The 72,089-nt window shown below is 42.1% G+C and overlaps 1 protein-coding gene across 4 annotated transcripts; it reads right to left on the bottom strand.

Moving 5' to 3' along the window:
• Positions 1 to 5,649: 5,649 nt before the first annotated feature.
• LOC120436328 lies at positions 5,650 to 42,247 on the bottom strand. Of its 4 annotated transcripts, none has more exons than XM_039607172.1 (7): positions 42,166 to 42,247; positions 41,952 to 42,002; positions 41,664 to 41,702; positions 41,444 to 41,485; positions 6,357 to 6,464; positions 6,208 to 6,242; positions 5,650 to 5,936 (listed from the first exon to the last, which is right to left on the bottom strand). In XM_039607172.1, exons 1-7 carry the CDS (start codon positions 42,212 to 42,214, stop codon positions 5,835 to 5,837), a joined length of 426 nt encoding a protein of 141 aa, XP_039463106.1. In that variant the 5' UTR covers positions 42,215 to 42,247; the 3' UTR covers positions 5,650 to 5,834. The 4 variants fall into 4 exon arrangements, with proteins under 4 accessions (XP_039463106.1, XP_039463093.1, XP_039463091.1 ...); XM_039607159.1 differs by having other exon boundaries at positions 41,664 to 41,705; XM_039607167.1 differs by lacking the exons at positions 5,650 to 5,936; positions 6,208 to 6,242; positions 6,357 to 6,464 and adding exons at positions 40,681 to 40,995; positions 41,100 to 41,134; positions 41,239 to 41,346 and having other exon boundaries at positions 41,664 to 41,705.
• Between the last annotated feature and the right edge of the window lie 29,842 nt (positions 42,248 to 72,089).

Consider the following 72,089-nt stretch of genomic DNA (forward strand, 5'->3'; position numbering starts at 1 on the left):
CAGAGTTACTGTTAATATCAAAAATGTAATGCTGTCCTTTGAGATTTTAACATAAGACTGTGAGTGTAATGGATCTAAAACTGTTTAAATCTTCAGAGCCCTCTACAGCCTGGTAACATGGAAACTTTAACAACAGCAGCAGAAGGTGTCAGTAGTGTAGTCTAATTTGTTCTTTTCATTTAATAATAGAGTCCATATTATATCAACAGCTACATTCACCCTGGGGAGAAACTAGTGAGGGAGACCATCAGGACCAAGCTGGGTTTCCTGGGTCCAGAGGTTTGGAGAAACTTCTTCCTTTTCTTTCATCACAGCTGTCCTGTGCCAGATGTTCTGTTGACCCACTGAGAGAGGCATCATTTAAGAAACAGCAGAAGACTGAAGTGCATCGCATTGATCAAGCAGGACTCATGATCTTCACCAGCAGCTCCCTCACAGGGAAATCTTCAGCACTCCTCTGTAGGCCCACCCCAGGAGATGGATAAACCCAGCATTTCATGAACACTGTGATGGAGACCTTTGGTTTGTGTAATGTTATAAATACTCGGATACTCCCCAGAGGCTCCGGACTTTTACATAAAGATATTATATTCAGTGCTGTAGAAGGTTATATATTTAAAAATATATTATCCTTGGTTACTCTGGTATCAATAACTCTGAATCACTTTATGGTAAATAACACACTATCTGCAAAAAACTGTGAAGGAATTCCAGATCACAAGTTTGTAGTTCAACATACAAGTGACGACCTTTGACCTTCATCATGTTTTATTAAATTGTGTCAGAGAAAATCAAATGTGCTCTTCATGCAGCTGAGTACATCAAGTGTTTAAAATGGAAGCTGTGCAGGTCTGAGATCAGCAGCTTTGTGAAACACCAAACAGGTCCTGTTAATGCTGATATATAGTGACACAGTTACATGGGTGATTAATCCTTTTGACTTTTTGTCTTTAAATTTATCAATAAAACAGCTGCAGCTTTCACTGACAGCACATGTGGTACTTTAACCTTTGTACTGTTTTCATCAGTTCATTTTGCAGTTAACATGTGAACATGTTGGATGATCTGTCTGCTGTCACTGGGTGGTGCTGAGGTCTGAATCTGAGGGCAGCTCCTGTAATCACAAAGAGAACAGAATCATCACAAACTGAAATATAAAGTTTGTCTCTCAAATCTGAAATAAAGCTAATCCTTCTCTGCCCACACACACACACACACACACACACACACACACAAGATCTGAAGTTCTCTTACATATTTTAAGTTCTACAGTTTAATCCAAAGTTACTGATTGAGTTACTGAAGTACAAGCTTTTTTTTTTAAATTTTGGTGTTACTGTCTTTACAGATGTGGCAAGAGACTGAAAACATGCTGCTGTTTTAAGATATTTAATATTCAGCTCTGCACAGGAGCTGAAGCAAAGTCCAGCCTGTTGCTTTTACAGTATAACACTTGTAATAAAAGTACAGTAATGGTAATTAGTGACTGAGCAGCCCGGGGCTGGGAGGAGGGCCACGTAAACGCTGGCCCTCTCAGAGCCTACACTCTATCTGCTATTCGAAACAGAGATACGCAAATTTCTCCGTGACTGCAGCTGTCAGTGAAAGCTGTTATGATGACATTTCACCCCAATTTAACATCACCGTGGTAGGAATTGGAATCAAACTTATGGGAGAGGAGACCCCTTGGACATAAATCAGTGTGATGGGAACTATTGATAACAAAAGAAAGAATCTTTGGAAAAAATTTATCTGAGGGGACCCCAGTCCCATCCACTAACATGGAGGAGGTGGGGTTTATGACCTATACTGCAGCCAGACACCAGGGGGCGATACAGACGTTTTGGCTTCATTATGGGGAGCTGTTGCGTCGTCCACGTTTTCTACAGTCATTGGTCGGCCCAAATAGACTCCTTGACTCTGTTGTGTGTTGCGTTTTTAAGAAGACAAGGAGTCTCTGATCAATCATTGCCACTTTATTTACTAAATGGAAACAATGGTGTTGTATCAGTGCAAAGGGCTCGCCACACACCACTCTGCACAGCACACTCTTGTATGGCTACGCCAGACTGGCAGTGATTACTGCAGCCATATTACAATTGTTAATGTACAATAAAATAACAACAAATGATGTACGTGAATGGGAACAATGGTGTTCTATCAGCACTGTTTCCCCTTTGCACTAAAATTTGTGGCAAGTGGAATAATACCATATAACCACTGTTACACGGATAAAGCAGTCACTGACTGAGATACAAGTGGAACAACACAGGGAGTCTCAGTCGTAACATCAGGTTCACTAATGTCCAAGGCAGCTGACTGGGAAACTAAATAGAAGCAACTTGGCTAACAGTCTCTGATTAGCTGACTCAGGCAAAACAGAATCCTCAGAGTGAAACACGATGTTACTCACGGTGGGTGTGATGTCAGAATGTCAGAATGCTCAAACAGAGTGTGCAATAAACAGTCACTTTCTCCCATGAGAGGAGTTTCCTCAATAGTTCTGGAGTGGTGGCGGCATGAACACAGTTTTCGCTTTGAAGAGGGAGGGGACAGGCCGGACTGAAGTGGCTGCTCTTGCGGATGTGTGCGGTTGTGACAAGAAAATCTTAGATAAGTAGATGTAGCGCGCCGAATAACCAAGGGAGTCCGCAAATCATCCTCTGAAGCTGGGGAAACTAACTCCTCTTGATAGGCAGCGCAAACCAGTCTTGACAGAGAAACTCCACTGAGTAGATCACATCCTCGCGGAGCTCAGCGGAGGGATTATGACTTGCTGGGTCCATTGTCTGGTCCCGTCCTTCTGTCATAAAACGGCTGTGTGTGACAGGATTAGGACCCAAATGCAAAACTCACCGACACGGAATGTGAACTCAAAAGCATAGCTTATTGCTGGAAACAAGGCAAAACGGTATCAAAATAAACTGGGAAAAACTAGTAATAAATCATACAGGAAAACATAGGGAGAGCCGGAGAGCTATGAGGGAGGACGCAACCCTGAACAAAGGAAGACTGAGGACTTAAATACACACATGAGGTAATCAGGAGAAGTGGCAACACATGGCTGAAACAAATGAACATAACGGCATCACAGGGGAAGTGTAAAACTAAACACAATGGAACATAGACCTCTTCAAAATAAAACAGGAAACATAATGAAACGCAGACATGACTACATGAACTTGATGGCAAAAGACATGCAGACATGAAACATAAAAGACAAGGGAGACTTAATAGGGGTTGAAAACACAAGGGGAAACTAATATATAAATAAACTTAGATAAACTAATAAACTTAAACATCAATCATAAACATCAAAATAAACTAAAACTCAAAACACTGGGTCAAAAGACGAAGTATCGTGACAGAGTGGTCTGTTTCCTTACACCAGCCATGCAAGCAAAGTAAGAGGAGGCTGCAGGGAGGATGCTCCTGTTGCGAAAATGAGTTGAGCTCAACCCCACGGCAAGGGAGCTGTTGATGGCGTGGCCTGTGGTCTGGGTGGAAACTTCATTTTGATTGTGATGAGATGTGGGAACGTATGCCTGAAGTATGTTATGTGAGAAAAAGAGAAATGTCAACAAAGAGAATAATTAAATCGGCTGATGTCTGTGAAGGTTCTCAGTCATCCAGGTCATCATAGTCTAAGGAGCTTGGAAAGAAAAGCGTCTGGATTTCTTTAAGTTGCTTGAAGACGTTTCACCTCTCATCCGAGAAGCTTCTTCAGTTCTAAGGGTCAAATGGTGGAGAGTCCCAGATTTAAACCCAGTGGGAGTTTCCCCCCAAAGAGGGACAAAGGACCCCTTGATGATCCTCTACCTAATCACATGAGCCAAGGTGTGAAAACGGGTGTGAGTCACAATTAGCCAGGGTTTCGGGTGAGCTCATTGTGAAACCTGGCCCCACCCTATCATGTGATTTCCTGAGGTCAGATGGCCCAGGATGTGAGTGGGCATTAAGGTGTCTGGGAAGGGTTCTCAAAACTGGATTATAGATGGCAGACAGTTGGTGTCGTAAACCCCCGCCTCTGTTCAAAGATGGTCGCTCACAGTGGACATAGATGGCTTCTTTCACTCCTCTTTCAAACCATCTGTCCTCTCTGTCCAATATGTGAACATTGGCATCCTCGAAAGAGTGACCTTTGTCCTTTAGATGCAGATGGACCGCCCAGTCTTGTCCCATGGAGGTGGCTCGTCTATGTTGTGCCATGCGCTTGTGAAGTGGCTGTTTGGTCTCTCCAATGTAGAGGTCTGGGCATTCCTTGCTGCACTGCACAGCATACACCACATTGTTAAGTTTGTGTTTAAGAGTTTTGTCTTTCGGGTGAACCAGTTTCTGAGTGTGTTGCTGGGTCTGAAGTACACTGGGATGTCGTGCTTGGAGAAAACTCTCCTGAGTTTCTCTGATACACCGGCTACATAGGGGATGACAACGTTGTTGTGTCTGTCTTTCTTATCCTCCCTAGCTGGTGCCTGAGCTTCTTTTCTGTGCATCTTTGCTGACTTTACAAACGCCGAATTAGGATAACCGCATGTTTTAAGTGCTTCCTTTACATGTGTGTTCCTTCTTTTTCCCTTCAGGCTTAGAGGGAACATTTTGTGCCCGGTGGTGTAGGGTCCTGATTACCCCAAGTTTGTGTTCCAGAGGGTGATGGGAGTCAAAGAGGAGGTACTGGTCCGTGTGTGTGGGCTTCCGGTAAACTTCAATGTTGAGGTTGCCGTTTTCTTCAATGTACACAGCGCAGTCCAGGAAAGGCAAACAGTTATCTTTTGTGTCTTCTCTGGTGAACTTGATGTTCTTATCCACGGCGTTAATGTGAAATAGTTTCAAATGCATTAATAGTATCTGGACTTTATGTATATATGTTGTGTTTGTTCAAGACATTTAGCAGCACGTTTGTCTGGCAACAAAGACTTTAAACGAGCAAGGAAATATTGAGAATTAATAAAACAGAACATACAAATGTACAATTACAGTAGCATTGTTTCTTCACTGCAGAGTTAGAATTGCTGCACCATATCATTAATATGATACAGCATCATTTCCAGTTACATAGTGAGTCCGTCTGGTGGCAGCATAGATCGTGTCTGTCTCGATCGCTCTTCTTTTTGCTTTGGTCGAAATGTCGCTGCAGCATATTTTGGGCCGTCAGAGCCATGAATCTGATTTGAATATTCATATTCAATGTTAAATTTTTTATGATTGATAATACAATAAGTGAAATAAGTCAACTGAAACCATCACCAATTTATTCATCTTTAGGCTAATTTTCGGGAAACAGAAATGAAGCTGCCAGAACTCTTGCTAAGTCACCACCAACAAGGACAAGCTGAGAAAACTCAGCTGATTTTTATCTGCATAGATAGCAAGGTTTCAACCAGAGGAAATGTTTCATATGAATGTGTAGTCAGCAGTAATAAAAAACTGAAGGTCTTTTGCAGGAAGAGGAAGTATAATTTTGTGTTGTTTTGTCTGTTGATCAAGACATATAATAGCATAAGATAATACATACAGTATCCAGTCACAGTTATATACATGTTCCACATGAATGTAGATTTTATGTTTCAAAAACTTTTATAGTCAGCAAGTATCGACTGTTTCCGTTCAGGTTTTTGCAGATTTCCATTTCATTTAAAATCATGTCACGTGTTTGTTTGGCTAAATAGACTTTGATGGACGAAGTAAGAACTGAGAATTAATAGAAAAACACATACGAAAAATCAGTTAGCATTGGTTCGTCACAGCAAAGTTAGTTTTATTTTTTTAACAAGAGTTTTTCATTTCCCCAATAAGTCATGATAACATCATCAGTCAGTTCAAGTCGCCTGTTGATTCTATCTGGTGGAAGCATAGATCACATTCGTCTCGATCTCTCTTCTTTTTGGTTTTGGTCGAACTGTCACTGCAGCATAGTTCACCTCATCAGATCCATGATTCTGTGAAAAGCACAATCAGTGTTCATTTATTATAATTAATATATACATATTAATTATAATTATAGACAAATATAAGCAATAACAATGAAGCGTTTATCTTACATTTCTAAAAGAAAGAAGACAATTACTCAACAGCTAATCGGAACATACAAACCAAAAATCTTATTTCTCCCTTTATACGATATGTAATTGGCACTGTAATGCTGTACAGGCACATTTTGTTTAAGCGCTGCCAATCAGAGCATAAAAGTACATTTTTAGATTGACTCACCGTGCTGTGGTCCGGATTCTTTTCTTCTTTATTTGCTGATCCACAAAAAACAAAATAATGTTACTCTTTTCATAAACCAATTAAACATTTATGAAGCTCAATAAAAAAGTAAAGATTATAAGAGCAATTTTGGAGCTGTTAATAAGTACCCATCTGAAGTTTCATGTTTTGAGCAGCCAGACCAGTGATGACCATTAAGAGGAAAACAGACAGAACACCCAGGGTGACACTCGTCAGCTTTGCTACTTCGTGAGCCTCTAATACAAAAACAAAGGTAAAAAGCAACACGGCTGAAATTTATTTTACATTCATGTGTTTTTAATCATCTGCACAATAAAAGAAATGTTAACTTACGTTTAGAGATGCAGTCCATGTCATCCTGAGGCTCATCTGTGTCTATTAAAAAATAAAGCTTTGATTTTATTAGTCCTCATTTCTATAATAATCTTAATATATAACCACTATAGTCTTTGTATACAGCGTGTTGACAATAATTTCACTGTACATGTAATATAAACAGAAAGCAATAACTGAAGAATGAGGAGGTAAAGACTTTACAACAATCTTACCTCCAACCTTTAATTGCATAACGCTTAAATTTAGACGTCCTTCTGAGACAAATCCACAGAAATACAGCCCAGAGTCAGACACATCCACTTGTTTGATTTTGAGAAAGACATCAGAGGTGTTTTGTGTCATTTCACATTTTCCATTTTGAAATCCATCATTGTAGTTAACATTTGAACTAGACGCTTGCATAAAAGCGATAGAGTTGAATGTGGTTCCGTTGACCTGTCTGAACCAGAAAGTCGTAACTTCATATCTGGAAAACTTGTTGCACTGCAGAGTGACAGTTTCACCTGCCTGCACCTCTGAGGTCTGAAACTCAGAACCTGAGACAGCAATCCAGCCTGAAACAGTGGAAACAATGAGATGTTTAATTGCTTCAAAACAACATGGTGCTAAACTTGTTAGTGTAAAGCTACTAATAAGCAAATGGGTTTAAATTATTACATGTTAAAAATGCCATAATATATTAGATAATGATGTCAAAGAGTAATAGAGCAAACTTACAGAAACAAGAAAGAGCTAAAGCTGTTATCACGTTCATCATCCTGCACATGACTGCTGCCCTGCAATGTCCGCAGATGGTGTGTTCACCAGGAAGGGTGCTCTCAGTGTGATAAATGTGATAGAGGTGGGAGTTTTGTGTTGCTTTCAAAGCTAAATGCGTTTAGGTCATAGAGTCATGATACACGTGTTTAGTCTTAAAGGGTTTTTTGCAAGGTTATTTTTTGTCTTTACTTTAAAGAAGAAGAAGAAGAGTGATGTTTCATTTTTTTCTCAGCCTTATAAACATGCATTATTAAAAAGCTGGCTGTCGTTACAATGCTGATAGTGTCAGGGTTGGCTGTGTGGCAGGCAAAGGTTGCACCCTAATAAAGGACTGAGAACACAAAGGGTTGAACAAATAGAGGGAGTTTCATTGCTGTAAAGTTATAAACCATAGCTAAACACAAAACTCTAAAACTAGAAACTAAGAACTGGAAACAAAAAGCTAGAAACTGCAAGCTAAGAACAAGGAATAGCGATGGAAACAAGGGGAACAAGGAAACACAGCAACATCAATGACACAACAATAAGCAGAGGAAAACAGGGAACACAGCTGGAAGCAATCAAACTGACAGGATAGTAGGAAGCGAAACTGAACACAGGATGAGAGCCTGTCAAAAATAAAACAGGAAACACACGAGAAGCAGCGCAAGACACACAGGCTTGACACTTGGGGAAGAAACACGAATAGGTGATTAGACATGACAGGCTGGGGAGAACACAGACGACACCAAGACAACCAGAGCACAAAAGGGAACAGATTAAATGAACAAGACACTAAGAACTAGAAAAATAAATCATTAAACTAGGAGGAACCAGGAAACTCAACAATAAAAATTGAGAACTAAGAAACATAGAAACACTGGGTCAAGGACTGGGAACCATGACAGATAGTTACAGTCAAAGATTCCATGACTTAAGATAAGTCAACACTTTTATGACAACAAAAGACATGCTGTTATATGACAAAGTTGGGTTTCAACTTCCATTTGATTTACAATTTCATGGGCCATGGTGCTTTTATTATTTTTTTTAAAGAATACATGATCAAATAATGCCACCTACAAAGGACAGAAGGTCCTAGGTGCCCCAGCGCACTTCTACGGCTGCTGTGCCGCCGCTGCCACTGGATACACGGGTAGCCCCCAGACCCACAACACCAGCACCACTGGATGCGTGCGCAGCCACCAAGATGGACACCTCCCCATTGCTGGGCCAGACGCTGGGGGTGCCAACAGTTCAGGGCACCCCTTTCAAGTGGGAGAGGGAGTAGTTTCGCCCGGATGTTCCCCGGCCTCAGTCGGGTGATGGGGGTATGTGGTGGGGCGTGGTCTGCAATGCCACTGCAGGTGAGATGCGCCAGCCGTGTTGTAACAGCAACAGTGAGTGTCAATAGCGTGTGTGAGATTCTGAAAAGCAACACAGTTTCCAACACTTAAAAGCAACACAGTTTCCAACACAGTTTTGAAACAGCTTGTTAAAGCACAATATACACTAAAAAGTTACACCCTTACAAACCAGAAAATTGATAAGAGATCTTCAAAGATTAAACCTACTACTACTATTAAACATGCCGACTGATGCTGAGGAAGACAACAAGGGTGATCAACATGCTTTGCCCTTTCAATCTACAGCTGCGTTGGAACTAAAGTAAGAGTGATGGGTGAAAAAGTGCCCCAACAAGAGATTATCAAGGTCCAACTAAGTGACACGCGGGGGGAAACTCTGTTACCAGGTATCAGCAGTTGAACACAGACAATACCTGTTTAAACAACAAGGGTGGTGTGACCTGAGAGGTTTTTCAGTTGTGTTCAGTTTTCTGTGATTTGTGATCATTTTCACATATGATCAACATCCACATAAACACAAACGCTGGAAATGCTTGAAGAATCACTCAAGGTGCTTTCTTGTTGAGAGTTTCAGCTTCTTCTCTAGTCCTAAATTTTATCCAAATAAACTTGTGCCTACACTATGTGAATCTCACAACTGCTTCACTAATAAATTCTTAGTGCATTTTCTGTATGGCAGTTAGACCTACCGTAAATCCCGGACTACAGAGCGCACCTGATAAAAAGCTGCATGCTGTTAAAACTCTCCTGTGCAGTGCGCCAGTGCTGGCTGCCCCTGATTTTGCACGTCCTTTTAAATTAGAGGTAGATGCCAGTGCAGACGGAGCAGGTGCTGTATTGCTACAGGAAGACCGACATGGTGTGGATCACCCAATCGGCTATTTCTCAAAGAAATTCAATGTCCACCAGCGAAGGTATAGCACGATTGAAAAAGAGGCCCTTTCTCTGCTGTTCGCATTGCAGCATTTTGAGGTGTATGTCGGTTCCAGCCCCTCGCCTGTGATCGTCTATACCGACCACCATCCCCTGGTGTTCCTAATGCATATGCAGAACTCGAACCAAAGGCTTATGAGATGGTCTCTCCTGGTGCAAGATTTCAACTTGGAAATCCGCCATAAAAAGGGTACAGAGAATGTGTTAGCGGATGCCCTATCCCGTGTTTTCCTGTAAACGTAACTGTCAAAACATCTACCAAGGAGATGTCTTTGATTTTGGGAAGGGGGGTGTTACGGCTGTGGCCATAAGATCTCTGTGTGGGCTGTTTTGTTCTGTCTCTTTACTGTGCTTAAGACTCTTTGCAGGTCCCTCCCTTAATGAAGAGTAGTGAGCAGCTGATTGGACTGTGGAACACGTGACCGCGTTCAAAAAGCCGTTCTGACAGCTCCCGCCGGGAAGAGAGAGAGAGAGAGAAGCGAGCAAGCAGTTTTGACAGCCTACGCGGTCCTGACCCTGGTTTCCAGCCTATACCTTTGCTGTGTGTTTGTGTGAGCGTGCTCTGTGAGAGCCGCTCCTAGTGTATTAACTTAGTGCCTAGGCACCTCTAGGCTGAAGCGGAAGGGGTGAGCCGCCTTTTTCTTTGGAACAGTTTTCTCCTGTTTTCCGGGTTAGGGAGCAAGGGTTAGTATTGTCATTTGTTTGTTTTGTTTCTTTCTTAGGGTTTAGTTAGTTTTCTTTGGTGGGACTTAGTTGGTTTTGTTTATTATTTTGGCCTGGGTTCACCCTGGAGCTATGCTTCATTACCTTTAATAAAATCACCTTTTTTTTACGCACAACTGGTTTTGGATGTTTGGCTTGGGAACCAGGGCGGGTATCTGTCTGTCTCTCCTCCAACCTTTATGTACGTCCCTACACGCCTAGACTAGGGGCGTAACATAAAAATCAATTTTGTACTTGTACAGGCCGCACCGGATTTTAAGCCGTATGTGTTTCACTTGTAATATGAGATATTTACACAGAAATATTACACTTGAAGATTTTTAACGTTAAATTTAATCCGTTAGGTAACATAAACATGGTAATATAAACATTATGGTAACATACAAAAATACATACTGCAAATGCTTCTTTTCCTTGAACAGCGCCTGTAAAATGGCTACCTTTAAGTATACGTACGTATCGGTAACACACAAATTACGTTACTTATGGTTTTTTACGGAACAGCGCACAAACAACATTACGTCTCTTAACAACCAGTAAAAATATATACCGTATATATACTACTTATCAATTTTATTGGTCTACTATTACCAGGCAAAATGTTTTTGGCCGCATGAAAAAAAAATATGCATTAGCCGCACGTCAGTATAAGCCGCAGTGTTCGCAGTGTGGGAAAAAAGTAGCGGCTTATGTCCCGAAAACTACGGTACTTATAATGGTCAACCCTAAAACAATAACAATTACTGCTGTGAGTTCATTTGTCATGTCAACCACACAAATTTTGACTCATCATCTTAAATTCCAGTACTCTGTGGTCATTTCATTCCCACAAGTGATTTTGCGAGGTCTCCAATATCCTTTGAACCCCCACAGGGTGTATTTACTCCTTCAGAGATAAATGTGACTGATTGTTTCATCTCCCCCTGTGGGACCACTGATGTGGGCACAATAAATCCTAATTGTAAATGCCTTTCGAATATTCGAAAGCAGTAACGTAGTGTCATTGATGATGAACCGTTATGTCAGTCTGATTACCTTACTACTTCACTATCAGGCTGGTGACTGCATAGAACAGAATAGAATAGAATAGAAATAGAAATATTCCTTGTTGTCCTTCATTGAGGAAATCGTGTTCCAGCAGCAAAGTGACAGCCAAATGGATCATGCAGATTCACACAAAAGTAAAGAATATAGAAATAAGACATAAGAGACTGTACAATAAGGGCAAATTTACAACGTAAGAAAAAAATATTGTAAAGTTAATAAAAATGGCATACTCAGTTTCAATAAAATGTGCAACTGAGTAAGATCAGTTTTTTAAAATGTACAAAAAGTGTTGTGTATTTGTTCTTAAAAAACAACAACAACAAAAAATGCATAAACTGCAAATAACAGCAGGGATGTAAACAACTTGTTGTGTTTGCTGGGAGCAGTGATAATTATAAAGTCCAAGTCTGTCACTGTAGGAGCTCTCCAGGTCTCCAACAGATTCATGCATGTAGTGCAGACATTGCCTAAGATTGACGCTTTTTTTGCCAGAGTTCTTCTGTCTCCTACCACCAGCACTGAGCCAATGGGCATCCGAGGACAGAGCTGGCCTTCCTGATGAGCTTATCCAACCACTTCCTCTCAGCTGTAGATAAGCTGCTGTTTCAACAGATACCATAGAAGATGGCTGATGCCACCACAGAGTCAAAAAAGGTCTTCAGGAGCACCTGCTGCACTCCAGAAGTTTCCTGAGCAGGTAGAGTCTGCTCTGACCATTCCTGTAATGAGCATCAGTCCACTCTCCCACTGTCAGTTCCCTGGATGTTCAGGTGAACACCCAGGTACTTATAAGAGTGCACTATCCCACTGTCAGTTTACTGGATGTTCACTGGTGTCGGTGTGGTGGGTCTGCACCTGTGGAAATCCACCACCAGCATTAGCATGATGGTGAAAATGGCCAAACATGGAAAAGAAAGCTCCTTTATGCCCATTGTATCCACACAATGGGTATAAAGCAGCTGTTATAATTTTGGCCAATCCTTGTGATAAGACTGTTCATGGAGTATTGATGTCTTTATTTATTTTGGTTACAGTGCTCCAGTATAAACATTAACAAAGACAGAGAATACACTAGTAAGAAATGGACACAAGATATACCATATATACATGACTTATATACATATAAGTCACTTATTGATAAATAGCTGAAGAAGAGCGTAGCTATTGCAGTATACAGTGTGTTGGTAAATGGACTGGTTCTTATATAGCGCTTTTCTACTCTATCTGAGCACTCAAAGTGCTTATACAACTAATTCATTCACCCAATCACTAATTAGCTAAGTGCTAATTATCTAACAGTCATACTCCGATGGAGAGCAACATGGGGTTAGTATCTTGCCCAAGGATATTTGGCATGGAGACTGGAGCAACCTGGGATCGAACCACGGCCCTTCTGGTTAGTGGCTGATCTGCTCTGCCACCTGAGCTACAGCCACCCCTAGTGTGGTTGAGTTGAACAGAGAGATAGCCATAGGCAGGAATGATTTCCTGTGTCGCTCAGTGGTGCTTTTTGGTACTCTGAGTCTGAACTCTCAGTCACTGACGGTGCTCCTATGACTGACCAGCATGTCATGGAGTGGATGGGAGCAATGTTCCCTCTAAGGTGCGCACGTGCGCACTGCTGGCACTGTCTCTGCGCACAGAAAATCTGTGTTGCGCACAAAAAAAATCTAACCTGAATTGAAATTAAAATTAAAACTTTAACAATTCTGTTTTGCAGTGTTAGTCAGTAAGTGACTGGCTGCTCCTGTATGGGATTAGAACGATGCCACCTTATCCTATAGTCCAGCCAATAATGCGATTCACATTCGTATATACGCAGCCAATCAACGTCGTTGACAGGCTATGACAGCGTCCTTATGTGCCGACACCGGAGTTTTAGCTAGCAAAGCGGCGTGGCTGATGTGCAGTGAAGCCACATTAATGACAACGTGTACAACCATTGGAGATGTGAGCAGGACAGACGGAACAATTGACGGAAAAAGTGTGGACTTTATACCAGTTTTTAAATTGTGTTGATAGGCCACGTAAAACCAGAGTTATGATAAAAATATATGCAATGTTTGGTTTTCTTCCTGAATACTATCGTTGTTTATATTTACTGCGGGAAGAAACGGTAAAAACGGCGTTTTATAAGGAAAACGCTCGAAAGCACTCTGCGCCTGTGAGCAAACACAACACCAAAAACCCCCACCCTTTCCTATTGGTCGAAAAAATTACCGTGTCGACCAATCAAAAAATGATATGGCAACGTGGCATCTAGTTGTTAAGAAACGGGGGGAAGTTTTAGGAGTGACGGCGGTGCTTTGATATGTGAGAGATTTGAGACGTTTAGCGCAAATCTTGTGTAGTTAGTGTGTAGTGTAGTCAATAGTTTTGTTGTGTGTGTCAGAACAATGAGGCGGCTGCTGAATGTTACAGGTGTTACAGGAGTGATACATCTCCTGTTGTCAGGCCTGCAGGTATCAGGCTGTTGTTCTCCTTTATCTCATAGTGGACAGAAATTATTTTTTGGAGTGGCACAAATAATTTGTGTGGCATCAGATTTGATGCAGAACAGCTGATTGTTCTGTAAATAGTTTGAAATGTTTATTTAAAAACGCCTTGGCTGCATTAAAAAAAAAAAATAGCTGCAAAAAACTTTGTTGTTTGCCAAACTGAGTTACTTTTTTGAAGTAGTAACTATATAATTAATTGCCCAGCATTGGTCATTATATACTGTATTTTGCAGACAGAGAGTTATAGGACTCTCCCAGACCACAGACTCAGACTCATAATACAAGTCAGAGCTTTATGAAGAAAAAAAAAGAAAAAGTTGTGTTTTCAAAATTGGAGTTAAAGTTATTTTTACTTCCAATAGTGTTACTACACAGGTCATGAACAAGATTTTTTAAATTTTCATTGTAAGTGGGCTAAAGCAGTTAATTAAAAGTAGTCTAACATAAATGTAAATGCTGTAATTTGATTATTGTAATAAACCATGTAACTTGGATGGATTAGATGCTGGCGTGACCACAGTGCACACGTCTGATGTCGCTCACAGTGGTCCAAGGGATCCCTCAGGGAGTTTGTGTGTTCGCTCAGACACATGAAAAATTAGAGGGAACATTGGATGGGAGGTATTATCCAACATTGTCTTTATTTTGGACAACATCCATTTTTTGGACACCACCTTAAGGGAGTCCAGCTCCATCCCCACGACATTACAGGCCTTACAGATCAGTTTATTGAGTCTGTTAGTTTATTGAGTCTTCAACCTGCTGCCCCAGCATGCAACGGCGTAGAGGATTGCACTGGCCACAACAGACTTGTAGAAAATCCTGAGCATAGTCTGGCAGATGTTGAAGGACCTCAGTCACCTCAAAAAATAGAGGCGACTCTGGTCCTTCCTGTAAAGTGCTGTGGCGTTTTTAGCCCAGTCCAGTTTATTGTCAATGTATACTCTGAGGTATTTATAGTCCTCCACAATGTCAACACTGACCCCCTGGATTGAAACAGGGGTCAAGTGTTTCCTGGTCTTCCTGAAGTCCACTAACAGTTCCTTGGTCTTTGCCACCTTGAGCTGAAGATGATTCTGCTCACACCGCATGACAAAGGAGTCGACCACAGCCTGGTATTTTGTCTCATCATCCCTGCTGATGCATCCAACCACTGCACAGTCATTAGAAAACTCCTGAAGATGGCAGGTCTCTGTGCAGTGGCTGAAGTCTGTGGTGTAGAGGGTGAAGAGGAAGGGAGAGAGAACGGTCCCTTGTGGTGCCCCTGTGTTGCTGATTACCTTGTCAGACATACACTGTGGAAGACGCACATATTGTGGTCATCCTGTCAGGTAATCAACAATCCAGGAAACCAGAGAAGCATCCACCTGCATTGCTGTTAACTTATCACCCAGGAGGGTCGGCCTGATGGTGTTGAAAGCACTGGAAAAGTCAAAAAACATGATCTTCAAAGTGCTCGCCGGCTGTTCCAGATGGGTGTAGACATGATTAAGCAGGTAGATGATGGCGTCCTCAGTTCCAAGACGGGGCTGGTAAGTGAACTGAAGGGGATACAGATGTGATCTGACAATGGGTCGGAGCTGGTCCAGGATGAGCCTTTCCAGGGTCTTCGTGATGTGGGAGGTCAGTGCTACGGGCCTGTAGTCCTGGGGGCCACTGGGGCGTGGCGTCTTTGGTCCAGGGATGAGGCATGATGTCTTCCACAGCACTGGGACCCTCTGCAGACTCAGACTCAGAATGAACAGTTTATGGAAGACTCCACACAGCTGGGGGGCACAGGCCTTGAGGACGTGGGGACACACGTCTCCAGCAGACTTGCCTGAGTAACGTTGTAAATGATTAACATTTACAAGTTCATTAAGTCTGAGGGACAATTTAAAGGACTCAAAGAGGCACAACTTAGTTTTGCTGCTTTCTGTCAAATGAAACCAGCCTTGCCTTTCTTCTCTGAACACTGTCGCTAACAAGGCATTTGGATTCAGAGTAGAGCCTCTTACTGGACCAGTATGTTTTTTCTCTAAAAGCATGTCACCCTTTTCAAATGCATTAAAGCAGTTCACCTAAACAGCTGAAAGAGAGATGTGAAACTTTTGTGTGAAAGCAGTTCAGCTATTTTTGTGTGTGGTTTTATTGCAACGCTACAGGCCTTTGATAAACAGTGTTGCTACAAACTTTCTGTTTGTTCAAATGTCAGGAAAGAAAACTTCCCCTTTTCTCATACAAGATATTAGAAACAGTGAAACAATTACAAATGTCATTTTGTTCAAACTAAAATCACTTTTGTGTTTTATATAAAACTTGATGGAATTAATTTCAGAGAAAGATACCTTATACCATAGCTCCAATGATTCCTGCAAGATTTGTCTTCAAAGGGTGCATGTCTGCAGTTTTAATCACTTTCATTAAATAATTGTCATTATTCTTCTAAAAGTCTTCAAAGTCTGACATTATGTAATCAAAACAAGTAGATTAGGTTTCACAGCTTCTTTTTAAAGTTTACTATCACGTTACTATCTGCTGGCAGCTTATACAACATGAATTTTACTTCTCTCTCAACTGCAGGCTCTCTGTCTCCTGCTGGTTCGAGGTTGAGGTAAACACAACGAAAAATCTAGAATCACATACTGAAAAAAAGTGTCCGATCATATCTGTTGAAGGACAGTGTACAGCAGCTTCCTGCATACAGTGGAAGGCAGTCTATGTAGCAAACAAAACAAATAGGGGCTGATGGGATGCAGATGCAGCCGAAAGTATAGAGGAAATAGAAATAAAACAGGAAGCAGCACTAGCACCAGTCAAACAGGAAAATGAGTCTATCTGTTGGTAGTATAAATAACATGAGTTTCTGGTTGCTTTTGTGCTGCAGGCCTCCCGCGTCTTTTTACTGCTGATTGCAGTGCTGGATCCTTCAGGGTGCCAGGGTCCAGATTCTGTAATTAAAAGTACAGATATAAAATAACTGAACTGGCTTAAAGGTGCAAGCATCAGAATATTTAAACATTACAGCATACTGTATAAAATGGCTCCCACCTCAAATTGTTCTGGATTCGTATTTTCATGTTCTTTAGCTGATAATTCAAAGACATGATCATCAGTTAAGTGAACAATACAGTGACATTAAAATTTAAGACTTTGCTCTTATTGTTTTTTTGTGGCAACATTTGTATTTTTTCATATGGTTGATATTTCACCAAATATAAGAAACAGAATAGAAGTAAACAGTACCTGTTTTCCCGTGTTGAACAGCCAGACCAGTGATGACCATTAAGAGGAAAACAGACAGAACACCCAGGGTGACACTCGTCAGCTTTGCTACTTCGTGAGTCTCTAATACAAAAACAAAGGTAAAAAGCGACATGGCCGAAATTTATATTTCATTCAAATGTTTCTAATCATCTGCACAATAAAAGAAATGTTAACTTACGTTGAGAGATGCAGTCCATGTCATCCTGAGGCTCATCGGTGTCTATTAAAAAAGTAAAGCCTTGATTTTATCAGTCCTTATTTCTATAACCTTAATATATAACCACCATAGTTTTTGTATACAGAGTGTTGACAATAATTTCACTGTACATGTAATATAAACAGAAAAAGCAATAACTGAAGAATGAGGAGGTAAAGACTTTACAATCTATCTTACCTCCAACCTTTAATTGCATAACGCTTAAACTTAGACGTCCTTCTGAGACAAATCCACAGAAATACAGCCCAGAGTCAGACACATCCACTTGTTTGATTTTGAGGAAGAGACCAGAGGTGTTTTGTGTCATTTCACATTTTCCATTTTGAAATCCATCATTGTAGTTAACATTTGAACTAGACGCTTGCATAAAAGCGATAGAGCTGACTGTGGTTCTACTGACCAGTCTGAACCAGAAAGTCATAACGAAACTTTTGGAAAACTTGTTGCACTGCAGAGTGACAGTTTCACCTGCCTGCACCTCTGAGGTCTGAAACTCAGAACCTGAGACAGCAATCCAGCCTGAAACTGTGGAAACAATGAGATGTTTAATTGCTTCAAAGGAACATGATGCTAAACTTGTTAGTGTAAAGTTACTAATAAGCAAATGTGTTTAAATTATTATAGGTTAAAAATGCAGTACTGGATTAACTAATGATGTCAAAGACTAATAGAGCAAACTTACAGAAACAAGAAAGAGCTAAAGCTGTTATCACGTTCATCATCGTGCACATGACTGCTGCCCTGCAATGTCCGCAGATGGTGTGTTCACCAGGAAGAGTGCTCTCAGTGTGATAAATGTGATAGAGGTGGGAGTTTTGTGTTGCTTTCAAAGCTAAATGCGTTTAGGTCATAGAGTCATGATGCACGTGTTTAGTCTTAAAGGGGTATTTCAAGGTTATTTTTTTTCTTTATTTTAAAGAAGAAGAAGAAGGATGTTTCGGTTTATCCTGGCAGTTGTTACAATGCTGATAGTGTCAGGGTTGGCTGATTAGCAGGACTCAGAACACAATGGGTTGAAAAATAGAGGTAGTTTTACTGCTGTAAAGTTATAAACCATAGCTAAACACAAAACTCTGGAACTGGAAACAAAAAGCTAGAAACCACAAGCAAGGAACAAGGAGTAGCGATGGAAACAAGGGGAACAAGGAAACACACAGCAGCATAAACCACACGACAATAAGCAGCGGAAAACAGGGAACACAGCTGGACATAATCAAGCCAACAGGATAGCAGGAAGCAAAACTGAACATAGGATGAGAGCCTGTCAAAATAAAACAGGAAACACACGGAGACGCAGACCAAGACACACAAGCTATGTCGTAATTTATAGAACTCATCTTTTGTAGGTCGCGGGTTTCAGTGTCTACACGGGCCGAAACCTTCAAAGACCGAGAAGATCGGAAGTGTGAGGCTGTGAAATGTGACGGTCCAGCCTTCAGGTTTCTGAAGCTGTCTCAGTGGAGTTTAATAAAATCAGCTGTTTACACAGTTTACACAGTTTACACAGCTACATTCTTAAAATATCTTAAAAGTTTATTTTGTGACCCAGAAAGAGTAATATTACAACTATGTAGCTGCGACCATTGTTGAAAACTTGAACTGGCAGGGCCGTGCTATGAATTCTGGGATAGTTTGGACCACGAATGATACACCCGTCCCATCCTTCAAATCTGGGGAAACGAAGGACACATTTATCAGCCGCATTTGGAGGAGTTTACAAATTTGGACAACCTTCGTCACCTGGCTGTGACGTAATCGGCCTTTAAATGCGGCCTCCAAAGGATGAATTGGGAAACACGTACAGATTTGACACTTGGGGAAGAAACAGGCATGGGTGATAGACATGACAGGCTGGGGAGAACACAGACGACACCAAAAATAACCAGAGCACAAAAGGGAACAGATTAAATGAACAAGACACTAAGAACTAGAAAAACTAATGATTAAAGTAGGAAGAACAAGCAAATTAAACAAAATACCAAATGAGAACTGAGAAACATAGAAACACTGGGTCACAGACCGGGAAACATGACAGACAGTCACAGTCAAAGAGTCCTTGACTTAAGATAAGTCAACACTTTTATGACAACAAAAGACATGCTGTTATATGATGGAGTTGGGTTTTAACTTCTATTTGATTTACAAATGAAAAAAAAAATGTAATTAAAAAAAAGAATACATGATCAAATAATGCCACCTACAAAGGACAGAAGGTCACTGAAAAAACTGTTCTCCATCATGGACAACCCATCATACCCACTCCACTGTGGTCTGAAATTTAGAACCTAAGACAGAAAATCCAACCTGAAACAGTGGAAACAACAAGATGTTTACTCGTTTCAAATGAATATCATATAAAAATCTGTTAGTTTGTTGTAAAGTGACTTTACAGCCACCACCTACATGCTTAACAGCTGGTACAGAGTTTGAAAGACTCACCAGTCCTCCAAACATACCTGAGTTTTTGTCTTATCTGCCCATAAGACCTTTTTCCAGAAAGCATTTGTTCTTTATTCTTCTGATAAATTGTTAGCCAAAAAAAATATTTTAAAAACTTGTCAAAATGAACATGGTTTCCTCTCCAACATCGCAACCCCAACATCCCACCCCCACCAACCATCTCCCTTTAAAGAGAGCCAAGTCCACCACAGTGAAACCTAAAAACCAAACACTTAGGGACAGAGAAACAGAGTGTGGTGGTCCACATCAAGGCTACCAAAATCAATAGAGTTTGAACACCAAAAACAAAAACCCACATGAGCCCCAAGTGTTCAGTTTCACCCTTATTTGTCATATGCAAATTAGCACAGGATCAAGGTTGCAATAAAATGTGTTTGACGAAACAGAAGACAAGTCTCTCTGGAGTATAATACAATATAATATATATGTATATATATTAGTCCTGTAAATAGATTTTTTAAAAATTAGCTAATTAATCTCACAATTTTCTGTAATTAATCGTTATTAATCACAATTACTTCATCAATAGCCTGGTTGCAAATACATTTTAACTTTATATTTGAGCTTGTAACTGACAGTTCTGGAATATAATGAAGTAAATGCAGAATAAAAACAAAGAATGTATGCTTAAATTTAAAGAGAAATTGAATAGTTTTCTTCAATCTTTTAGCACAGGTTCTCAACTGTGAAATACAAATTTTTAAAAAACCTGTATACTAATAGGTAAATATACACTGATATATAATATTTATATATTAGTGCTGTCAAACAATTAAAATGTTTAACCAGATTAATCACAGGGTTACTGTGGATTAATTTTGATTAATCTTATATTCGACTGTGCAATAATCACTGTGCAATAGCTGCTGTTCCAACAGACAACACCACAGAAGATGGCTGATGCCACCACAGAGTCAAAAGAGGTCTTCAGGAGCACCCGCTGCACTCCAAACGTTTCCTGAACAGGTAGAGTCTGCTCTGACCCTTCCATTAATGAGCATCAGCATCAGTCCACTATCCCACTGTCAGTTCCCCGGACGTTCACTGGTGTCGGTGTGGTGGGCGTGCACCTGTGGAAATCCACCATCAGCATCAGCATGATGGTAAGAATTTCCAACAATGGAAAAGAAAGTTCCTTTATTCCCACTGTATCCACACAATGGGTATAAAGGAGCTGTTAAATTTTGCTTTTTGGCCAATCCTTGTGGTTTTGGTTTTGGTTCTAGGTTTGTTTTTTTCACATCACATACCTTGCCCCGTCTGACATGTACTTGCAGCAATGCTCTCTAAATGTGATGATTAACCTTTACCAGCTCATTGACTATGAGGAACAATTTAAAAGTAAAACTCTGATCTGACTCAAAGACGCTGTTTAGGAAGAGCAACATCCTGCTTGAGTACTCAGATTGTGTACTTGGTATGCTCAGAAAGTTGAGTATGACACTTACTATTTCCAGTTGTAGCTATCTTTATTACAAAAGGAAATGGTAGAAGTATTTTTAGTGGTGAAACTGGTTTCAATAGAAGGTGTAGCTGTATGCAGTCTTAATGTGAGAACTGCATGATAAAAATGGAAGTTATAAAAGTTCATGTGCAGTTCAAAACATGTGCAGTGATAACCACACTTAGTTTTTGGTGCTTTGTGTCAAATGAAACCAGTCTGGCCTTTCTTTTCTAAACTTTGTTGCTAACAAGGCATTTTGATTCAGAGTAGAGCCTCTTACTGGATCAGAGTTTTTTCTCTAAAAGCATGTCAGGTTTTTCTAACCGATTTTGATGTTTTGTGCAGATCACAGATCGTTAAGAGGAAAATAGTCAGACCACTCAGCTTAACACTCATCAGCTTTAAGGGATCTCACAATTTTTATTTACTCACTCAAACTTCTGGGCAAGAAGGAATTTCAAGAAACCCAACCTGAAAGTTTAAGATATCCATCCATCCATTCTTTTCCGTTTCGCAGGGGAGCTGGAGCCTATCCCTATAACATAGGGCGAGAGGCAACGTACACTCTGAACAGGTTGCCAGTCTGTCACAGGACTAACACATACAGATAAACAACACTAACATACATTCACCAATTAACCAACCTCACTAACTCTCTTTGGACTGTGAGAGGAAGCCTGAGGACCTGGAGAAAACCCATGCAAACACGGGGAGAACATGCCACCCGCCAGGTGGTGGCATCGAACTCAGCACCTTTTTGCTGTGAGGCAATAACTAAACCATTGTACAGCCAAGTTTGAGATAATTATCAAAATTTATGAAATGATTGCCTGAAAATTTACTTACGGATGGAAATAATACTGTTCAAAGTGCTAATATTGGAAAAAATAAATATATAAAAAGTTATCATTGAATTAATCCATTTCAGTTAAATTCAATTACATTTTTTTATTGTTTGTTTAAAGGACTAGGTACATTATTTATATCACTAAACTGTATACATGAAACCTGCAAGTTAGACTCTATGGAGCTGTCAACTGAGTGGTGGAGTCTTTTTCGATTATCAAGTGGGCGCCCTCCTTCCTTGATGTTTCGCTGATAAGCCCACCACATCTCCGGAAGGTTTAGCGGTCAATCCCAGTGTCCCAGGCTCACCCCCAAAACACCATCTACCCAGTTGAGGCCTGGCTGAAGTCCGGCATGTGTTTATGTTCCTTACACAATGGAGACCAAACTAAAGTTCTGTCTTTTGAGCCAGAACCAATGACTGCCTTTATCAGCACTTCTGGAGAGATTCTTCACCACTTGCTGATGGATCTACTCTCACACTCCCAACTCCCGGAAAAGCCTTGCAACCTGCTCATAGGCCTCCTCCAGTGCATCATCTCATGGTACAGTAAGGTCAATGATGTAAACAAACTGGAGTGATGCCTACCATAGTGTAACACAGTAAGGGGAATTGTTGAAAAGAATATATAAATGGGCCAATAGGCTCGACTATAGGAGCACAGGGGTGTGTTTAAATGAGACACAGAGACATGAATGTAACTCAAAAGAACCAGCCGACTTTAGTGAAATAAACCACAAGGTTGACAAGCACAGGTTAAAGACACTTTACAATGGTAGAAAGGAAACTTACAAAAAATGAAAGCAAAGTAAAACACATAAACTACTAAAACAATGACTTGGCCAAGTGTTGCTTTTGGTTTCATATGTAGGGTTTCAAAGCTCGGGTTTCAATGCTGGGGTTTCAATGCTTGGGTGCACCCTAGTAACCTGACTCCTTAACTCTTATAAAAAAAGATTACACAAATCCAATGTACATTCAAATGAAAATCTCACACTCTTTTCACATGTGGAGAACGTTCTACACAACAGCTTATTATTAAAAGTCCCAAATAAAAAATGTCCAAGGAGTAAAGTCCAAAAAATTCCCACGGTGTGAAAGAAAATGGGGGTGAGAGAATGTCAGTCAGTGGTCTCATGTATAATCAGCTGTGTGTGAAAGTGTGAGTGATACAGTCGTACCACACCGCAAGTTTCAGCAGATCATCAAGTGGAAAAGAAGTCTCAATCTCTCTAAGTCCAGGTGGGAAGGCTCGCCATCTATTTCACCGGAGGAATCCACCTCAGGAACAATTCAGCATACAAAAAAAACCCCTGACCTGTCAACAGACAGGGTCAGAAGAGCAATTCAAATATTAATTATGCTGTTCTAGCTATAATTCACAACTTAGGATTTTGTTGAAATCACATTCAACCTCAATTTGCAATTAAAATACTCAAATTTGCAAAAATTAAAACATCTCTCTTACACAAACTATGCATTAAACCAAGTAAAGTCAGTGCATATGCGACAACTATTAATCAAGCAATTCAGATAAATTCAGTTTCTCAACGATAAAATGTGAAACAGATGTGAACTAACTGAGACGTACAACATGCGCTCACCGATCTCAGTGCATCACGGCCGGAGACAATGGTATGGTGTCTCTCGGTCGGAAAATGCGGGGCTCTAAATAACGTAACAGGACATGTTGTTTTTCTCTTTAATAACAGTAATACGACGTAAATGATAAATGGCCTGTATTTGTATAGCGCTTTACTAGTCCCTAAGGATTTACACAACCAGTCATCCACCCATTCACACACACTGGTGATGGCAAGCTACATTGTAGCCACAGCCACTCTGGGGCGCACTGACAGAGGCGAGGCTGCCGGACACTGGCGCCACCGGGCCATCTGACCACCACCAGTAGGCAACGGGTGAAGTGTCTTACCCAAGGACACAACGACCGAGACTGTTGGAGCCGGGGCTCGAACCGGCAACCTTCAGATTACAAGACGAACTCTCAACTCTTGAGCCACAATTGCCCCCCGTGAAAGAAAATAAACATAAGTTGCACTTCAAGTGTTACCTTACTTCTGGAAGCAGATTGAGATGAACTTTCAGGCAGTTGATAACAACTAGAGCTAATGAAGGCTAACAGTTTAGCTCCACGCGGTACTTTCTAAAGTCGCCAGAAAACTGCAGCATTCGCCTGTTTACTCACTGTGGCTACTTTTAACATGAAAGGTAGCTGATAAGCTGCAGCACAGTTGGTTACAACTTATATACAGGGAGTGCAGAATTATTAGGCAAGTTGTATTTTTGAGGAACAATTTTATTATTGAACAACAACCATGTTCTCAATGAACCCAAAAAACTCATTAATATCAAAGCTGAATGTTTTCGGAAGTAGTTTTTAGTTTGTTTTTAGTTTTAGCTATTTTAGGGGGATATCTGTGTGTGCAGGTGACTATTACTGTGCATAATTATTAGGCAACGTAACAAAAAACAAATATATACCCATTTCAATTATTTATTTTTACCAGTGAAACCAATATAACATCTCCACATTCACAAATATACATTTCTGACATTCAAAAACAAAACAAAAACAAATCAGCGACCAATATAGCCACCTTTCTTTGCAAGGACACTCAAAAGCCTGCCATCCATGGATTCTGTCAGTGTTTTGATCTGTTCACCATCAACATTGCGTGCAGCAGCAACCACAGCCTCCCAGACACTGTTCAGAGAGGTGTACTGTTTTCCCTCCTTGTAAATCTCACATTTGATGATGGACCACAGGTTCTCAATGGGGTTCAGATCAGGGAACAAGGAGGCCATGTCATTAGTTTTTCTTCTTTTATACCCTTTCTTGCCAGCCACGCTGTGGAGTACTTGGACGCGCGTGTGATGGAGCATTGTCCTGCATGAAAATCATGTTTTTCTTGAAGGATGCAGACTTCTTCCTGTACCACTGCTTGAAGAAGGTGTCTTCCAGAAACTGGCAGTAGGACCGGGAGTTGAGCTTGACTCCATCCTCAACCCGAAAAGGCCCCACAAGCTCATCTTTGATGATACCAGCCCAAACCAGTACTCCACCTCCACCTTGCTGGCGTCTGAGTCGGACTGGAGCTCTCTGCCCTTTACCAATCCAGCCACGGGCCCATCCATCTGGCCCATCAAGACTCACTCTCATTTCATCAGTCCATAAAACCTTAGAAAAATCAGTCTTGAGATATTTCTTGGCCCAGTCTTGACGTTTCAGCTTGTGTGTCTTGTTCAGTGGTGGTCGTCTTTCAGCCTTTCTTACCTTGGCCATGTCTCTGAGTATTGCACACCTTGTGCTTTTGGGCACTCAGTGATGTTGCAGCTCTGAAATATGGCCAAACTGGTGGCAAGTGGCATCTTGGCAGCTGCACGCTTGACTTTTCTCAGTTCATGGGCAGTTATTTTGCGCCTTGGTTTTTCCACACGCTTCTTGCGACCCTGTTGACTATTTTGAATGAAACGCTTGATTGTTCGATGATCACGCTTCAGAAGCTTTGCAATTTTAAGACTGCTGCATCCCTCTGCAAGATATCTCACTATTTTGGACTTTTCTGAGCCTGTCAAGTCCTTCTTTTGACCCATTTTGCCAAAGGAAAGGAAGTTGCCTAATAATTATGCACACCTGATATAGGGTGTTGATGTCATTAGACCACACCCTTCTCATTACAGAGATGCACATCACCTAATATGCTTAATTGGTAGTAGGCTTTCGAGCCTATACAGCTTGGAGTAAGACAACATGCATGAAGAGGATGATGTGGACAAAATACTCATTTGCCTAATAATTCTGCACTCCCTGTAATTACAGGCTGCTTTGCCGGCCCGGAAAGCCGAGGCTGACCTGGACCATCTTCGACGTGACCCTGACCAAATGCTGTAACAGCTGGACCCACAACAGCAATCTGAAAATGTCAACAGTGCTGCAGGAAAGCGATCTCATGTAGCAGAGACGGAGAGCGTTAAACCCAAGGCCTGTTTCACTACACGGGGGAAATTTCCAGACAGCTTCAGCTGACAGAGCTGTGACGAGATGCCCAGTAGGCCCGAATGAAAAGTGGGGCCGAGCAACATAATGCTGACCTTGATAACTCTGCATTTAACACTGTGGAGGACAGTGATGGACCAACACGGATGATCGGGCAGCAAAAAGGGCGTGCCAGAGACAGGAGGAGTAACTGAGGTCAGGAGGCACCTGAGAATGGACAAAAGCACAAGAATAAAATAAGCTGAAGGCACAGGTGTCGGGGCTTGGCCAGGAGCTGACCTCTGAGAAGAGCCGGACAGCAGAGCTGCAGAAGGCCTTGGAGCAAAGTGTTACCGGCACCAGACCTAGGGGAATCTGGACCGGCAGCAAGCGGCACACAGGCTAGAGAGCACTGCGTAGCCAAGTATGAGCAAACTGTGGATTAATAGAGAGGACACCGAAGTTAGCGTCTTGCTCAGGCCGGAGCTCATTTATTTCTGAGCTGCGCATGCGCAGAGCCTATAGCTAGAGTCTCTCTGGTAGTTCCACAGCAGTGCAAGAGCACCATCTACTGGCATAATGAGATATAACCATGGTCTGGCAACACATAACAATGTCAAAATAAGTCACAATAATAAACAAAAAATAAGGGGGTAATTGGTTTTCTTACAAAAATAAACATGTAGCTTTTTCAACCTGCTACACTCTCCCCTGCTTCAAGAGATGGCTCCGGACATCTGGAACCAAACTAACACACTTCATGGCGTTTGCCCAAAGTCTTTAAAGTCTAATAGTCAAAACTGTTACAGTTCCAGTAGTAATGTAAAAAGGTCTTTTGATCACCAGTCTAACATGTCCATACTGGTGTGGGGTAATAACAGTCAGGAACAGCTGGGTAAAGTGGCATGTGGCAGGGAACACATGCAAGCATCATGTTTGCTCCAGGTCTCCAGAGCTGATATGAAGGCTGTCCCATTTGGCTATATGTAAAAACCTCTCTCGGTTTCACAGCTCTGGTCGACCTCCGTATTGGTGGCACATCCCATTCTGGTGTCTCTGGGGCAGGGTCCCTGTCATCCACACGGCTCTCCGACCCTGTGTCCTCCGTAACATCCTCGGCTGCAGGTTCCTCCTGAGTTTCCCCCGTTGGTAATGAAACAACAGGCATTGGGAAATCTGCTGGTTCTGGAGATACAGATGGTGGGACTGCACTTCCCTGCTGTACTTCCACTGATTCCATTTCATGTCTCATTGGCTGAAACTCAGGAGCTACAGCTCTCAGTTCACTGTGTGGTCTCAGCTGAGGCCTTTTGGGGTTAACTCTCCTCCACTGATACACAGGTAAAGGTCTCAGGCTGTATGTGTACCCTTCCTCTTCATCCGAATGATCAGACTCATGTTCCACTGTTTCATCGGGGTTTGTCTCTCTCAGTCTTTGTGGTTGTCTTTTCTGACGTCCCTGCCGATCTTGCTCTACCGGCAAATCAGTCACAAGCAGCAAAAGATTTCTATGCAGGACACGGGGGGTTTTGTCTCCTGTTTCTGATTGTACCCTATATACAGGTCCATCTCCAATCTTCTCAACAACTCTGTGAATTTTCTTTTCCCAGTAGGCACGGAGTTTGCCTGGACCACCTCGCTCGGAGAGGTTTCTGACAAGCACTCGATCTCCTGGTTGCAGTGCGATGCCTTTGATGTGCTGATCATAACGCTTCTTCCCTTTTGCAGAGGACTTTGCACTGTTTTCTGAAGCGATTTTATAGGCTTCCTGCATGCGTGCAGCCCACTTTTGTGCATACTCCTGTCTGGACTGTGACTCTTTTTCAGGTTTTAAATCAAAAAGCAGATCAACAGGCAAGCGTGGGGCTCTTCCATAAAGGAGGAAGAAAGGTGAATAGCCCGTTGCCTCATGTCTTGTGCAGTTATATGCATGGACTATATGGGGCAAATGGTCCTTCCATTCTGCCTTTTTCTCCTCATGAAGAGTCCGTAGCATTTGCAGAAGTGTTCTATTTAGACGCTCAACAGGATTTCCCTGTGGGTGGTAGGGGGTTGTTCGAGAGTGGCCTATTCCTGCCAGCTGTTTGAGTCTTTGGAAGAGGTTGTTCTCAAACTCCCGACCTTGGTCATGATGCAGCTTTTCAGGGTACCCGAAGCGTGGGGTAAAGTCAAGAAAGATTTTCTCAGCTGCTGTTTTGCCAGATTTATTCTTAGTTGGGTAAGCTTGGGCAAAACGGGTAAAGTGATCTACCAAAACTAAAATGTACTCGTAGCCACCTTTACTTGGTTCTAGATGTAAATAGTCAACCGAGATGAGTACAAAGGGGGCACTGGTTGTTATCGAGCCCATTGGCGCTCTCTCTGGGACACTTGGCTGTTTCTGTTTGATACAAGGGCACTGGCGAATGACATAGTCCTCAATTTCACGCTGCATAAAAGGCCAGTAAAACCTCTCCCTTGCTAACTGAATGACTTTGTCAGCACCAACATGTCCCATATCATCATGCAGGTGTTTCAGTACAGTTTGCTTCAGCTTACTGGGTAGAATCAGCTGTTTTCTTTGTCCAGTCTGTCTGTACAGTATTCCTTTCTCGAGTACGAGTCTGTTCCATTCATGTACTAGCCTACGTGTCTCTTGTCCTAACTGTCTCTTATCTTTACTATTAGGGCTCCATCTACTCTTTTTCAAGTTCATCACCTCACAGATGGGGGGGTCCTCCCTCTGTGCAGCCCTGATGTTTTCTGGGGTGATGACAGGGGCACCTTCACGGGGTGTGTCATCAACACAGTGCAGTGCAGCCACCCATGGTACATCACCGTCTCTCATGGCTTTGTCTCCTTGCCAGATTGCAGAAACCACTTCTGGGGACAGTGTCTCAGTATACTCCATGAGGTGTTCCTGGAGTGGCAATGGATAGCGGGAGAGCGTGTCAGCGTCTGTGTTGGACTTGCCTGGTCTATACTTTACAGTGAAATGGAAGTCAGCTAATTCGCCCACCCACCGATGTCCCACAGCATTTAACTTTGCTGTGCTCAAGATGTATGTGAGGGGATTATTATCTGTGTACACTGTGAAAGTGGGTGCATAGTAGAGGTAATCCCTAAATTTATCACAAATTGCCCACTTCAGGGCAAGGAATTCAAGCTTGCCGGAGTGGAGATGGTAATTTTTCTCAGCAGGCGTGAGTGTTCTGGAACCGTAAGCAATGACACAGAGCTTTTCCCCCTGTTGCTGATACAGCACGGCTCCCAGGCCTTCATTTGATGCATCTGTGTGTAGCACAAAGGGCAAATTGAAGTCTGGGTAAGCCAGGACAGGTGGACTGGTTAACATATCCACCAGACGTGACACCACAGTACGATGTTCTGCTGTCCATCGCACTGGTGTTTTGGATGGAAGCTGACCACCAATTGTGCGCTTTAACTTGATTTTGGCTCTAGATGAGCTGCATTGCAGGCTAGGATCACTGGGACTCTCAATAAGCTTAAACAGTGGTCTCGCTATTCTAGAAAAGTCCTGAATGAACGTCCTGTAATAACCTAGAAACCCTAGGAGGGCTCTGACCTCTCCCACGTTCTTTGGCTCTCTGTCTCTCAAATGTTCCACTGCTTCGAGATCTTTTGGGTCTATCTGGACACCTTCACTGGTCACCAAGCGCCCAACATACCTGACCTGACACTTAAACAGTTCACATTTTTTGGGACGTAGCTTCACGCCATGGTCTCGCAGGCGGCAAAGCACACGCCTCAGATCATCAACATGGTCATGAAAAGTCTTGGAAAAGCAAAGCACATCATCTAAATATGGTGAGCAGCACTCATCCCTCAGACCATCAAGGACCCCCTCCATGCATCTCTGAAATGCTGCTGGGGCGTTGGTAAGGCCAAATGGGAGGCGGATCCACTCGTACAACCCCCAAGGCGTGCTGAATGCACTCAGGTGTCTTGAGCTTTCATCAACAAAGCCCTGGTGGTACGCACTACCCTGGTCGAGTATTGAAAACCATGAATAGCCCCCCAAATTATCCAGCAGGTCTTGGATGCGTGGTAGTGGGTGGCGGTCAGCAATGGTTTTACGGTTAAGGCTCCGAAAGTCAATACACAAGCGTAAGCTTTTGTCTTTCTTTCGGACACACACCACCGGAGATGAGTAGGGTGATGTGGACTTTTTGATCCAGCCATTGTCCAGCAAATTCTGAACATATTCTTTTACCTCTTTATACAAAGGTTTGGGGACCGAATTGTAGGATGTCTGGACAGGTGTATCATCTTTCAGATTAATTTTCAACTGCAAGCTTGGGATGCAGCCAATGTCGGAGTCACTTTGGGCAAAAACATCCGACTGTTCATACAACATATCTCTAACTACCTTTTGTTCATCCTCTGTCAGGTAGGACAAATCAACAGGTGGATGCCACCTCTGACCTTCATTGACATCTGTCTGGTGCTTTTCTTTACCTAGCTGAACTGAACACACATTTACATTTGTATGGGCTGATGACCCTGAGTCAGCAGAGGGACACTTGACAGGTTTTACTTCAGTCACCTCTTCCAATGTACCTAAGACGGTTCTTTTGGAGAGAAAAATGTCATGTTTGGTAGGATTCTGAATGGGAATCTTAACAATTTTTGTCAACCCACTGGGGACATCTACCAAAGCGGGGAACAACTCCAAACCCTCAGGGCAGTTGTTCTCTAAATTTGGTTGGAAGAGTCGTGGGCCACCTCTTGGCCATTCTCTGACTCTACACTTTACTTCACAAATCTGTCCTGCAGGAATCATTACACCTTTTTTTCCTGTTCTCACACTACACTCATGATCTATTTCATCAAGGGTGGGCATCTGAAGTGCTGAAACTAGAGCATCTACTGCACTGCTGCTGACACTTAAAGCTTCTTTGAGGAGCGCAGAAAGGTCAGCCCCACCTCTCTGTTCTTTGTTGGTTTTTAGGATTTCAGCTATTACATTGCTGCCTAAAATAGGACAGTTAAGGTTGTGCTGACTGATAAGCACTGGCACTTGTATGGCGACATGCCCATAGTTCACGCTCTGAATTTGAAGTTCCGTGTCTACCCAACCATCAAATGGAACGTCTGTACCATTAGCTGCCGCTATTTCCAGAGGCTGGTCTGAAAGAAGGGACTCGAGTGACTTGATCTTAATGTGGGGGATGTTTTTCTCTATCCACTCTCTTGATACCATAGTCACTTGGGCCCCTGAATCAAGCAGCATCTTAAGTGGTACTCCATTGATGGCACATGAGACCATACATCTGTTCCCAATAAGCTGTGCAGTGGGTTTCATTGGTGGTGCATGACTGGGTGCATTTGGTCTCACCACGCTTGAGGTCTTAGCAAAACTGGCGTGTGCTGGGACTCCTCGGCTTGTTCGGTCACTGGCAGCCCCTCTCAGTGACCTCACCCCGCTTCCGACACCTTCCGCCGTGGGCAGCCAATAGCCCGATGTCCTGCCTGGCCACACGCAAAGCAGTGGGGCAGCTCACTTTGCCTTGCTGTACACAATCACCACATCTGCCCCGGTTCTCAGCTGGAGGTGTTGGAGGGTGGTTCAGGGGCGAGCAGGAGTCTCCAGATGTCACACTATCAGTCTGGCTCACCACTTTAGTTAGCTGTCTGGTCAGTGAAGACACTTGGGCAGTCAGTTCTCTAATAGCTGCACGGTTAGCCTGTAGCTCAGTGTCAACCTTTGCTTGCTCAGTCAAGTCAGTGTTAGCAAGCTGAGCGGCACTTACAGTCACAGGTCTAGTTTTAGATGCTGTACCCAGTCGCCTCAGTCTCTCAGCTTCCTCACTGGTGGACTTTGTAATCTGTTCAAGCAAAAAGTCGTCACTAACCTGCAAGTCATTAAGAAAAGGTTTGAGGTCTTGTCTTACATAGTTGTTTTTTTCATTGAACCCTTGATAAAGTGTGTGAAGGAAGGTGCCCTGCACAAGCTTTTTGTCATAGTTAAAGTCTGCACCAGGCTCTCGTGACTCAAATAGTACACGCTGTTTTAACCCTATAATTCTGTACAAAAACTGCTGTGCACTCTCTTTGTCTTGCTGCTTAGCATTACTTAGCTCTTGAAAGAGTTCAGCACTATTCTTGTCTCGAATATGAGAGCGGAGAAGCTTCTTCAAACCATCAACTGTCAAATCATTTTTGTTGGTTAACATTTCCTTGAGAGTACCAGGCTTCATTATCTTTAGCACGGTTCTGATTATTTCACACTCAGTAAACCCTTCTTGTAACCCCTCATCAATTTGTTTGCACAGACTACTGTAGGATATATCAGAGCCAAGATCTGAAATTTGTCCACCATGCAACTTAAATTCTCTGCGTGGAAACAAAGCTGCCACATCACTGAGACTCAAAACTTGGTCAAATCCTCTGGACGGACGACTCACCCTGCCAGGGGAAACCCCAGCAACACTAGGCGCCGGTGACGCTGAAGCTGGGATGTTGAAGTTCTTGGTGGGCGTATTAGGGTCTGTTAGCATGGATGAGGGAAAGGTGGAGATGTCTCTGTCCCGCGGTAGAATGGGCTGTGTGTGAGAGTCTGTGTTAGGGTCTAATGGTGGTGTGGGGATGTGGTCAGCTGGCATAGCCAGATGTCTGTCAGGATGTGTTGGGTCAGTGTGGGGTGAAGTAGGGCATTCCTGCTGCTGGTTAGGAATGTCTTCCGTCTCAAGCGGCACGGCCAGACGATCGCCAGCCCCTCCGACGTCCGCTGACAGCAGGTCACTCACGATGTCATCGAGGAGCAGGAGCTGGGCCATACCTTCATCCTCCAACGCTCTCAACTTTTCACCTCTGATGTACTCGACGATCAGGTCATACAGTTCTGCTTCACTTAAACCATCAAGATTGCGAGTCATGCTGCCATCCTCCACTGAAGTAACAACAGTGTGCAGCTGGCTCACACTCAAATCACAAAGTCTTTTCTGGATCTTTACCATCAACAACCGCCGTGGGGTAACAGTGGCCATCTTGACGTTTTGACTGTGACCTGGGCTCCCTGGATGACGCACTCAATGCAGCCTTCCCTGAGACTTTGGACACCAGTTCTGGTCGTTTGGCACACACGTCACCACTAGACCATCCCGGACGAGCCCCCAGTTGTTACCGGCACCAGACCTAGGGGAATCTGGACCGGCAGCAAGCGGCACACAGGCTAGAGAGCACTGCGTAGCCAAGTATGAGCAAACTGTGGATTAATAGAGAGGACACCGAAGTTAGCGTCTTGCTCAGGCCGGAGCTCATTTATTTCTGAGCTGCGCATGCGCAGAGCCTATAGCTAGAGGCTATGTCCACACGTACACGGGTATTTTTGAAAACGGAGATTTTCCGTTTTCGTTTTAAAAAATAATCCCGTCCACACGTAAAGGCAGAAATGAAGGAAAACGCTGCTACGAACATGCCAAAGCAGCAGGTGGCGATATATTCCTAACCGTGTAGAAATGTTGGCCAATCAGAAGTCTAGAAGCCTCGGCGGGAAATAGTAAACAAAGATGGGGCATAGAAGCAGAACCGAGTCGTATGTGTGGAGGGACAGTAACTGTGCATGTATATGTAAGCATTTAGACACTGCAGAGAGTACAATTAACAGTAACAGTATTGTAGAAATTCATTTCACCAAAACAACAACGTGGCGCACACTGTGACGTCAAAAAAGGCGCACACCTTTGACGCTGCGTTTTCTCCGTTTTTCTCGTCCACACGTAAATGCAAAAACGGAGTTTTAGAAAATATCCACCCTGGCCGGAGTTTTTAGAAATCTCCGTTTTCAGTGACCGAAAACGGCGTTTACGTGTGGACGAAAGGTGCAAACGCATAGAAAAATCTGCGTTTTCAAAAATACCCGGGTACGTGTGGACATAGCCAGAGTCTCTCTGGTAGTTCCACAGCAGTGCAAGAGCACCATCTACTGGCATAATGAGATATAACCATGGTCTGGCAACACATAACAATGTCAAAATAAGTCACAATAATAAACAAAAAATAAGGGGGTAATTGGTTTTCTTACAAAAATAAACATGTAGCTTTTTCAACCTGCTACAAAAGCAAGGAAAACATGAATAAACTTCAATATGACGTGTACGGAAAAGACTCTGAGGTTTCTGCCCCCAGTAAGAGTTCAAGGCATCAGAGCAGAAACTGAGCATGGCTCAGGAGGAGCTGGACAAGGAGAAGATGCAGGTTTCACCTGCGGTGAACATGGACACTGGAGAAAAGGACTGCCTGATTTGGGGCCAGAACCAGGACGGACTGAACTTTGAACAGCAGCAAGGGTGGCAAACAGACTGAAATGGAGGAGGGCAGGACCCCAGGGCACGCTTCAGGCCGTGGTTTACCCAGAACATCAGAACAGGAAAGTGATGAACACAAACACACACATCTACATACACTGACTCAGAATGAAGAGAAATACACATATGAACACATATGCCCTCGTTGATTTAGTGAGAAATGACACACACACACACACACACACACACACCTAAATCGAAATGCTGATTCACTGAGAAGTGATCCACACACATACACATGCACACGCTTGTGCAATGAAGAGTGATACACACACATGCTGATGCAATGAAGAATGCTTTGCTAACAAATGCTTATGCTGATACGCAAAATGCTGCACACACACACACCCACATACAGAATCTGTTACAACAACAAGAAGCCATTGATTGTTTATTGGTTAAATGTGTTTCATGTCACCCAGAGGGCATTTGTGTAGATTTAAGGGACAGGGTCTAAAGAAGTTTGGTTATGAAAACAATGTCTGTGCATGATGTCTGTTTATGGCTCAAGGCCTGGACTGAATTGTTTACTGTGCTTCACAAAGCCTGGTGAGGAGCAGTGGTACAGAGTGAAAATGATGAACTAATGGTGTGAGTTTTACTTCGGAGCACCGCATTTTCTGTGATTGAGATTTAATTCAAGGAGGAACAAAAGGTGTTACGGTACCTGAGGTTCTCATTCCTACACAATATTGTCTCAGCAGGAAGCAAAAAACTTTGGCTGAGTTTTGGGTTTTGCTTAGCATTAGGTTGATTTTATCAGTGAGGTTTGGGTTGTTTTCTTTCTCTAAGAGAGAGAGAGATGGTTTTATCTTGAACATGTCTGCAACGGGCCCTAGTAAGAGTTATTTTAATAGTATTTGATTGGTTACGTTTGTTTTTGCTTTTGTTACAGTGCACTGAGATAAGAAAATCGGAGAGGTGTGATCCACCGGTGGTGATATTTTGATATTTTGTGAGTTCTTGATTTAACAATCAGCTCTTTAAACCAGGCCTAACAGATTGAAATTTAAAGCGCTATGAAATATTCTTACTGGAAACAGTTGCAAAGTGTTTTTCTCGATGATTATAATGGGCTTTGGAGAAATTCACTTATATGGGACATTGATCACATGAGAAGTCCTGAGCCTAAAAGGATTGCAGCGAGTCAATCCAGTCCAAAAAACAAGGAACTGTTTTCCTTTAAAATGATGACGTCATCTTGCTGGTGATGGATACTCGAATAGGTTGCGCGTGAGACTCCATTATCAGCAATATCTGGTATGAATGTGTGTGAATGTATGCATGTAACTGGACTGTGATGGACTGACGACTAAACGTTTTAACTGACTTGAGACTGAGATAAAGACTGCACCAACTTTAGGATTAATAAATGTCGACAGACAATTCACCCAGCCTGTGAAGGAAAGGGTGGATGTTTTGTCTTGCCTTGTTTTTGTAGGAAGATAACAGAGACTGGAGGGGGAGAATGTAGCTTCACATGAGAGTGTGGAGCCGCAGACTTAACCCTTTGGTTGCTAATTTTGAGTTACTGATGTTTGCATTAAGAAAATTGTGTTGTATTAGCTGTGTTTCGATTGAAGGCATTACATTATATCCGCCTTAAAAATGTTGGGGAATGTCAAAGGCTACAGTGAAGGAAAGGTTTGATTTTACTAATGACTGAACATGTTATTATTAACCATAGCAGGCCACTGTAAAAAGTCAATTAACTTTTATAGAGAAAAAGCCAAAACTTTAATAATATGTATGAATAACAGGGAAATGGAAAACTTCACATTCAGAATAGAGATATGTAATAACAAACACTGGTCCATGTGAATTAGGTTCTTTCTTGAAACGGTCAGGAATTTAAAAGGTAGAATATAGCCAGCAGGGGCATATGATAGGATGTGGTACTGCAAAAGAACAAGAGCAAAGTGAAGAAAGAAAACTTATTGTGTTTAGTGTATTTTATAACTTTCTTTTGATAAATTCAAATTAAAAGGTACCACTACACTCAGAGGATTAATATGAAATCATGATATATGCAAATTCTGTATGAAGTACATGACTGATGACTGTTCTGTCCTGAGCTTTTGTTTCCTATAGCACCCACTTGACCACACCAACAGCTTTTCGCCGCCAAAGGAGGGAAATTGCGAATATTTGAGGGAGAAATATTATCAAAAGTGAGAAAGGTAAGCCCCGATGGGGGTGATAAAACCATAGATTTGATTTGAATTCTTATAATTTGACTCCAAACATAAAATTTCTCCAAAACTCTGTTGTTGTTGTAAATTTAGTTTGTGTTGCATCTGATATGCGCTAACATAGAAGTCATTATACATGGGGTCCACTCGTTAAAGGGGGACAGAGGGCCTTAGATTTAAGAAGAAGCAATGGACCTTGCAAAACTGGATTATGAGGTGTAGGTGATCTCTTTAAAAAAGAGATCACAAAGGGGGAATTGTAAGATTATTATATTGTGAAACTAGATTGTGAAATATTATGTAGTTTTAGTTTGCATTATTCTCCTGAATTAGAAGAAGGTGATAACTATTACATTTGTTGAACTGATTTGCATTACATTAGACTGCTGATTTATTGTGATTGAATGATATTGTTTTATGATGCATTATACGGCTGAGTTATAAGAAATACTGCTTTCAGAGAGTCATGATCTTATTTGGCTGATTAGAAGAGAGCAGAATATACTGGAGATGTTTTCTGCCCCATCCCAGCAGGAGCAGATAAACAGGGAGCCAAGGTCATAGCTTAGGCGCCGTGTGAGAGAAAGAATGTGAATGTTTAGGCTTTTATGACTAAGTGGGGGCCACTAGAGGCTATAAGAGTTTGAGCAATGCTCCACCATTTTGAGATCTTATGCTGTCTGCGTACAGTGTTCATCTCCCACACGTGTGTTCATTAAAATCATCGTTTGACTCAACCCGGCCGGACCAGTGTTGTTATTTTGGTTTTCCACTTGTATCCATCCCCAATATTTTGAACTCGTGACAGCAGCCTCTCATCTCTGCCCCCGAGTCTGACCCCTCTGTCTCATTCCCTTGCTCTGCTGTTTTTGACCAGTTTGAGCCTGTGACCCTTTCTTCTTTAGAGGATGTGTTTGGCCATCTGAGGTCCTCTGATTCTCCAAATGACCCTGTCCCGCCGTTGTTTTTTAAGGAGATTTTGCCTAGCATAGGGCAGGCTGTTCTTACTATTATAAACAGCACTTTAATATCTGGCGTAGTCCCTGCTAATTTTAAACATACAGTACTACAACCCCTGCTTAAGAAACTGGTCCTGGACCACACTGGCTAACTACAGGCCTGTCTCCAAGCTGCCCTTTCTGTCTAAAATCCTGGAGAAAATGGTATATTCCCAATTGACTGATTTTTTTTCAAAATGATCTTCCAATCAGATTTTAAAAACCTCCATAGCACTGTGTCAGTAGTGGTGGGCGGATCGATCCAAATATCGATAGTATCAATACCAAGTCGGCGTCGCTATCGGATCAATACTAGCCTGGTGAGATCGATTCTTTACTTTGAGTTCTGCTCGTTTACAATGCTGTGCTTTCGGCAAAGAGGAAACAGCCAGGTCGCTGGACTTGCCGGCACACTTTGCTCCCCCTCCCCTCCTCTTATGTTTCGGTGTTGCGCTGTCACGTGACGTGACTTAGACACTTTGGGGGTTGTTAAGTTGTTTACATATTAATTATATTTTTACCAGTTGTTTTTGTCGTTGAGAATTTTAATTGTAATTTTTGTATTATAGTTTATCAACAGTAATTTGTTTACTGGTTTGCGTGCACTTAAGAGTAAGTGGCCGAGGAGCCAAGCCCCGGGCGTGGCAAGACCCGGGGCCTGGCAGGTCCCGCTGGCGCGCCAGCCTCTGGCTCACCCTGAGCCGCGTGCTGTCCACCCTTACAGTAATCACACGGTTGCTGTAACAGTACATTCAACGGCTGCAGCTCTCCTGCTGCCAGCCGTACACATCACCACCAAAAACAACAACAGCACAAGCAGCGCACAGGTTTTAAGCTGGCGAGGCATGATTGCAGATGCCGTGAAGGTGAGTCCATCTCACCTGCAGCAGCAATGCAGACCACGACCTGCCACAATAAAAAAGCATTTTTTAAATTTTATTATAAACTTTGTCCTAATTATGTCCTGGGTTTTAACTATTCATTAATAAAAAAGGAAACAACACAAAAAACACTTAAGGTCATGAAAAATAATTGCGATTTAGCAATTCAATGACGCATCCACCTTATTTATTGTAAAGTATCGGTATTGGTATTGGCGATACTGGCCCGTATTCACTTGGTATCGGATTGATACCAAACTATGCAGTATTGCACACCACTATGTGTCAGCACTCTTAAAGATTTTGATATTTTCCTTTCCTGTTTAGGTTTTGTTAGTTTAGTTACTGCATTTCTGAGCTTTTGTTTATGTTTGCTCTGCCTCGATTAAAGGGTGTTTTCAGTTTAAGTGTGTTGTCAGTGTCTGCATTAGGATCCACACTCTCTCTACTCTATGGGAGACGTGACACTGGCAGATTTATCTGCGTCTGAAGCAGAAAGATATTGCTGTCTATTAAACTGCTTCTGGCATGTCTATCAAAACTTTAATGGCCCTAAACTTTTTAAAATGTAATTCATTCAAACAGATGTGGTCGTGTTTGGTCCTAGCAGACCTTGTGATACTTTCCCTATTTATTTGGGACCCCTGGCAGAGTATTTTAAACTTGTTGTTACTAACTTGGGTCTTAAAATGAACTGTGATTTTAAATTAGACACTCAAATTAGGGCTACTGTCAAGTCCACTTTTTATCATTCAAGGCGTTTGGCAAAGATAAGACCTATTTTATCCAGGCCTCATTTTGAATAAGTATCAATGCTTCTGTTTCATACAGAGTAAGTACACACCTCAGTTTATTTTTGGATGTTTTACAATATAAAAAAGACATAACTTCAAATACTGTAAAGATCCAATACCTGATTTAAAATTATGTATTATCCAATGTCACTAAGGCGTCCTTACCTTTAAACATAACCTCGCTTCTTCCTCTTCTGCCAAGTATCCTTGGCCGAGTTGCTGTGTGTGTATATATGTATGAATGTATATGAATGTTAGATAGAAAGCACTTACCTGGAGGAAGTTTATAAAATAAGTGCTTTTTTGAATGTGTGAATGAGGCAAGTTGTATAAAGCACTTTGAGTTCTCAGAATAGAAAAGCGTTATATAAGAACCAGGCCATTTACCATGTCTGAGTAAAATTATCTCACACTTTTTTTTCTCCCTGGGAAATGCAGCAGCTGTACCTTTTGCAAGCAGATACACTGTGACAAACTACACACAAACAATTTGTGTGTTTGTACTGATTTCTTGAGCGCTTCAGTTGACACAGATATACAGTCTGAAACAAGCAGACGCAACAAACAGTTTACTTTCAACTATGATGTATTTTAAACGTCTGGTGAAAGAGTTTCAAATGTATTCATATTAACTGGGCTTTATTTTATTTATATATGTTCTGTTTGTTCAAGACATTTAGCATTACGTTTGTTTGGCGACAAAGATTTTAAATGAGCAAGAAAATATTGAGAATTAATAAAACAGCACATACAACTGTACAATTACAGTAGCATTGTTTCTTCACTGCAGAGTTAGAATTGCTGCACTATATGATTAATATGATACAGTATCATTTCCAGTTACATAGTGAGTCCGTCTGGTGGCAGCATAGATCATATGTGACTCGATCTCTCTTCTTTTTGCTTTGATCGAAATGTCGCTGCAGCATATTTTGGGCCGTCAGAGCCATGAATCTGATTTGAATATTCATAGCCAATGTTCAGTTTTTTATGATTGATAATACAATAACTAAAATAAGTCAACTGAACCCATCACCAATTTATTGATCTTGAGGCTAATTTTCGGTAAACAAAAATGGAAGCTGCCAGAACTCTTGCTAAGTCACCACCAACAAGGACAAGCTGAGATAACTCAGCTGATTTTTATCTGCTTAGATAGCAAGTTTTCAACCAATGGAAATGTTTCATATGAATGTGTAGTCAGCAGTAATAAAAAACAGAAGGTCTCTTGCAGGAAGAGGAAGTATAATTTTGTGTTGTTTTGTCTTTTGATCAAGACATATAATAGCATAAGATAATACATACAGTATCCAGTCACAGTTATATCCATGTTCCACATGAATGTAGTCTTTATTTTTCAAAAACTTTTATAGTCAGCAAGTATCAGCTGTTTCCGTTCAGGTTGTGTGCAGATTTTTCCAGATTTCCATTTGATTAACAATCATGTCACGTGTTTGTTTGGCTAAATAGACTTTGATGGATGAAGTAAGAACTCAGAATTAACAGGAAAACACATACGAAAATTCAGTTAGCATTGGTTCGTCACAGCAAAGTTAGTTTTATTTTTTTAACAAGAGTTTTTCATTTCCCCAATAAGTCATGATAACATCATCAGACAGTTCAAGTCGCCTGTTGATTCTATCTGGTGGAAGCATAGATCACATTCGGCTCGATCTCTCTTCTTTTTGGTTTTGGTCGAACTGTCACTGCAGCATAGTTCACCTCATCAGATCCATGATTCTGTGAAAAGCGGATTCATAGTCAGTGTTTATTTATTAGAATTATAATTAATACGATATGTAATTGGCAATGTCATGTAAAAGTACATTTTTATATTGACTCACCGTGCTTTGGTCCAGATTCTGTTCTTCTTTATTTGCTGATCCACAAAAAACAACCTAGTGTTACTCTATTTCATAAACCAATAATACATTTGTGAAGAGTAAAGATTATAAGAGGAATTTTGGAGCTGTTAAAAAGTACCCGTCTGAAGTTTCATGTTTTGAGCAGCCAGACCAGTGATGACCATTAAGAGGAAAACCGACAGAACACCCAGGGTGACACTCGTCAGCTTTGCTACTTCGTGAGCTTCTAATATAAAAATAAAGGTGAAAAGCGACACAGCTGAAATTGATTTTACATTCAAATGTTTCTAATCATCTGCACAATAAAAGAAATGTTAACTTACGTTTAGAGATGCAGTCCATGTCATCCTGAGGCTCATCGGTGCCTATTCAAAAATAAAGCCTTGATTTTATTAGTCCTCATTTCTATAACCTTAATATATAACCACCATAGTCTATGTATACAGCGTGTTGACAATAATTTCACTGTACATGTACATGTACAATATAAACAGAAAGCAATAAATGAAGAATGAGGAGACAAAGACTTTACAACAATCTTACCTCCAACCATTAATTGCATGACGGTTACATTGAGACGTCCTTCTGAGAGAAATTCACAGAAATACAGCCCAGAGTCAGACACATCCACTTGTTTGATTTTGAGAAAGACATCAGAGGTTGTTTGTGTCATTTCAAATTTTCCATTTTGAAATTCAGCATTGTACTTAACACTTGTAGACTTTAACATAACAGCGATAGAGCTGACTGTGGTTCTGCTGACCAGTCTGAACCAGAAAGTCATAACGAAACTTTTGGAAGTCTTGGTGCACTGCAGAGTGACATTTTCACCTGCCTGCACCTCTGAGGTCTGAAACTCAGAACCTGAGACAGCAATCCAGCCTGAAACAGTGGAAACAACGAGATGTTTAATTGCTTCAAAGGAACATGATGCTAAACTTGTTAGTGTAAAGTTACTAATAAGCAAATGTGTTTAAATTATTACATGTTAAAAATGCCGTAATATATTAGCTAATGACGTCAAAGAGTAATAGAGCAAACTTACAGAAACAAGAAAGAGCTAAAGCTGTTATCACGTTCATCATCGTGCACATGACTGCTGCCCTGCAATGTCCGCAGATGGTGTGTTCACCAGGAAGGGTGCTCTCAGTGTGATAAATGTGATAGAGGTGGGAGTTTTGTGTTGCTTTCAAAGCTAAATGCGTTTAGGTCATAGAGTCATGATACACATCTTTAGTCTGAAAGTGTTATTTCAAGGTTATCTTTTGTCTTTATTTTAAAAAATAATAAGAGTGATGTTTCATTTTTTCTCAGCTTTAAAAACATGCATTATTAAAAAGCTGGTTGTTGTTACAATGCTGATAGTGTCAGGGTTGGCTGTTTGGCAGGCAAAGGTTGGACCCAAATGAAGGACTCAGAACATAAAGGGTTGAACAAATGGAGGGACTTTTATTGCTGTAAAGTTATAAACCATAGCTAAACACAAAACTCTTAAACTAGAAACTAAGAACTGGAAACAAAAAGCTAGAATCCACAAGCTACGAACAAGGAGTAGCGATGGAAACAAGGGGAACAAGGAAACAGAGCAACATGAATAACACAACAATAAGCAGAGGAAAACAGGGAACACAGCTGGAAATAATCAAACTAACAGGATAGTAGGAAGCAAAACTGAACACAGGATGAGAGCCTGTCAAAATAAAACAGGAAACACATGGAGACGCAAACCAAGACACACAGGCTTGACACTCGGGAAAGAAACAGGCATGGGTGATAGACATGACGGGCTGGCGAGAACAGAGACGACAGCAAGACAACCAGAGCACAAAAGGGAACAGATTAAATAACCAAGACACTAAGAACTAGAAAAACAAAAGATTAAACTAGGAAGAACAAGCAAACTAAACAAAATATCAAATAAGAGACATAGAAACACTGACAGATAGCAACAGTCAAAGAGTCCTTCAGTCAACAGTTTTATGACAACAAAAGACATGCTGTTATATGACAAAGTTGGGTTTCAACTTCCATTTGATTTACAATTTCATGGGCCATAGTACTTTTTTTTTTACGAATACATGATCAAATAATGTCACTTACAAAGGACAGAAGGTCACTGAAAAAACTGTTCTCCATCATGGACAACCAATCACACCCACTCCACTGTGGTCTGAAACTTACAACCCAAGACAGAAAATACAGCCTGAAGCAGTAGAAACAACAAGATGTTAGTTTGTTAGTTTGTTGGAAAGTGACTTTACAGTTACCATGCTTAACAGCTGGTACAAAGTTTGAAAGACTCACCAGTCCTCCAAACATACCAGAGTTTTTGTCCTATCTGCTCATAAGACCTTTCTCCTGAACACACGTATTCTTCATTCTTTTGATAAATCATTAGCCACTAAAAATATATAATGAACATGCTTTCCTCTCCAACATCCCACCCCCACCAACCATCTCCCTTTAAAGAGAGCCAAGCCCACAACAGTGAAACCCAAAAAGTAAACACTTAAGCAGACACAGAGAAACCCCCTACAGCCAGTTGCGTACCCCCGAGGGTACACGTACGCTAGTTTGGGAACTACTGCCATAGAAGATGGCTGATGCCACCTAGGAGTCAAAAAAGTTCTTCAGGAGCACCTGCTGCACGCCAAAAGAGCTTAGTTTCCTCAGCAGGTAGAGTCTGCTCTGACCTTTCCTGTAATGAGCATCAGTGTTGTAACTCTAGTCCAGGTTATTATTCAGGTGAACACCCAGGTACCTATAAGTGTCCACTATCCCACTGTCAGTTCCCCGGATGTTCATTGGTGTTGGTGTGGTGGGTCTGCACCTGTGGAAATCCACCACCAGGATCAGCGTGATGGTGAGAATTCCAAACCATGGAAAAGAAAGCTCCTTTATGCCCTCTGTATTCACACAATGGGTATAAAGGAGCTGTTATAATTTTGCTTTTTGGTTAATCCTTGTGATAAGACTGTTCATGCAGTATTGATGTCTTTGCAAAGGCTTCAACAATCTTTCAATAAATATCTGAAAATCAGTTCGATTTTGGTTCTTAGTCAATTTTTTTCACATCACATGCCTTACCCAGTCTGACACATACTTGCAGTAATCCTTTACAAGCTCATTGAGAATGAGGAACAATTTAAAAGACTCAAAGAGGCCAAACTTAGTCTTTGCTGCTTTCTGTCAAACGAAACCAGCCTGGCCTTCAGAGTAGAGCCTCTTACTGGATCAGTTTTTTTTTCTCTAAAAGCATGTCACCCTTGTCAAATGCATTGAAGCAGTTCACCTAAACAGCTGAAAGAGTGATGTGAAACTTTTGTGTTAAAGCAGTTACACTATTTTTGTGTGTGGTTTTATTGCAACGCTAAAGGCCTTTGATACACAGTGTTGCTACAAACTTTCTGTTTGTTCAAATGTCAGGAAAGAAAACTTCCCCTTTTCTCATACAACATACTAGAAACTGTGAAACAATTACTAATGTCAGTGTATTCAAACTAAAATCATGTTTGTGTTTTATGTAAAACTTGATGGAATTAATTTCAGAGAAACATACCTTATACCATAGCTCCAATGATTTAATTATTTTTGTTTTTGCATTACTCATATAAGACCAGTGTAACCCAGTCATAGATTACATATTGTTATAATTAAACAAAATGTGTTCTTTATACCTGACTGTTAGGACCTTCAAGCCTGTAGTTATATTCATTATCAGTTAGAGCCCCTTCTCATTGTTCTTCTTCTTCTTTGGTGCAACCCTATAAATACAGTGTCCCCCTTTGGCCTCTCCCATTTTTCTACAATTCCCCTGTGGGAGAGGAGCTGGAGTGAGCAAGTTATTTACTTGGAGGTCTTTCTTTCTTTTAACTTTCTTTGTCAGACACAATGCAGAAACACACCGGTTACACCAGCAAGAAAGAGAGTTTTGTCTTAGTCTTTGAATTAATAAAGTCATTTCATATTTGTTGTTAGTGCTGAAATCTTCCTTTGGTGCAGACTTTGTCCGTTACCTGCAACATTTGTCTTCAAAGGGTGCATGGCTGCAGTTTTAATCACTTTCATTAAATAATTATCATTATTCTTCTAAAAATCTTCAAAGTCTGACATTATGTAATCAAAACAAGTAGATGAGGTTTCACAGCTTCTTTTTAAAGTTTACTATCACGTTACTATCTGCTGGCAGCTTAAACAACATGAATTTTACTTCTCTCTCAACTGCAGGCTCTCTGTCTCCTGCTGGTTTGAGGTTGAGGTAAACACAACAAAAAAATCTAGAATCACATACTGAAAAAAAGTGTCTGATCATGTCTGTTAAAGGACAGTGTACAGCAGCTTCCTGCATACAGTAGAAGGCAGTCTATGTAGCAAACAAAACAAACAGGGGCTGATGGGGTGCAGATGCAGCCGAAAGTATAGAGGAAATAGAAATAAAAACAGGAAGCAGCACTAGCACCAGTCAAACAGGGAAATGAGTCTATCTGTTGGTAGTATAAATAACATGAGTTTCTGGTTGCTTTTGTGCTGCAGGCCTCCCGCGTCTTTTTACTGCTGATTGCAGTGCTGGATCCTTCACGGTGCCAGGGTCCAGATTCTGTAATTAAAAGTACAGATATAACATAACTGAACTGGCTTAAAGGTGCAAGCATCAAAATATTTAAACATTATAGCATACTGTATAAAAAGGCTCCCACCTCAAATTGTTCTGGATTCGTATTTTCTTGTTCTTTAGCTGATAATTCAAAGACATGATCATCAATTAAGTAAACGATACAGTGACATTAAAAGCTAAGACTTTGCTCTTATTTTTTTTGTGGCAACATTTGTATTTTTTCATATGGTTGACGTTTCACCAAATATGAGAAACATAGAGTAGAAGTAAAAAGTACGTGTCTTCCCGTGTTGAACAGCCAGACCAGTGATGAGCATTAAGAGGAAAACAGACAGAACACCCAGGGTGACACTCGTCAGCTTTGCTACTTCGTGAGCCTCTAATACAAAAATAAAGGTAAAAAGCGACACAGCTGAAATTCATTTTACATTCAAATGTTTCTAATCATCTGCACAATAAAAGAAATGTTAACTTACGTTTAGAGATGCAGTCCATGTCATCCTGAGGCTCATCGGTGCCTATTCAGAAATAAAGCCTTGATTTTATTAGTCCTCATTTCTATATTTATCTTAATCTATAACCACCATAGTCTTTGTATACAGCGTGTTGACAATAATTACATTGCATATGTAATATAAACAGAACGAGCAATAACCGAAGAATGAGGAGGCAAAGACTTTACAACAATCTTACCTCCAACCATTAATTGCATGACGGTTACATTGAGACGTCCTTCTGAGAGAAATTCACAGAAATACAGCCCAGAGTCAGACAGATCCACTTGTTTGATTTTGAGAAAGACATCAGAGGTTGTTTGTGTCATTTCAAATTTTCCATTTTGAAATTCAGCATTGTAATTAACTCTTGTAGACTTTAACATAACAGCGATAGAGCTGACTGTGGTTCTGCTGACCAGTCTGAACCAGAAAGTCATAACGAAACTTTTGGAAAACTTGGTGCACTGCAGAGTGACATTTTCACCTGCCTGCACCTCTGAGGTCTGAAACTCAGAACCTGAGACAGCAATCCAGCCTGAAACTGTGGAAACAACGGGATGTTTAATTGCTTCAAAGGAACATGGTGCTCAACTATTTAGTGTAAAGTTACTAATAAGCAAATGTGTTTAAATTGTTACAGGTTAAAATTGCAATAATAGATTAGCTAATGATGTCAAAGAGTAATAGAGCAAACTTACAGAAACAAGAAAGAGCTAAAGCTGTTATCACGTTCATCATCGTGCACATGACTGCTGCCCTGCAATGTCCGCAGATGGTGTGTTCACCAGGAAGGGTGCTCTCAGTGTGATAAATGTGATAGAGGTGGGAGTTTTGTGTTGCTTTCAAAGCTAAATGCGTTTAGGTCATAGAGTCATGATTAGTCTTAAAGTGTTATTTCAAGGTTATTTTTTGTCTTTATTTTAAAGAAGAAGAAGAAGGATGTTTCAGTTTATGCTGGCAGTTGTTACAATGCTGATAGTGTCAGGGTTGGCTGATTAGCAGGACTCAGAACACAATGGGTTGAAAAATAGAGGGAGTTTTATTGCTGTAAAGTTATAAACCATAGCTAAACACAAAACTCTGGAACTGGAAACAAAAAGCTAGAAACCACAAGCTACGAACAAGGAGTAGCGATGGAAACAAGGGGAACAAGGAAACACACAGCAGCATAAACGACACGACAATAAGCAGAGGGAAACAGGGAACACAGCTGGAAATAATCAAGCCAACAGGATAGTAGGAAGCAAAACTGAACATAGGATGAGAGCCTGTCAAAATAAAACAGGAAACACACGGAGACGCAGACAAAGACACACAAGCTATGTCGTAATTTATAGAACTCATCTTTTGGAGGACGCGGGTTTCAGTGTCTACGTGGGCCGAATCCTTAAAAGACCGAGTAGGCCGGAAGTGTGAGGCTGTGAAATGGGACAGTCCAGCCTTCAGGTTTCTGAAGCTGTCTTAGTGGAGTTTAATAAAATCAACCGTTTACACAGTTTACACAGCTACATTCTTAAAATATCTTAAAAGTTTATTTTGTGACCCAGAAAGAGTAATATTACAACTATGTAGCTGCGACCATTGTTGAAAACTTGAACTGGCAGGGCCGTGCTATGAATTCTGGGATAGTTTGGATCACGAATGATACACCCGACCCATCCTTCAAATCTGGGGAAACGAAGGACACATTTATCAGCCGCATTTGGAGGAGTTTACAAATTTTGACAAACTTCGTCACCTGGCTGTGACGTAATCGGCCTTTAAATGTGGCCTCCAAAGGATGTGGCCTATGAATTGGGAAACACGTACAGATTTGACACTTGGGGAAGAAACAGGCATGGGTGATAGACATGACAGGCTGGGGAGAACACAGACGACACCAAAATAACCAGAGCACAAAAGGGAACAGATTAAATGAACAAGACACTAAGAACTAGAAAAACTAATGATTAAAGTAGGAAGAACAAGCAAATTAAACAATATCAAATGAGAACTGGGAAACATAGAAACACTGGGTCACAGACTGGGAAACATGACAGATAGTCACAGTCAAAGAGTCCTTGATTTAAGATAAGTCAACACTTTTATGACAACAAAAGACATGGTGTTATATGATGGAGTTGGGTTTTAACTTCTATTTGATTTACAAATGAAAAAAAAACATGTAATTAAAAAAAAGAATACATGATCAAATAATGCCACCTACAAAGGACAGAAGGTCACTGAAAAAACTGTTCTCCATCATGGACAGCCCATCATACCCACTCCACTGTGGTCTGAAACTTAGAACCTAAGACAGAAAATCCAGCCTGAAACAGTGGAAACAACAAGATGTTTACTCGTTTCAAATGAATATCATATAAAAATCTGTTAGTTTGTTGTAAAGTGACTTTACAGCCACCACCTACATGCTTAACAGCTGGTACAGAGTTTGAAAGACTCACCAGTCCTCCAAACATACCTGAGTTTTTGTCTTATCTGTCCATAAGACCTTTCTCCTGAAAGCATTTGTTCTTTATTCTGATAAATTGTTAGCCACTAAAAAACATTTTAAAAACTTGTCAAAATGAACATGGTTTCCTCTCCAACATCGCAACCCCAACATCCCACCCCCACCTTTAAAAGAGAGCCAAGTCCACCACAGTGAAACCTAAAAGCTAAACACTTAGGGACAGAGAAACAGAGTGTGGTGGTCCACATCAATAGAGCTTGAACACCAAAAACAAAAACCCACATGAGCCCCAAGTGTTCAGTTTCACCCTTATTTTTCATATGCAAATTAGCACAGGGTGAAAGTTGGAATAAAGACAAGTCTCTCTGGAGTATAATACAATATAATATATATGTATACATATTAGTCCTGTAAATAGATTTTAAAAAATTAACTAATTCATCTCACAAATTCTGTAATTAATCGTTATTAATCGCAATTACTTGATCAATAGCCTGGTTGCAATTACATTTTAACTTTATATTTGAGCTTGTAACTGACAGTTATGCAATATAATGAAGTAAATGCAGAATAAAAACAAAGAATGTATGCTTAAATTCAAAGAGAATTTCAATAGTTTTCTTCAATCTTTTAGCACAGGTTCTCTCCTGTAAAATACAGATTTTTAAAAAACCTGTATACTAATAGGTAAATATACACTGATATATAATATTTATATATTAGTGCTGTCAAACAATAAAAATGTTTATTCAGATTCATCACAGGGTTACTGTGGATTAATTTTGATTAATCTTATATTCGACTGTGCAATGATCACTGTGCAATAGCTGCTGTTCCAACAGACAACAACACAGAAGATGGCTGATGCCACCACAGAGTCAAAAGAGGTCTTCAGGAGCACCCGCTGCACGCCAAAAGAGCTTAGTTTCCTCAGCAGGTAGAGTCTGCTCTGACCCTTCCTGTAATGAGCATCAGTGTTGTAACTCTAGTCCAGGTTATTATTCAGGTGAACACCCAGGTACCTATAAGTGTCCACTATTCCACTGTCAGTTTCCCGGATGTTCATTGGTGTTGGTGTGGTGGGTCTGCACCTGTGGAAATCCACCACCAGGATCAGCGTGATAGTGAGAATTCCCAACCATGGAAAAGAAAGCTCCTTTATGCCCTCTGTATTCACACAATGAGTATAAAGGAGCTGTTATAATTTTGCTTTTGGTTAATCCTTGTGATAAGACTGTTCATGCAGTATTGATGTCTTTGCAAAGGCTTCAACAATCTTTCAATAAATATCTGAAAATCAGTTCGATTTTGGTTCTTAGTCAATTTTTTTCACATCACATGCCTTACCCAGTCTGACACATACTTGCAGTAATCCTTTACAAGCTCATTGAGAATGAGGAACAATTTAAAAGACTCAAAGAGGCCAAACTTAGTCTTTGCTGCTTTCTGTCAAACGAAACCAGCCTGGCCTTCAGAGTAGAGCCTCTTACTGGATCAGTTTTTTTTTCTCTAAAAGCATGTCACCCTTGTCAAATGCATTGAAGCAGTTCACCTAAACAGCTGAAAGAGTGATGTGAAACTTTTGTGTTAAAGCAGTTACACTATTTTTGTGTGTGGTTTTATTGCAACGCTAAAGGCCTTTGATACACAGTGTTGCTACAAACTTTCTGTTTGTTCAAATGTCAGGAAAGAAAACTTCCCCTTTTCTCATACAACATACTAGAAACTGTGAAACAATTACTAATGTCAGTGTATTCAAACTAAAATCATGTTTGTGTTTTATATAAAACTTGATGGAATTAATTTCAGAGAAACATACCTTATACCATAGCTCCAATGATTTAATTATTTTTGTTTTTGCATTACTCATATAAGACCAGTGTAACCCAGTCATAGATTACATATTGTTATAATTAAACAAAATGTGTTCTTTATACCTGACTGTTAGGACCTTCAAGCCTGTAGTTATATTCATTATCAGTTAGAGCCCCTCCTCATTGTTCTTCTTCCTCTTTGGTGCAACCCTATAAATACAGTGTCCCCCTTTGACCTCTCTCCTTTTTCTACAATTCCCCTGTCGGAGAGGAGCTGGAGCGAGCAAGTTATTTACTTGGAGGCCTTTCTTTCTTTTACCTTTCTTTGTCAGACACAATGCAGAAACACACCGGTTACACCAGCAAGAAGAGAGTTTTGTCTTAGTCTTTGAATTAATGAAGTCATTTCATATTTGTTGTTACTGCTGAAATCTTCCTTTGGCGCAGAATTTATCCGTTACCTGCAACATTTGTCTTCAAAGGGTGCATGGCTGCAGTTTTAATCACTTTCATTAAATAATTATCATTATTCTTCTAAAAGTCTTCAAAGTCTGATATTATGTAATCAAAACAAGTAGATGAGGTTTCACAGCTTCTTTTTAAAGTTTACTATCACGTTACTATCTGCTGGCAGCTTAAACAACATGAATTTTACTTCTCTCTCAACTGCAGGCTCTCTGTCTCCTGCTGGTTTGAGGTTGAGGTAAACACAACAAAAAATCTAGAATCACATACTGAAAAAAAGTGTTTGATCACGTCTGTTAAAGGACAGTGTACAGCAGCTTCCTGCATACAGTGGAAGGCAGTCTATGTAGCAAACAAAACAAACAGGGGCTGATGGGATGCAGATGCACCTGAAAGAGGAAATAGAAATAAAAACAGGAAGCAGCACGAGCACCAGTCAAACAGGGAAATGAGTTTATCTGTTGGTAGTATAAATATCATGAGTTTCTGGTTGATTTTGTGCTGCAGGCCTCCCGCGTCTTTTTACTGCTGATTGCAGTGCTGGATCCTTCAGGGTGCCAGGGTCCAGATTCTGTAATTAAAAGTACAGATATAAAATTGTCACGGAGTGGGATGGACTCAAGCGCAGACGAGGCAGCTAAAATACAGTTCCTTTTATTTATACACGACACCAGGTGCGACTATATACAGGTGAGAGGGCAAGGGGGCTCCAGGGCACAGGGGGATCCGGGAAAGGGGCTCTTCACACACGAGGGAATCCAGAAACACCGCACACCAGCAAGTAAGCACACCCAGGGCTCCAAGGGAAAGGGATTCCTGTCCACAGGAAACAAGCGATTAATCACACGAAGCAACAACGCCAAAAGGCAACAAGAAACTAACACTCTGGAGCTTACTACCGAGGTTACTCAATATTCCAGCGACGAATAGCTCAGAGCCCCAGCCTTAAGAAGAGCCAGAGATCCACTGCAAATTACTCGAGATCAGTGGGCCAAGGGCGGGAGCCCAGTCAGAGCTCCGCCCAGGCAGACAGGTAGGGGAGAGAGAGAGAGAGAGCGAAACAACAAACACTTGTGGCCACACTGGGCTGGCCGGGGAGGCACAGGGACCATGACAGTACCCCCTCAACGGGAGCCTCCCGGCGACCCACCAGGCTTACCTGGGTGCAGGCGGTGGAATTCCCGGAGCATACCCTTATCCACGATAGCCGACCGGGGCACCCAGGAACGTTCCTCTAGCCCGTAGCCCTCCCAGTCAACCAGGTACTGAAATCCCCGACCCCGGCGTCGGGAGTCCATGATGCGCGAGACGGTGTAAACCAGCTGGCCATCCACGAGCCGGGGGGGCGGCGGGGGCCTGGAAGGAGGGCACAACGGGCTGGAGACCACTGGCTTGACCTGAGAGACATGGAATACGTCATGAATACGCATATTGCGTGGCAGTGTCAATCGGACGGATGCAGGGTTGACTATAGCACTGATTTCAAACAGGCCAATGAAGTTGGGGGACAGTTTCTTAGATTCGGCACGTAAGGGCACGAATCGAGTGGAGAGCCATACCTTCTGCCCCACCACATATTCAGGGGCGGCTGTCCGGTGGCGATCCGCGAGCGCTTTATTACGTTCCTTCGTCCGGAGTAAAGCCGCCCGAGTGGCCCGCCAGGCCCTCCGACACCTGCGGAGGTGATGTTGGACAGATGGAACAGTATGCTCACCTTCAACCATGGGAAACAAGGGTGGTTGGTATCCCAGAGACGCTTCGAAGGGTGACACACCAGTAGCAGAGGACGTGTGACTGTTGTGAGCATACTCGATCCATGGCAGGTGTTCGCTCCAGACGGTCTGGTTATGAGAGGCGACACAGCGGAGGGCGGCCTCCAACTCTTGGTTAATGCGCTCGGTTTGGCCGTTGCTTTGTGGGTGGAAGCCAGAGGAGAGACTTTGGCACCTATGGCAGAACAGAACTCCTTCCATACCCGCGACGCGAACTGAGGGCCCCGGTCCGAGACAATGTCCTCAGGGATGCCATGGAGCTGAAAAACATGTGTGGTGAGGAGTTGGGCAGTCTCCAAGGCCGTAGGAAGCTTAGGAAGCGCAACGAAATGGGCAGCTTTGGAGAAACGGTCAACAATGGTCAATATTGTAGTGTTACCTGCAGATGGCGGCAGACCAGTGACGAAATCCAGAGAGATGTGGGACCAGGGTCGGCTGGGTGTGGAGAGTGGCTGCAGACGTCCAGACGGGTGTTGGTTGGAGTGCTTATTTTGAGCACAAGTGGTGCAGGCGGTTACATACTCCCGTGAGTCTTTAATGAGGGTGGGCCACCAGAAATACCTGCGCAGGAATGCAGTGGTGCGGTTAACTCCTGGATGGCAGGAAAAACGGGCCGTGTGAGCCCACTGGAGCACTCGGGACCGGACAGCCGCCGGGACGAAGAGTCGGTCGGGGGGGCCCGTGCCAGGATCAGGATCTGTTTCTTGTGCCTCCCGGACGAGCTCTTCAATCTCCCACGTAACGGCTCCAATAATACAGGAAGCAGGCAGAACAGATCCAGGGTCGGACTCTTCTCCGACTGGGGCGAATTGCCGGGAAAGAGCATCTGGCTTAACGTTTCGGGAGCCTGGCCTGTAGGTGATGGTGAAATCAAACCGGGTGAAAAACAAAGCCCACCTGGCCTGCCGTGAGTTGAGCCGTTTTGCCGAGTGGATGTATTCTAGGTTTTTATGATCAGTCCATACGATAAACTGCTGTGCGGCCCCCTCCAGCCAGTGTCTCCACTCCTCCAGAGCGAGCTTTATGGCCAGCAGTTCACGATCTCCGATGTCATAATTCTTCTCGGCTGGGGAAAGACGACGAGAAAAAAAGGCACAGGGGTGGAGCTTACCCCCGAATCGTTGAGAGAGCACGGCCCCTACTCCAGACTCTGATGCATCCACCTCCACGACGAAGTGCTGGGCGAGGTCTGGCTGGCGAAGCATTGGAGTGGTGGCGAACTGTTGCTTGAGATGGGTGAAGGCTTCCAGAGCTGGCTGGTCCCATTGGAACGACACCTTAGGTGACGTCAATCTAGTGAGAGGCAGAGCAGTCTTACTGAAATCTCTAATGAAACGTCTGTAGAAGTTAGCAAACCCCAGAAAGCGCTGAAGCTGCCGGCGATCGGGTGATTTGGGCCAGTCCAACACTGCTTGAACTTTTGCCGGGTCAGGTTTCAAATCTCCCCTGGCGATGATGTAGCCCAGAAACGCCACCGAATCCATGTGGAATTCACATTTCTCCCCCTTAACAAAAAGCCTATTTTCCAGTAGGCGCTGCAGGATCTGCTAGACATGGACCTCATGTTCCGCTCTAGATTTGGAGAAGATGAGAATGTCATCTAAGTAGACAAAAGCACATCGGTTAATAAAGTCTCTGAGAACATCATTAACAAGAGCCTGGAACACGGCCGGGGCGTTGGTCAGGCCGAACGGCATCACAAGGTACTCGAAATGGCCCAGGTGAGTATTGAAGGCCGTTTTCCACTCATCCCCTTCACGTATTCTCACTAGATGGTAGGCATTGTGCAAGTCCAACTTACTGAAGATCGTGGCGCCCTGAAGTAACTCAAAAGCAGAAGAAAGAAGGGGCAGAGGATACTTGTTACGAACAGTGATCTTGTTAAGCCCGCGATAGTCGATGCAGGGGCGAAGGGTCTTGTCCTTCTTAGCAACAAAGAAAAACCCCGCTCCCACTGGGGAGGACGACGGCCGAATGATGCCCGCAGCGAGAGAGTCAGTAATGTATTTCTCCATAGACTCCCTCTCTGGCCGAGAAATGCTGTACAAACGACCAGATGGAAGCGGAGCCCCAGGGAGGAGATCAATCGCGCAGTCATATGGTCTGTGGGGGGGAAGTGAACGTGCCCTGTCTTTACTAAACACTTCAGCCAAATCATGATAAACACGCGGGACTGAGGTCAAATCTGGAGGCTCGACCGGCTGGTCAGAACCTTGAGACGTGGGTGGAGCAGGTGCAGCTTGGAGACAGTTCATGTGGCAGTCAATGCTCCACCCGGTTACTCTCTCTTTCCTCCAATCAATGTGCGGATTGTGTTGGAACAGCCATGGATAACCCAACACAAGAGGGGTGCGCGGCGCTTGAAACACGAAAAGCTCGATGCGCTCTGAGTGGTTACCCGAGAGAGTAAGAGACAGGGGTTCGGTGATTTGGGTTATGTCCGACAAGCGTTGCCCAGATAAGGCTGTGACAGCAAGTGGATCGGGTAAGGCATGGAGTGTGATGTTTAGCTTTTTCGCCAGAGCTGCGTCAATGAAACTCTGCTCCGCACCTGAATCCACTAGTGCTTGAAGAGAGTGGGTGACGTTCTTAACGGAGAGTCTTGCAGGTAACATAAGCCGGGGGAGAGAACTTTTAATCGTTATATCGCCCACCAGTATTCTCTCAGCTACTGGCGAGCGCGCCCTTTTGCCCGTGCCCGGCATGAAGAGGCAAAATGGCCCTTACGGCCGCAATATAAACACTCACCGGCGGCCATACGCCGCTGACGTTCTGCGGGCGAGAGCTGTGAACGTCCAAGTTGCATGGGCTGCTCCCCCTCCTCAACTTCGCCGTGCTCGTGCGCTGCTCCAGGCTCCGGTGAGGCGTCCCTCGGTGGCCGAGGCTGAGTGAAGCGGCGTTGCGTGCCTCGCCGTGCCCGCAGACGATCGTCTATGCGGATGCATAGGGACATGATTGCATCTAAAGAGGAGGGTAATTCACGCACCATCAGTTCATCTTTAATCTCCTCACTCACATTATTTAGCAGTGCCGTCTTTAATGCTTCCTGCCCCCACCCCACTTGCGTCGCTAGTGTCCAAAAGTCAACTGAAAAATCTGCCATGCTCCGCTTACCTTGCTTCAGATTCATGAGGCGGAGCCCAGCCGCCGCAGCAGTGGAGCCCTTATCAAAAACATTCCGAAACAGAGACAAAAAATCATCATAAGTAATTTCGGGACTAGCGCTCAGCACAGCTTGTGCCCAGGTCAGCGCACGATCCCGTAGCAGCTGAACAAAATATGAGATCTTACTCCCGTCATTAGAGAAGGCATGAGGCCGCTGGCGAAACTGGAGTGAGCACTGCATAAGAAAGGCCGCACACTTCCCTACATCCCCTGAAAACAGTTCAGGTGTGGGGAGATGAAACTCACACACAGCCAGGACTAGAGCCGGTGAGGCAACACTTACTGCGGAGCTTGAGGATGCCTGGGCGGGTTCGCTGGTAGGCGATGGTTCCGGCAATGGAGTGCGCTGAGCGGCTGCTAGTGTTAAAGCAGCGACGTTCTCACTGAGGCGAACAAGCATGTGCTCGTGGCGTTGTAAGATTGCTTCCAGTGTGACCGGGGCGGAGGAGGACGGGGAGGAAGCTGAATCTGCTGATTCCATGGTGGCTGGAATATTCTGTCATGGAGTGGGATGGACTCAAGCGCAGACGAGGCAGCTAAAATACAGTTCCTTTTATTTATACACGACACCAGGTGCGACTATATACAGGTGAGAGGGCAAGGGGGCTCCAGGGCACAGGGGGATCCGGGAAAGGGGCTCTTCACACACAAGGGAATCCAGAAACACCGCACACCAGCAACTAAGCACACCCAGGGCTCCAAGGGAAAGGGATTCCTGTCCACAGGAAACAAGCGATTAATCACACGAAGCAACAACGCCAAAAGGCAACAAGAAACTAACACTCTGGAGCTTACTACCGAGGTTACTCAATATTCCAGCGACGAATAGCTCAGAGCCCCAGCCTTAAGAAGAGCCAGAGATCCACTGCAAATTACTCGAGATCAGCTGCAGGTGCGTGGGCCAATGGCGGGAGCCCAGTCAGAGCTCCGCCCAGGCAGACAGGTAGGGGAGAGAGAGAGAGAGAGCGAAACAACAAACACTTGTGGCCACACTGGGCTGGCCGGGGAGGCACAGGGACCATGACAAAAATAACTGAACTGGCTTAAAGGTGCAAGCATCAGAATATTTAAACATTACAACATACTGTATAAAAAGGCTCTCACCTCAAATTGTTCTGGATTCTTATTTTCATGTTCATAAGCTGATAATTCAAAGATATGATCATCAGTTAAGTGAACAATACAGTGACATTAAAAGCTAAGACTTTGCTCTTATTGTTTTTGTGGCAACATTTGTATTTTTTCATGTGGTTGACGTTTCACCAAATATGAGAAACATAGAGTTGAAGTAAAAAGTATCTGTTTTCCCGTGTTGATCAGCCAGACCAGTGATGAGCATTAAGAGGAAAACAGACAGAACACCCAGGGTGACACTCGTCAGCTTTGCTACTTTGTGAGTCTCTAATACAAAAATAAAGGTAAAGTGACACAGCCGAAATTTATTTTACATCCAAATGTTTCTAATCATCTGCACAATAAAAGAAATGTTAACTTACGTTTAGAGATGTGTGAAAAGATTTTGTTTTATTACTCAAATATGCTTTGCTTGTGATTGTGTAAACTCTGAATGACGATTCACCCTGATAAACATGAAGCCTTGCCTATGCTTATCAAATGCCTGTGAAGACAAGTTCCTGTGTAAAGAAGAACGGAAAGTGCCAGTTAAACAGATGTTTAGTATAGCATGGACAGAATGTTTAGTAAGATATGCATTTGTCAGTTAAGCAATCTATATTCTGAGAACAGGCGGAGACTGCCTCCGTCTGCTGTGTAACCTACATGCCTATATAACCTGCAATAAAGAAGAGTACTGTGTGACTGTCTCTCGACGCTCACCCGTGTACACGTGATCAATTATATTGTCTAACTGTGTCTCTGTTTTACTTTGGCAGCCTTCTATTTGGGAGATTTTCCCTTAACATTTCTTGGTCCTTCGAGCCGGATGAGACAGCCTATTTAAAGCAGCTCTCACAGAGGGCGCCTCACCAGGTCCCGTCAGTGCGAGAAGCCCACGTTGAAGTCTGCCGGCAGCTCACGCACTAGGTGTGTGATAAAATCCAAGAGCGTGAATTCGGGTCTTGGTCAACGTTTTACAAGCGGTCCGCACCGTCGGGGGCTGATCAGGTGCATCTGAAGAAACCAGCGCCAAGGTAAGACAGACTGCTTTGAGATAATAAAGGTTTGCGCATAAACGAAAACGAAACTTAAAAGAAATAGACTCGTCCAAGAGAGACTGGAAGCATTAAGCTCGTCTTGAGGACTGGTAGTCAGCTCGCCCGCAGAGGGTTGGAAGCAGTAAAATAAATATTGAGCTCGTCTAAGAATGATTGGTAGCTCCCCGAAAGGGTAAAAATAGGCCTATAAGCTCGCCTAAGAAAGGCTGGAAGCACTACGCTCGCTTTAAGGAAGCTGGTAGCGTGAACGCGCGTTGAAACTGTCTTTCTTTTATTGTCTATTTTTGTGGTGGAATAAGTTGATTTTTACAGCACAATAAGGAGGCTGAACTATTCCACTGATTTGTTTACTGTTGGTCGCTGAAGTACTGGTGAACTGAGAGGAAGGTCGTGTTTTATCACATAAAGTCGACACCGCTTTTGAGAATAGCTCAAAAGTAGAAGGGCGTGTCAGCCACCTCTCTCTGTTCTCGTGCCAGTGAAAGCGCCGCAGGTGTGTGTGTGTATTACTAAGCGCTAAAAACATAAAGAAAGAAATAAAGTAAGTAGAAATAAACATATAAAACAAATAAGAAAATGGGAAATAAAGCAACAAAACTCACTGCTGACGAGCAGTGGCTAGAAAAGAAATGTCCAGGCGCCGGACAAATTAGTGCATATAGATGGAGAAATCCAAAGAAAACCTAAATGACCCACGTGGGAGGGAAAATGTATAACTAAATTATAAGAAACCCTCCAAGCAGAAATAAATACTGAAAAGGAAGCTAAAAAGAAATCAAAGCATACACAAGAGTTGTAATGTTTTAAAGCATGGAAAGAGGAATGAAGTGGAATAAACAAAAGGTTAAATTAAGGTTAACATAAATTAAAGCAATGAAACAAAATTGGGAAGACAACCAAGCTGAATGAATAGAATGCGTGAAACCAGATAATTCACACAAAATATATCAAATAAAAAAGAGAGATGCATAAGGCATATCAAGGCTGTGTCATTGTTCAGCCAAGGAAAATGTCTCCAGCTTGGGAAGGTGTGAAACTGCAGGTCACATCGGCCTTTGATGGATACATAATAAAATATAAACTAATATACTATTGTATATTAGTAGTAAAGTAGTGTATTGTGATATACTATTGCTGTTATAAAAAAGGAAAAACAATACAATGATAACATTAATAATGACATACTATTAATAGGAAAAGGCACCTCAGTCAGTTATGATGTGAGGTGGAAGATTGTTAAAAGTAGTCTGATTCAAGCTTAAGGTTTGCTCAAACTCAGTACAATGATATAGGAGATGAAGAAAATAAGGAAATAACTACACTAATCAGGTGCATAGAGACACTTGACCTGCTTGTAAACCTGTCATCTTAGATGAGACTTTGTTAAGATGAAGAGCAAACCTATACTAACAACTAATGAGTCAAACCCTGTATACAACAGCTAAAGCTACAGGTTTGAGAAGCTGAATAAAATGAATTAAATATGTGGACACTACCAAGCTGATGAGCAAGTTACACATTTTTATTTGTTTTTTAGAGCAGAAGCTGCATATTAAAGGTCACACATGCAGCTGTTTGTGAGCTCAGTTTTTTTTCCTCACACTTCTGCTTTGTTTCTGGTAGCAGCTTTTTCTTTTTTCTTTTTGTGTCCTGACTCATGTGTATAAAGCCTTGATGCCATCGGCAATTTGTTTTTTGTTTTTGTTTTTTTTTGTTTTGTTGGTTTGAAAAATGAATAAATCTGTGATCATACTTGTGGATCACAGTGGCACATAATGATTAGGCATATGATTTACTAATGCAGATGTAATAACTTTATTCTAAAATTCAAGGAGAACAAACAAGAACAACATCTTCAGTTATGTCTTGTTGTTGTTCTCTGTGCAGTGTGCTGAGTTTTGTTTTTTGTTTCTTTTGTTTTTTTGAAATGTTGCTTGAGTGATGAGTACTGTAACTTCTGAAGTAGCTCTCACCATGCGTCCTTGATGATGATAAGTCCAGAGCCAGCTGTGAGCTGGGTTATCTGTTTTGTTTTATGTGACAAGGCTGAGAAATTAAAACTTAGTTTCTTGTTTTGAAAAAAAAAAGAAAAAAAAAAGAGAGAGGCCCCTACTCTCTGAATACAATATTCTCTTCATAACTCGGCAGTATGAAATGTCATGAAACAGTGTAACTCACTCACAGTAAATCAGCAGCAAATCAGCAGTATAGGATAATACAAACCTATCTAATAAATCTAATGATTTTCAAATTCTTTTAACTAAGAAGTGTGATGCAAACTAAAACTACATACTGATTACACAAGAAGTATGATGTGGCCTACAGCAGTATCATGATTCACTCATTTTGATTACAGGTATAATGTAATATATGACAGCATAATAATCTCACAACTGCTACAAGCACATTTGCCTTTCTTAACACACGTGAGTGAAAGGCAACTGTTAAGAAAATGCCCTTTGGGTGAGACAGGCCCAGAGGCCCTGCATGCAAGCGTACTAACACACATACATGCAATGAAGAGCAGCTTACACTAGAGCACACACTATATGTGCGCCTCTATATATCACATTGGTGTTAAAACAGGAAAAACTTAATAGTTTTGTTATCAACTGCTGAATTTACCCACTACTGACATTTAACTCTCCAGCTTGCAGGACAATAGGTGAAACGTTTGTGAAAACAGAGAAGGAAAAATAAAGACACAGAGAGAGTCTGATATGACGAAGCAGTAATCAGACAATAAATTTAGTTGGTAATACAATAAATTATGAGATGCTTTCTGCTTGATTGATGCAACACAAGTAATTTACTGTATGGAGGAAATTCTCTTTTGTGATAATCTTTTGAACGTGCATTTCTGTTGACCTGTCAATTTAGCGCATTATAAGCTGATATGCAAATTAGTTGATTGATATTAGATTTGAAAAAATAACTGTATTATAAAATAAGTGAATAAGATGTAACAACGGTTGAAATTAGTTTTTTGCTTCTAGTGTGTGGAGAAGGTTTTATCATGGCACACATCTGTTTACATGGGAGGAAACTCCTCATGTGATGCGACATTTAGCAACTTGCAAGTGTACAGCACATCAGAAGAATGACTATGAAATTACAAAGGGAAACAATTTTACTGACAAAGGATGAACAAAAAGCAGCTCCCACAGCTGAGCAAAAGAAATGGCTGAAATGCGGAGCGCAACTAAGAGATGACTTGATGATTTGTGAAGGAAAACCAATACTTCCAAAAATCTCTACACAAAACAGCAGCCTTAGTGACACATGGAGTTACTCTCCATGCGTCAACAGGAGGGATAGGAGATATAATCTCCAAAACACTTTTACACTCTAAATTTCGAAACTTCAGCAAAAGAATTTGTCAGAACATGCATGATTTGTCAAAAACACAATGTACAAGGGAATCTTAGACCAAAGAGAGGTCATTTTCCCACACCACCTCATCCTTTTCACACAATCCACATGGATTTTATTGAACTAAATGAATGTCAAGGCTCAAAATACGCTCTAGTGATCATAGACGTATTCTCAAAATGGCCAGAAATCTATCCAGTAAAAAAAGCAGATGCCAGTAGCAAAATGTTTGTGCAACCATTTTATTTCAATATATGGCATCCCCACTCTGATAAGATCAGACAATGGGATACATTTTGTTAATGAAGTAATCAGTAAGGTCTCTGAAGCACTAGGAAATAAAACAGAGACTGAGAAAATGCATGGAAGAAACAGGGAGACCATGGCCTGAGTGTATAGGCCTGGTAAAAATGTGGATGAGACTGACACAAAGTTCTCAGAAACTCACAACTTGAAATTACTTGAAAATAAAGAGATTGTTCTAAACAACTCTCCAGTATCTTGCAGGTTGAAACCAGGTGATTGGATCCTGATCAAGGTACTCCAAAGGAAAAATTGGAGTTCACCAAGGTGGGAAGGTCCTTATCAGATGCTGCTCACCACTCCCACTGCCTGCAAAATAGCAGAGAGACCATCTTGGATCCACCAGAGCCACTGTAAGAAAGTAAGCGAGAATCTAAACGCCTAAGACGCCGACACCCCTGCCTGTAGGTGATCTAGGAAGGTGGAGAGAGGGCTGTTTGGGTAAATCCCGCCCTTGTTCTTCTCGCCCCTAGTCTACTCACCTATAGGACTTGGTGTGTCTGGTCATCATGAAGACGCTCATCCTTTTAGTGGCTAGTGTTGCATTGCTGGTGAGTTTATTGACACTCACCCGAAAGAAAGGAAGATGAACAACACCATCTACGGACGAGATGGACGCATGACAACTCACACCTCCGTGACATGACACAAGACCACATTCACCCATGGATGAATAACGCATGGTACCGCTTCACGCACATGACAGAACTAAGGGAGAGCCTAATAACACTGCATGTTACGCCTGCTCCCACATGCCATGCACCTCGACACATCCCACCTTTTATGGAAACTACATGAATAAAACACAAGCCAAGTGCGCTGCCAGCTTCGCGGGCATTGGCTATCAACATAAGAAAATCATCATTAATGAGACAAGCTCTATCATCTATTCGCTTAACCTCTTTAGTATCTTCCAGAGACCACCCCGATACGAGGTAACCACCGTCGAAAACGCTGGACTTGACAACGGAACGTGTGACCAGCTCTTCTGGATCAACTTCAACGTGACGAATCGGAACACGTCCATTCACTTCCCAGTGTTCTTGGACCAAACCCCAGGAAGAACCACTCCATGTGCTACCGACAAGACAACGGTAACAGACCCCAGGCAACACCACCAACTGTAACCAAACCGCAGCCAACGGAGAGGGCGCACCTGTAAACACGTCCGCGCCCAGCAACGGCACCTACTGGGTGCAGGGAATGGCCTGGCTGTGTGGACAACGTGCCTACTTCACACTGCCACCCGGATGGACGGGCACCTGTGCCCCAATCTTCATTTCAGACCACACCTTCAGGATGTCAGCTGTAAATGACTCTCAGACTACAAGACGACGACGAGACGTCTCCACACTACAACCACATGACCCCATCTATGGCAGTGATGTGCCAGAGGAATTTAAGCTTTGGACCACCGGACAAAAGGTCCTCCACTCACTGTTTCCATGGGTGGGCACCAGAAAGAACATGTTAAGGATTGAAACTTTGGACTACCGCTTTGGACTGTTTCTGAATGCCTCGTGCAAAATCAACAATCAACAAAATGAAGAGATTGATGCCCTGCGCATAACTGTGATGCAACACCGAGTCGCACTGGACATGATTCTGGCTGAAAAAGGAGGACTCTGTATACTCTTTAACAACACATGCTGTACGTACATTCCAGATAATGTTCACTCTTCCAACATGACCGACGCCTTACGCACGCTGAAACAACTCAGGGACGCTCAGCAACAGGACTATGTCATGAACACTGAAGATTGGCTTACCTGGCTGTTGAGTGGTTCCTGGAAATCTCTTTTAATAAAAGGACTGGTTTTTGTAGGAGTTCTTCTACTCCTACTCTGTTGTTTTACTTCTTGTATTTTGCCATGTGTACAATCAATGATTAATAAAGTTGTTGCAGTTCATGTGCAGGCATACCTGACACTGCCCATGGACGAAGATGATGATAATCCCCCTGACACTGAAATACTGTGATACACCAATGTATGACGTGCTGATTAAAAAATGCGCTGCAAGAAATCATGCACAGATAATAAACCAATGGTGTTTTAACTAGTGTGAAAGTTAAACAACAGGAGGGAATGTGAAAAGATTTTGTTTTATTACTCAAATATGCTTTGCTTGTGATTGTGTAAACTCTGAATGACGATTCACCCTGATAAACATGAAGCCTTGCCTATGCTTATCAAATGCCTGTGAAGACAAGTTCCTGTGTAAAGAAGAACGGAAAGTGCCATTTAAACAGATGTTTAGTATAGCACGGACAGAATGTTTAGTAAGATATGCATTTGTCAGTTAAGCAATCTATATTCTGAGAACAGGCGGAGACTGCCTCCGTCTGCTGTGTAACCTACATGCCTATATAACCTGCAATAAAGAAGAGTACTGTGTGACTGTCTCTCGACGCTCACCCGTGTACACGTGATCGATTATATTGTCTAACTGTGTCTCTGTTTTACTTTGGCAGCCTTCTATTTGGGAGATTTTCCCTTCACAAGATGCAGTCCATGTCATCCTGAGGCTCATCGGTGCCTATTCAAAAATGAAGCCTTGATTTTATTACTCCTCATTTATATATTTATCTTAATATATAACCACCATAGTCTTTCTATACAGGCTGTTGACAGTAATTACATTGTATGCTTAATATAAACAGAAAGAGAAACAACCAAAGAATGAGGAGGCAAAGACTTTACAATAATCTTATCTACAATCTTTAATTGCATGACGCTTAAATTTAGATGTCCTTCTGAGGCAAAACCACAGAAATACAGCCCAGAGTCAGACACATCCACTTGTTTGATTTTGAGGAAGAGACCAGAGGTGTTTTTTGTCATTTCAAATTTTCCAGGTTGAAATAAAGTATTGTAGTTAACACTGGAACTAGACACTTGCATATAAGCGATAGGGTTGACTGTGGTTCCGTTGACCAGTCTGAACCTGAAAGTCGTAACTTCATATTTGGAAATCTTGGTGCACTGCAGAGTGACAGTTTCACCTGCCTGCACCTCTGAGGTCTGAAACTCAGAACCTGAGACAGCAATCCAGCCTGAAACAGTGGAAACAATGAGATGTTTAATTGCTTCAAAAGAACATGATGCTAAATTTATTAGTGTAAAGTTACTAATCAGCAAATGTGTTTAAATTATTACAGGTTAAAGATACAGTACTAGATTAGTTAATGATGTCAAAGAATAATAGAGCAAACTTACAGAAACAAGAAAGAGCTAAAGCTGTTTTCACGTTCATCGTCATGCACATAACTGCTGCCCTGCAATGTCCGCAGATGGTGTGTTCACCAGGAAGGGTGCTCTCAGTGTGATAAATGTAATAGAGGTGGGAGTTTTATGTTGCTTTCAAAGCTAACTGTGTTTAGGTCATAGAGTCATGATACACGTGTTTAGTCTTAAAGTGTTATTTCAAGGTTATCTTTTGTCTTTATTTTAAAAATAAGAACAAGAGTGATGTTTCAGTTTTCTCAGCTTGAAAAACATGCATTATTAAAAAGCTGGCTGTTGTTACAATGCTGATAGTGTCAGGGTGGCTGTGTGGCAGGCAAAGGTCGGACCCAAATGAAGGACTGAGAACACAAAGGGTTGCACAAATAGAGGGAGTTTCATTGCTGTAAAGTTATAAACCATAGCTAAACACAAAACTCTGAAACTCTAACTAACAAAGAACTGGAAACAAAAAGCTAGAAACCACGAGCTAGGAACAAGGAATAACGATGGAAACAAGGGGAACAAGGAAATGCACAGCAACGTCAATGACACGACAATAAGCAGAGGAAAGCAGGGAACATAGCTGAAAGCAATCAAACTAAGAGGATAGTAGGAAGCAAAACTGAACACAGGATGAGAGCCTGTCAAAAATAAAACCGGAAACACACGAGAAGCAGCCCAAGACACACAGGGTTGACACTTGGGGAAGAAACAGGAATAGGTGATTAGACATGACGGGCTGGGGAGAACACAGACCAAGACAACCAGAGCACAAAAGGGAACAGATTAAATGAACAAGACACTAAGAGCTAGAAAAATAAATGATTAAACTAGGAGGAATCAGGAAACTAAACAATAAAAATTCAGAACTAAGAAACATAGAAACACTGGGTCACCGACTGGGAACCATGACAGATAGCCACAGTCAAAGAGTCCTTGACTTAAGATAAGTCAACACTTTTATGACAACAAAAGACATGCTGTTATATGATGGAGTTGGGTTTCAACTTCCATTTGATTTAAAACTTCATGGGCCATGGTGCTTTTATTTATTTTTTTTAAAGAATACATGATCAAATAATGCCACCTACAAAGGACAGAAGGTCCTGGGAGCCCCAGTGCACTTCTACGGCTGCTGTGTCGCCGCTGCCACTGGATACACAGGTGGCCCCCAGACCCACAACACCAGCACCGCTGGATGCGTGCGCGGCCACCAAGATGGATACCTCCCCATTGCTGGGCAAGACGCTGGGGGCTGCCAACAGTTCAGGGCACCCCTTTCAAGTGGGAGAGGGAGTAGTTTCACCCAGATGTTCCCCGGCCTCAGTTGGGTGATGGGGGTATGTGGTGGGGCGTGGTCTGAAATGCCACTGCAGGTAAGATGCACGGCTGGAGCTGGAAAGCTGCTGCCCTGTTGTAACAGCAACAGTGAGTGTCAATAAAGTGTGTGAGATTCTGAAAAGCATGAACATGTGGACGGGTCTGTCATAGTTTTGTTACACACATCAAGGCTACTCAAATCACTAGAGCTTGAACACCAACACATAAAGTGTTAACAAAAACCCAGACGAGCTCAGAAACCCCAGGTGTCCCCAACCAAAAACAAAGACCAAGTTGCAGTGGACACCAGTGTCTTAAGCTCGAAACATACAGGAAGACCAGTGCCCAAGGCCCCTGCTGAGACCCAACAGAGTCCAGAGAGAACAAACAGCCAAGCAAAGGAGTCCAGCAGCACAAAAGTCAAGGGACAGTGAACTGACCAAAGGCCCATGAAGAACACCAGCCAGCTTAATGTGACACGATGAGATAGAGATGTTGCTCTTATTATGTTACACTGATACATGGAAAGAACCATGTATTAAAAGGAGGGATTTTACAACGAATGCAGCAACAGTGGTTAATGAAGAGATTCTGTAATTACCCTAAACCAGGGGTCGGCAACCCTAGGAAGGGTTAACTGATGGCACGACCATAGCTGGACTGGCCATCGGGCAGGTTTACCTTTTAGGCCTCGGTGGCCCGATGATTTTTTTTTTTTTTTTGTAACGGTATAAACAACGAAAGGTGGTGGATTGGCCAGATGCTGGCCGGTGTGTAAAAATAACTCAGTTGTTTGGTGGTGGCTATGGCGGAGCTTCCACAGATTCAGTAACATTAGCAAGTGGTGGAGGCCAGCAGGTGGATGAGGGAGAGGGGTGGCAGGAGGAGCAGAGACCCGAGGCAGCCGCCGGTCCGAGTGTCAGGTGAACTGAACTTCAGGTAAGAAGTTATGACCTGCAGTCTATCTGGGTCAGATATAAACCAAGTTTAGGTCGAGTTTATTTTCGTTGTGCTAACTTTTTACAGTCAGTTACAATAACTCGTGCTGCGTACTAATTAGCATGACAGAGTTTCTATACAGCTGGGTGGGTGCTATGGTGTTACTGATAGTGAACTTTATTTTATTCATAAGGTTAGTTAGTAGAGTTGCCAACCATCCCGTAAAAAGACGGAATGGTCCCGCATTCAGAGAAATTATTACGCGTTTGGTGTTGAGCTGAGAAGGGACGCAGTTTGTCCTGGACTTCAGCTAGGACGGAAAAAGACACAAAGGTGGAGTCAGTGTTGCCAACTCCTCAGTAAGGAAAATCACTATTGGCTGTCCTAAAAGTCGCTAGAAGTCGCTAAATGATGTCATCGCCTAATTTGCATAATTTGTCATGCTAATTGAAGAGACATAAAGTGAGTAAAAAACATCCTAAATGCATTTAGAATTTATTTAGAACTACAAATTAAATTTCTTTTAGCAATTATTGTTTTTTTTAATGTCACAATTCCAACCCTACTCCTTTATCTGGGCTTGGACCAGCAAAAGTGACCCGGAAGAGGCACTCTGGTGGAGTTACTTTGTGTGTGTGTGTGTTTATAAGTAGTTTTAAACCTTGTGATCCACAAAACAGCATAACGATAAAAGAAGAACTGACTGCGTTACAGTCAGTGCGGGAGCAGCGGCTTCGCTCATGCGCGATTCATTTGCAGTTCGGACGCATAGGTGTGAACATCTCCTGCCCTGATAGCAGCAGGGGGAGGACTATCCTCCGCCCGTGAGCGCTTTGGCACAGGCGAGGTGGCCACGACAGCACCCGCTGCTTGTTGAGAGTAAGAGTGATACCCGCTTTCACGTCAAAAAGTCGTCATAAATAAGTCTCCAATAACACCAGAAGAAGTTGCCAGATTTGTCGCTAGTTGCTTTTTAGAAAAAAAAAGTCGCTAAGGGGGTCTGAAAACTCGCTAAATATAGCGACAAAGTCGCTAAGTTGGCAACACTGGGTGGAGTTATTTTGTCGTTACGCTGCACAGCTGCCTCTTCTTGTCTCATTCTCTCCCCCTCTCTCTCCTGTTGCTACTTCAATCACGAAACTGATCAATGATCAGCTGATCGGCTTTTCTCTCTTGTTTGTTTATCGCCCACTTTGCGCCAGAACGGGAAACTGCCGGATGTCGCGCTAAACAACAGCAGCACGTTTAAGCTTGATCAGCTGTTGTTAGAATTTATTTAATATTACTTTCTAGTAGCTGATGTTTGCTGGAGCTACAGCTGTAAAAGCTGCTGGTCATGATATCAGTTTGGTTATCTGGTGAGAGGGAAACATGAAGATGAAACCAGGAGATGTCCTTACTGAATCATCAGAGCTGAACAGGTGATGGAGAAACAGGTTTACCTTTTAGGTGACATGAATGTGTTGAAGGGAAGTTATGAACTGTTTCTGAGAAATAACATCAGGATCCTTTTCTTTGTAGCTGACAGCTGGTAACTGTGCAGGGGCGGCTCTAGCAAAGTTCTGCCAGGGGGGCCAGGTAGGGCATTAACAGGGAAAGGGGGGCACAAAGAAATACTTTCTTATTCTCATTTAAAATATCTAGCTTTTATTAAATAATTATCTGAAGCTTACAACCAAAGTTTTTATCTGACATAAAATGTATAGAAATCATACATATACCAACAACATTGTACATCACTGTCACAACAGCATTTGTTTTCATTCAAAGGCTTTATGGCTTTAATACCTGGTGGGCCGGTCTTTAGTCAAAATGCCTGGGCTGTTTTTTTGTCCCAGTCCAGCCCTGGGCACGACACGCAGTGAATTAATCTGAGAAGGTGCATCAAAAAATAAATGGCTGCGCCAGCGGTGCACATCGTAAATCAGCTCGCATAGACACATTAGTTGTGCCTCTTGTTAATGACGGTATCTTAGCTAACAACCCCAAGTACCAGATTCAACTTGTAATTGGCTAAAAATAACTTAGCCTACTGGTAAGAGGGACGTTGTTAGCTTTCCACATTCCGACACTTCAAAAGCTTCAGGAGCTTTCCGCTCAACGCAGCATCAGCACCACGGAAATACACGGATACATCCGTAGACTTGAGACACAATGCATTTTTGGGACTTTCAGGTGTATGGACCAATGCTATATTTTCTGATCAAACCAGAAATCTTTAATGAGCAGCTAGATTTGTCTCGCATTAGCTGGCTGAGTTAATGCCAGTTAATCCAACATCGAAGCAGCTGGAATCCATAGATGTGCGTGTTCATGGAGCTTGCATTTTCACCTGCTGGACATCACTACCTGACAAGTTTAACTGTCTTCAGAACATTGCAGAGGCCTTATTGACAGTACTTGGCTCTACATATCTGTGTGAGCAGGATTTCTCTCACATGAGTCCTCAGGTAGCCGTCTGAATGCTGGACACTCGGAGACCTGTGTCTGTGAGTGGGAGACCAGAGATCACATTAACATGTGTATCTCTGTATTAACAGACATGCCACATTGGCTTAGTTTATTTTTCTTATCATTGTTGTGAGGAGACCATAAATAGCATTTGTATTTTCCGTTGTACAGTTCATTTGCTGTTATGGAGTTCTTGTTATGGATAAAAAGTCTTTTTTGTTTCAAAATAGCTGATAACTATTCACTGATAGCTGCCAACATCTGCAAACAAATATAACTCTATAAAATGGTTCTATATATTGTGTAACTGTTAATATAGAGCGTTATTAAATTTATTGCTAATGCAATCATATGGCACACTGACTTCTGAGGAAATTTTAAATGGCACTCGCCATCAGAAAGGTTGCCTACCCCTGCCCTAAACAATTTTTAGAGTCTTATATGATTTGTGCAAGTAATGATACAGGGAGAGGAATTCAAAGGCTACAGGCAGCACATCCACACCCAGATGAGCCTTTTGATCATCTACACATGGACTTTGACATGGAGGTCAGGCCATGTGAACGTAAAAAAATAATGCTTATTGTTTGATAACATGTTCTTAAAATAAGTAGCAGTTTTCTTTTCTTGCAAATAAGATGCAGGCGCAGAAGCAAAAACCTTACTGTGAGAAATAATCTCATTACCAATAATGACGCAGCATTTTCCAACACAGTTTTGAAACAGCTTGTTAAAGTACAATATGCACCAAAAAGTTACACCCTTACAAACCAGAAAATTGATAAGAGATCTTTAAAGATAAAACCTACTCAAAGTGTTAAAGATTTGCCCGCTGATGCTGAGGAAGACAACAAGGGTGATCAATGTGCTTTGCACTTTCAATCTACAGCTGCGTTGGAACTAAAGTAAGAGTGATGGGTGAAAAAGTTCCCCAACAAGAACTTATCAAGCAAACTAAGTGACACACGGGGGGAAACTCTGTTACCAGGTATCAGCAGCTGAACACAGGCAATACCTGTTTAAACAACAAGGGTGGTGTGACCTTAGAGTTTTTTCAGTTGTGTTCAGTTTTCTGTGATTCGTGATCATTTTCACATATGATCAACATCCACATAAACACAAACGCTGGAAAGGCTTGAAGAATCAATCAAGGTGCTTTCTTCCTGAGAGTTTCAGCTTCTTCTCTAGTCCTAAATTTGATCCAAATAAACTTGTGCCTACACTATTTGAATCTCACAGCTACTTAACTAATAAATTCTTAGTGCATTTTCTGTATGGCAGTTAGACCTACTTATAATGGTCAACCCTAATAATAATAACTTAAATTACTGCTGTGAGTTCATTTGTCATATCAACCACACAAATTTTGACCCATCATCTTAAATTCCAGTACTCTGTGGTCATTTCATTCCCACAAGTGATTTTGCGAGGCCTCCAATATGCTTTGAACCCCCACAGGGTGTATTTACTCCTTCAGAGATAAATGTGACTGATTGTTTCATCTCCCCCTGTGGCACCACTGATGTGGGCACAGTAAATCCTAAATATAAATGCCTTTCGAATATTCGAAAGCAGTAACGTAGTGTCATTGATGATGAGCTGTTATATCAGTCTGATTACCTTACTACTTCACTATCAGGCTGGTGACAGCATAGAACAGAATAGAATGGAATAGAATAGAATAGAAATAGAAATATTCCTTGTTGTCCTTCATTGGGGAAATCGTGTTCCAGCAGCAAAGTGACAGCCAAATGGATCATGCAGATTCACACAAAAGTAAAGAATATAGAAATAAAACATAAGAGACTGTACAGTAAGGGCAAATTTACAACATAAGAAAAAAAAAATAAAAATGGCTTACTCAGTTTCAATGAAATGTGCAACTAAGATAATTTTTTAAAATGTACAAAATGTGTTGTGTATTTGTGCTTAAAGAACAACAACAACAAAAACAAAATGTATAAACTGCAAATAACAGCAGGGATGTAAACAACTTGTGGTGTTTGCTGGGAGCAGTGATAAGTTTAAAGTCTAAGTCTGTCACTGTAGGAGCTCTCCAGGTCTCCAACAGATTCATGCATGTAGTGCAGACATTGTCCAAGATTGACTATTTTTTTTGCCAGAGTTCTTCTGTCTCCTACTACCAGCACTGAGTCAATGGGCATCCGAGGACAGAGCTGGCCTTCCAGATGAGCTTATCCAACCACTTCCTCTCAGCTGTAGATAAGCTGCTGTTCCAACAGATACCATAGAAGATGGCTGATGCCACCACAGAGTCAAAAAAGGTCTTCAGGAGCACCTGCTGCACTCCAGAAGTTTCCTGAGCAGGTAGAGTCTGCTCTGACCATTCCTGTAATGAGCATCAGTCCACTCTCCCACTGTCAGTTCCCTGGATGTTCACTG

Source organism: Oreochromis aureus, linkage group 3 (assembly GCF_013358895.1).
Source record: "Oreochromis aureus strain Israel breed Guangdong linkage group 3, ZZ_aureus, whole genome shotgun sequence".
Lineage (NCBI taxonomy): Eukaryota > Metazoa > Chordata > Actinopteri > Cichliformes > Cichlidae > Oreochromis > Oreochromis aureus.

Bases quoted from the DNA above. Each gene is read 5' to 3' on its own strand.
- LOC120436328 (XM_039607157.1), bottom strand. From the start codon at position 7,330: ATGTGCAGGATGATGAACGTGATAACAGCTTTAGCTCTTTCTTGTTTC. The intron at 6,243-6,356 runs GTACTTATTAAC...TTTGTGGATCAG, and splicing joins AAACATGAAACTTCAGATGG to CAAATAAAGAAGAAAAGAAT. The intron at 5,937-6,207 runs GTGAGTCAATCT...TGCTTTTCACAG, and splicing joins AGAATCCGGACCACAGCACG to AATCATGGATCTGATGAGGT.